A 71,777-nucleotide genomic window follows, 5' to 3' on the forward strand; every position below is an offset into this window, starting at 1 on the left:
ACATTTACCTCAGCCGAAAGATGGCCAAAAGACAAGGATATCGACCCATCGCGGTAGTTTATAAATGCGTTGGCAGTCACCAAGAAAGGACGCCCTAAAATGATCGGAACACGTTAGCGACTTCTGTATCGAGGATAACAAAATCAGCAGGATAGTAGAAATCTTGGACCTTAACAAGCACATTTTCAACCACACCCTTAGGGTACTTAATTGATCGATCCACTAATTGCAACGTCATTTTAGTAGGTTGCATCTCTTATAGACCTATTTGTTTATATAGATAATACGGGAGTAAGTTAACACTCGCCCCCAGGTCTAGTAAAGCGGTCGTTGTGTGGGAATCTCTTAAGGTGCATTGTACAGTAGGACGACCAGGGTCCTTGTACTTAACGATTCCATTGTGTTCCGTTAAAGTTGGAAATTGTTCAATTAAAAAGGCGTCTTTAGGAATATTTGTCTTACACCTAGTAGTGCACAACTCTTTAAGAAACTTAGCATGGTGAGGTACTTTTTTAATCGCTTCAAGAAAAGGAAGGTTTATTGTTAGATTTTTGAAAACTTCCCTAATTTCATCGAAATTCGTATCCTTAGTTAACATTGCTAATCTCTGGGGAAACAGTAGTTTCTCTCTATATTTAGCGTAATGATCAACAGGATGTTTAACCTTGGCTTTTTGTTTCTTAGGTTGTGGTTTAACTGGTACCTCTACAGGGGTAGGCTCTTCAGTTTCTATTATGGTATCTAGTATAATCTGCGGTGTGTAGGGACAATCAGGGGGTAACTATAGGCATAGTTACTTTGTTATCAACCACTCTCCCAGAACGGAGAGTCGAGATGGCATTTAGCTCACCTACGTTTTCATTTTCCGTACTATTATTACCATTTACCTCAAATACTGTGTTTGGTGTTTTCGGATTAGGTATCGCTTGTCCTGGAAACACACTTTTGGGTTGTACTTTCTCTTGAGCTAGCTGCTGTAAGGAAAGTTGGATGGCTTGTAAAATCTGTTGTTGAAATTGCATAAAGGTATCAAAATGATCCGGTTGTGGAAGAGTGTTAGCTTTAGGTTGTGTGACAGGAACTATGTCACGTTGATTATTAATGGGTGGATTTTGGTAGTTATTATTTACCGAAACGATACCTCTATTAGCATTATAATTATTATAATTACCCTTACCTTGTGCTTGACCTTGTCGTGGCTACGCTTGGTTGTTATAATTATAATTACCCTGACCTTGTCCTTGTCGTGGTTGAGCTTGGTTACAATTGTTTGCTTTCCTAACATTTTGATTATTAAACCCTGGAGGTGTTACTTGTTGATTATTTCTCCAACTGAAGTTGCGATGTTGTCTCCAAGGGGCGTTAGGAATAGGAAAACTATTAATCGAGCAAACATTATCTTGTTGTGACTGTTGTTGTTCATATGCCAAAGGACAATAGGAGTCGAGATGCTCTAGACTCAAACAAAAATTACATGGATTGGAGTTGACATTCATGACGAGGATAGGCGTTTGTTGAACAGAAATAGCCTCTACCTTTTTAGTTAGAGATTCGATTAAATTTTTAAGTTCTGGATCGGGTTTCATCTCAAACATACCGGCGGCCTTTACTGTTGTAGAAGATCTAGCGTTATGGAGATATCGCCACTACCCCCAAAGAGTTATTATTACGTTTAGTCTGATCTTCTAAAAATTTATAAGCCTCTGAGGCTCCTTTGCTTAAGAAACTACCCCCATTCATTATGTCAAGGACTTCTTTATGGTGGTGTAGAAGTCCCTTAAAAAAGGCACGAACTAACGTGTCTTTCGCGAGGTTATGATGTGGACACTCTATAAGTAGATCGCTGAAACGATTCCAAGCCTCTCAAAATGATTCATGAGGATTCCGGCCGAAAAGAAATGAATCTTGGAAAGCATTTCATCGGTCTTCAGTGGTGGGTAAAAATGTTCCATGAATAGTTGAACAAGTTTAGCCCACGAGTCCACAGAATTTGGCGCTTGGGCAGTTAACCAAGATGCCACCTTATAGGCTAAAGTGAAGGGAAATACCCTAGTTTAATTTGTTTAGCACCAATCGTAGAATGGTGAAATGTAGTAAGGACTTGGTTAATCTTACGCATGTGCTGATAAGGCTTTTCATGGTCTAACCCATGAAAAACGGGTAACAAATTAAATATATTTGGGGGAATTTGGAAATCCCCCACTAGGTCTGATAGAACGATGCAAGATTTAGGGCTATCGTTCAAGGCTTTGTAAAAGTCCGAGAGAGGAGACTCTCTTTCTTCAGCCATTACTTCAAGTGATGTGTGTGGTATGCTAGCTAAAGGTGTAGTGAGTGGTATACTAGAAAGACTTTTTTGTTGCCGTTGTCGGTTAATTACGTTAGGTGTTTTTCTTCGGCCCGACCTTAATCTCATGCAAGGTTAAGACCAATCTTAATGAAACACAACAACACTCCAAACAATCTTGATATGCTAGTATGAACCTCTAACAGAAGATGCGAGGTGTGGAAGGAAAGAGTACCTGAAAGCCTCCTTGCTTCGCTTATGAATAGCGTCTTGTTTATGCGTGCTCAGTGTATATAACAAGTTAGAACACTGAAAATCTTGAAGAAATGGAAGTTTGAATCAAACCTGTGGAAATCGGCGCCAAAGAGAGAGAGGTCGCCGCTTCGAAGAGGCCTAGGCTGGGCGCAGGTCGCTTCGCCAGTCAAGCCGAGTTCCAGCGTGGGCACAGTCACGCCCAAGTTAGCCTTGGTAGGCGCAGTCGTCGCTTCAAAAAGATGGAATTCCAGGCGGTTGGGCACAGGGTGCGCTCCAATTTGGCTTGCCCAGGGCGCGGACCCGCTCCGACTAATTTTTCCAAGGAAAATTTAAGTGCTGCAACAGACAACCATAGTGAGAATCAAACAAGGGTGGGTGGGTTATGGGACTTTGAAAAACTATCAATTCTAAAGAAAACAATACTAAAAAGTACTAAGATGGCAGCGGCGCTATTTGATAAACATAAAAAGATAGTCTTACTCACAAATAAAGCGATGAAACTCTGAACGCAAGTAAAACTATAAATTGAACTGTTACTAGATTTATCAAAGATATTTGTTTTCTACTCTCGAATCTATTGACATAGAGTTGGAATAGAAGATTCGTTCCACTCCTAGTCCTTTAGCATTCAAGTTTTCTATAATTGACGAGTTTATCCAAAGGCTAATGAGAGTAATGATGGAATTTATACTACGATGTGAATTCAAATAACAAGATATGAATAACGAAATGACAGGATGCTAAGGGTTTTAATCTAGATAAAGAATTAAAGGGAATTGAATCCACCTTAACTCGACTTAATCAACTAACAAAGACTCGTCGTGATCCAAATTGCAATGCTTCACATATCAAAATGGTAATTCTAATCCCTAATTATACATGGCATCTCTACCAATTAATAACTAGCATGTAAGGTCATACACCCATTCTCATGGCGAATCAACGACCTTCTAGAGTGGAATAAACTCTCACGACGATTTCTAAGTTAACAAAGATCAAGTTTCATCAAGGCTTCTTCAACCCCTCTAATGGAGGTTTAGCCTTGATTCATCAAGCTATCATTTCCCATTGAATTAACACTAGACATAATATAAAGATTTGAACTTTACTAATTTTGATTAAACAATACTTCAAATCTAATTAATAACTAAGAATTGAATAACAACAAGAATTGAAATTAAATCTACAAATTTAAATGGCAAAATCAAAATGAACAAGAATAAACTATTTTATTTATCTAATCAATGAAGAACAATGATTCAAAGAATTAATCTAAAACAAGGAATGAAACTAATTAATTTAACTAATTGAATTCATAAACTAGATCTACAAGCTATTTTAATGGGTACTTTCTATTCTAAGCTATCTAACTATATCTTTCTTAAGAGCTAAGTCTTGTTTTATGTAAAGGAGGAGACCAGATCCACAATTTCGTGCATGGGCTGAGGTCTCATGTTTTAGGCCGGAAAATCGAGCCCAAAGCCCAATTTCTTCAGTCCACAGAGCCCGTTTCAGCTAACTTTGACTTCAGTAGACTTTTCGTCCACTTTTGCTCCTTTGATTGGGTCAAGGCTTGGACCTTTGGAAAGTTCTTTCCGAGCCGGTCGTTTTGACATAAGGTAAGCCCAAATCCGAGGCCTGAGTCCAAAGATATGGTCTTCTAAGTTCTCACGACTTGTGCAATTACCGCTCGTTGTTGACTTTTTAGCTTTTGACCGGGCTTCATAAAGGTTTGTCTCCTTGAATCTTGGCCTTTATCACAGAACTTCTTAGCAACCAATCCTTTGCTCCTTTATATCGCCAAAGTGGCACATTTCTGCACATAATTGAGTTCCATGCCTAGAATACATAAAAGCACGTAATTAGCATTAACTCTTATTTATTACTCGCATAATTGGTCTAAAAGTAGTATTATTAAGGGGTTAAAACTACAGTTTTGGGCTCTTATCATTAGATATAGAAGTTGAAATGGTTTTACTGGAGAAATCGGTAATTTCTTTTTATTTTTTTTATATTTTTTGGAGATGCGAAGGGTTTTTCTTTAGTAGTAATTATGGCTAATTAATAAAAAGTACGGTGAACTTAACCATGCTAATTTAATGGTCTTTTAATTCCTAATCTCGCTCACACTACACTCGAGAGCATCCCAGCCACCACGCAGCACATTGTAGATATTTTTCAGGTTTCAAATACCGACATGATCATGTCAGAGATATTTTATGTGATGCATTTTGGAGGGCTGGGGTTCAAGTGAAGAAGGAGGCTCCCGTGAATTTTCTCATTGATCTGAATGAGGGAAGATCGACACTTCGGCCTGCGGATGTATTTTTCTACAATTGGTCTGAGGGGAGGCATGTGTATGTTGATGTAACTGGAGCCTCCCCGTTGGTAGGGCTTGGGAATGGAGTCTTTGAGGTGGGAGAAGCAGCTAATAGAGCAGCGGCAGGGAAAATTGAGAAACACGAGGAGACTTGTAGAGCTAACTAGCATTGTTTCATTCTTTTCAGTTTTGACACTTTTGGTTTCTTAACACAACAGTCTGTTAAGCTCCTTAAGAGATTGTAGAAAATTATGGACTGCAACGTAATGACAGCTGGTTCCAATGAGTTTGTATTTAGGATAATAGGATTTGCCATTCAGAAATGACTTGCAGCGCAGCTTGTTGCACGCTTGTCCTAATTATTTGTAAAACTCATTATCATTATCAATAAAATTTCCACTAAATAAAAAAAAAAATTGAAAAAAAAAAAAAACGAAAGTGACCTGCCCTCTTTCCCCTTAGTTTTCTTGCATATAGTAGGTTAAGTTTCTGGCTTTGGTGTCTAAACAATTAGAGGCAAGCATACAGTGATACATGATATAAATGGGTTTAAAGTATCAACTTATTTTGAGAACTACTACTTATTTTTCTTTTGTTCTTTCTTTAGTATGATTGAATTTGGCAAAAAAAAAGAAGGGGAGAAAAAGGATAGAAATGCTGGAATAGTGAGAACGTTGACGGTGTTATATATAACAGGCTTGGATCTCAGAGTGACATCAATGTTATTTCAATTTTCTACTATTAAAAATTAAGAATTTCACATATGGTAGTAACAAAGATAAAAGAAATAGACTCCTTTATGGCATTATCTCATACTCCACTGGTTGAGTTGAGTAAGTTGAGTCATTGAAAGCAAGAATACACTTCTCTTTTCTTTTCTTATATTTTTTTTCGCTCTCAAAGGATACTCTTTTCTGATCATCACTGTTCTGATGTTGCCTCCATATATTCAATTTTCCTTTGTCTACATTCATATTGGTTTTATTTTCTCCAATGTATCGTTGCATGTTATTTTACAAAGGAAGATGATATAAACTTTGGATATCTTTCTGTAGGATTGTATGAAGGCACTCCAGAAGAAATTCCCAGAGTGCAGAAGGGTCGGTGAGTCCATTATATTATACTGCATGTGTATATTACCATTCACACAGTAGAAGTAAAAATTGTTGTGCTTTTGCATTTGCTTATGAAGCTATTGCCTAATTTTAGTAATTATTTTCAGGTAAGTTGGAGGGCATGTTGCTTGAAGCAAAGGGACTGTGGGAAGATGCAGAAAAAGTTTACTCAAGCCTTCTAGAGGATAGTCCTCTCGATCAAGTATAAGCAGTAACAGTGAAATATATTAAGTGTTAACTTTGTTAATACAAATAATATCTCAATTGAAGTCCCTATTGCATCCTTTTGTTATAGGTTATTCATAAAAGAAAGATTTCTATGGCAAAGGCACAAGGCAATATCTTAGTTGCAATTGAAGGGCTTAATAAATATCTAGAAATGTAAGTCAAACTGTGTATCATTGTGTTGGTGTCGAATCAGTTTGTTGTTGGATTTGGCATCATAGTCTTCAAATTTAAGGACAAATATCATTTACAGCATAGTCATAAAGATAATGGATATGTTGATGGAGTATTTTATATAGACACAAGGAGCAACATATAGAAGAGAGGTGTTGCCAAAATATTCCGCCTTTCTTACAGCCTCACAGGATATCCCTCCATCTGTACATTGAGAAAACTTTAAGGTCCTTTCATTACCGAGTTGTGACCACTTAAAAGAAACCCCTTGACTTTAGTTAGTCCTTTGGGTTGACAACGTAAGCAAATGAAAATTAGCGTGAATGTTGATTTTTGTTCATGTTATTGTGTTTGTCTAATCTATGCTACTTCTTGATCATTAGGGAGATCTTACTCATGCACATATATATACGTAATGTTTTCTGATTCTTGGATTTTTAGGATTAAGAATGATGACAAGTTGATTCAAGCAGAGGGTGTGGATTCCCTTTCAGAAAGTGAGTTGCGTCAAACTGTTAGAGAGCAAGGAATTCTTAGGTTGCTTTCAGTAAAAGAAATGCGACAACAGGTCTTTATTAATATTTTTCTTTATTCTAATAATACATTTAGTTGAAAATATATAGTTTGGATATGGTATCTGTGCTCTTGAGACATGGGTTCTGGTGAGGTGTTGGGGGTGAGCCTACCAATCTCTTCATCTATTCTATTTGAAAAATCAACTTCTTTGGATCATCTTTGTTTGATGCCCCATTTTTTTTTTTATGCAGGACCGAGATTTACGCAAATGGTGTTCTTCTGTTTAGATTTTACCAATTCTAATTAGATCTATTCTCTCCCTTTCCAACGATCACTCGATCCTCTTATTCAATAACTCAAACATGGTTTTATCAAATAATTTAATCATCAAGTGTGGACGCAGCATTGATCTCGGAAGAGCCACTATCAACATGGATATTTTAGAGGTGATTAATCTGTTACTCTTGCATTTTCTTTCATCGACTTTCAGATATGATTTCAGTGCACTTATTTGATTAATTCTATTGATATTACGTTCTCATATTATGTACTCAAAATTCACTTTTATGCATTCTTTTTCCTTAAATATTTTTTTAAAAAAAAATTCCCCATGGTTTGTATATATCAAATGAAGGAATTAAAACTTTTCTACACTTTGTGAGTTGTGACCAATAAGAACTTTGCCTTTCTGTTTGCAATGTTGTGTTCTTTCTGATTATTTTTTTAATTTCATCTTCTCTACTCATCTACTTTACTGTTCATAGTAGATCATATGGTTTGTATTTGAAGTTGTATGTTTCTGCCATATGGTCAAGTTGTGGACAAACAAATTCATAACTTCACCCTTGGCACTTCATTTTTGTTTTGACTAATTTTACAACAACTAGATATTTTAATACGTAGGCTTTCCATTTGTTTAGATTCATTGGAAATCGAGGGGGGGCTATGGTTGTTGTGAGAGATATTGATATGTGTGATTGGATTTTAGAGAACTTTTGTAGGAGCACCATTCATCAGGGTGCATCCAGTTTCATTTTTGAGGAAAATTACAATGCAAAAGAAATAGCAATAGTAACACAATATTAGTTACTGTGTATAGCAGTATAAGTACGACCCCTTAAATAATTGCAACTTCTCTATTTGTTTCATGGATTTTGGATTTGATGAATGTAAAACATGTCACCAAGTCTGCCTTTTTGTCTAAAATATATATATTAAGTTAGTGTGTTTCTCATATTCATTCGTGGCATTTTTTTTAATTCTTTTTTTTGTATTCGTATAGGAAAATATAAATGAACGGTTTTTGTTTCTAAACAGTCATCTCTTACATTTCAATACGAGAACATTCGTGGAAATCAAGGATAATTAAAGCATTATAGCGCTTGAAAGGTAATTTTTTTGCGTCTTTCTATAATCATTGATATTACAAGTTTATTGTGTATTACTCATGGACCTTGACAAATATGCAATTAGTGGTTTGATTCCGCGTAACATGTTCTGGACGGCCCTTGATGAGTTTTTTTTTTTGCTTCTTTTTGCTCGATCGGTTTACTTAGTTCCAAATTGTGCATCAATGGTTTCAAACCCAATTATATTAGGATTCTTACTTTTCTAATCTTCAAACTAATTTTGTTCAACTTTATATTGAATCACAATGGTAGGTTGTTAAGTAGGTCCAAGTAGCACTGCTTCATGGACTATTACTTCATCTTCAGGGCATAGTTTAGCTATGGGTTATTAGCTTATTTACCTTCGTAATTTTAAAATCATTAAATATCTAGGGCATCAAATCATGAATGTGAGCATGTTGTTTTTGTTTTTTTGTTGCTAAGCAACTTTGATTCTTACATATGTTAAGATATATGCTTAGTAACAGAGTGTACATTAGGTGTTGTGAAAGGGTCAAGTAAATGTGACAATAAATGAATTATGTGCGGATCCATGCATTGGGAGGATCAACTTAAGACTTGCTTTGGTTGCTAAGATATCATTCTTGACTCATTAATCAAAGAAAGCCTGCATATAATTTGCTAGATAGCAATCTGCATTTTTAAATTTACAGCAATTTTATGGAACATCTCATAGGAAACGAAGAGAGAGACTATATGACATCCTACTCCAGACGTTGATCATCTCTTCATTTCAGTTGGCTTTGTGTCAAAGGTACATTGATTGTGTGATATTCACAACATACTCGACTACTCTATTCATTGTGTTGCACTTATAATTTGTGGTATGCATATTGATAGTTGAATTCGTGGAATTTAAAGTTTTCTAAATAAATGAATTACATAAGATACTTGACCCAGGGCTAGAAACATTCCAGTAAGATATAAATGAATTACATAAGGTCAAGTTAATGTGACATAACATGGATCATGTGCAGATCCATGCATTCGTAGGGTCAACTTGAGACTTGCTTTGGTTGCTAAGATATCATTACTTATATGCTCTCATTCTTGACTCATTAATCAAAATTTGCATATAATTTGTTAGACATGGCAATCAACATTTTTAAATTTGTTGCAATGTTATGGAATGCCTCATAGGAAGCAAAGAGAGGCTCCATGGCATCCTGCTTCAGACTTGATTATCTCCTCATTTTAGTTGCCTTTGTTAAAGGTACATTGATTGTGTGATATTCACAATGTACTCTATTCATTGTGTTGCACTTATAATTTGTGGTATGCATATTGATATTTGAATTTGTGGAATTGAAAATTTTCTAAATAACTTACTTATTCACATGAAAAATGAATAAAAAAAAATCCTATCCTTCTACTCTGTATATGCAAGTACGAGCGTTATCCTTGAAAACCCAAAATAGGAATAGTATTGTTTTATGTTTATAGTTTATTTATATTATCTATATAAGTGATCTATATGAGCTTAGCTTTTTTCATATACCTGATCAGCAGCAACAATCCAAGAGAGCAAGAGTGTTCCGAAAGAAATATTTTTCGTTCTCCCTGGATTTTAGATTTAGTTTATCATATCTTATATTCTTAAGTATGTGCACACTGCTTCCCTATTGGTAACCCGTAAATGTGGTTTTAGAGATTGATCATGTGCATGTAGTTTTCTATGCGTATGAGGAAGACAAAATTGATTACAATAGTTGACTGTTGACCATGGCAAAAAATGTAGAGTATGAAGGTGAAGGTTAATGTGAACTGGACCATTGGACTTTTATCATTGGTGTTTTACCACTATTTCTTAGGATATCATCTAGATTACAGATATTCTCAAAAACATTCATTGAGAGGAAGCCAGTACCAATCATGGTAAATAAACTTAGACGACAACTTTACATCGTCCAATAAATAGTTTTCAATCATTAGATTTGGGTTTTGATTTCAATTCTTCTATTTTCCTTGGGTTCTTTTATTATTTATATTTCCTTTCTTTGGATTCTTGGGCTTTTCATATAGTCGTCACCTCCTTTACTGAGGCCTACACCCCATAGAAATTTTCTACCTGAGACTATTCCTTGGCCCCGTAGGTCCTAACACAAGGTTAATTATAATTCTAGCTCTTCTAGAGTAATGTTCCCCACGCGCGCGCAGAAGAGAGCCTTTTTCACCCTCCACCTAAGCTGCTCATGAAAAGCCCAAAGTCAATCCCATGGAAGATCCAAAGCTTCTGTTCCATCACTTTTGTGTCGTTCTGATGTTAAGTAAGTAGTAAGCATTAGAAAGACTCAATGGCGATTCTACATCTTATTATTGGTTGCAATTCAACAAAGTCACAGAAGAGAGTAAGGATATAACAAAAATATGGATCTAGGTGTAGCATAGACAATCTTAAAAGAGTTTGGGACAGCGTAAATAACAGCTTAGCTTTTATAAGACAGTCTTGATTTGGCTGTAAATGAAATTAAAGGTTTGTTTTTAAAGTAGAGATGTAGACATTGAAGGTACTAGCAATGTCATATGTGGCGAGTGGATGCCTAGAACTATTGTTACATTGAGAACTTTAGGCATGTCAAGTGGAGTTCTAGAACTATTGTTACACCACAGTTTATGATCTGTTTCCATTTTCTGCATGCTACACACAGATAGTGGTGAGACTTCAAATACATTCAATGGAAAACCTAATGACGTCCCATGGTTATTAACTTATTAAGGTACTTGGTACGTGCATATATTTAGACAATAGTAAGTGATCAATTGAGTTTGGTATAACCAAGAGTTTTGAACTCGAGTTTGAAATTCTATTGCCTTATTCAACCAGATAATCTTAGTTCAAGTGTCTTGGTCACTACATTTATGTTGGTTCGTTTCTCTTTTTTTCATTAGAAATATAATATTTGCATCCTAAGCAAGGGTTGAAGCTTTATCTTACATTGCAGGTGGATGGGGTTACTCTGACAATGGCTATTCAAGCAGTTAGTTAATTGGTTATGGATAGCAAGAACGACAACAGCTAGCAAAGAATGCACGCCATTCCAGTAAGTGAGTTTTTTGTTTTACTATTGTATGTTATTCAAGGATTTTGTAGGATGAATTTGTTTGTTATTAAATATATATAGAATAAGGAGGATTTGTTGACACTAAAAACACCATTGGTTGGTGATGGGTGAGTGAAACTGAACTCATGTGGATAGTGTTTTTTCCTATAGTCTATACCACAAGTAGTTTCACCTCCGTTTGTGAGGTTTAATATTTTTTCTTTTGTTTATTTTTTTTTTTCTTTTTTTATATATATATATATATATATATATATATATATATATATATATATATTATGGTTAACAAGTAATTAAGATTCCCCCCCATATATATATATATATATATATATATATATATATATATATATATATATATATATATATATATATATATATATATATGGTTAACAAGTATTACCCCCTACTAGACGAGCCAATTAAGATTCCCTCCCCCTCTTAGGGTCTCCCCAAAATACACACAAAAAAAAAATCAAATTTCATTCCAAGTTTTTTAGGCTTTACAAATGAACAAAGAAGGGTTCCAAAATATGCTGAAGATGACGTCTTTGGGCACTAAAATGATTTTTTATTTCCATGCTATACATCTATGATCATTATCAATTTACCCTCATCTATAACCGAACTACTTTTATTAATGCAAGATCAAACCTCTTTTGTCTATTTGCTCAATATTGTTGAATTTTTTTTCTAAGCTTTACAAAAATCAAGTTTTTGTTCTTTTTTTTGGGATATACTCCATAAGTGGGATGGTTGTGCATCAAGCGATTATGACAAATTGGGTAGTAGCAAGGAAATGGTACACTGTTAAGTATGGAAGTGCCCAACAATCAACATTAAATATCAGAGCATGAGTAAATTAAAAACATGCCTGTCATGATTGTTGTGGGTTTTACTGAACTTTTGTGAATTTTTCCTACAGATTAATCGTCATAATGGAGAAGTGAATAGCGGAGACACTGATAAACAAGAATGAGGAGATACGGTATAGAACATTAGAACACAATGAAGGCTGAAGAATTACATTACTTATGGCTCTACTTTGCTTTAGGTTTTAATTTTGTTTTGTTGTGTTTTATTTTATTTTTTTTCTATGATTATAATTCATAAAGAAGTAATTACTGTGGAAATCAAACTTTACAACTATTTGCTTATGTAATATACGTAAAGTTTTATGTGCTTATTGTTGATTGAGACACGACACGATTATCGACTGTCATCAGTTTGGAAAAAGATATTTTTGATCAATATCTAATATTTAAAATAACTTATTCTATTGATTTGTTTGGAGAAAAGATATTTTTGATAGTTAAGTTCTATCTAATATTCACACTAAAATAACTTAATTCTATACAGTTATTTGACAAACCTTATACTGCAATAGACTGCTTTATTGAATTGGTATGTTTTTTACTTTATTGTGTTGAAGGTTGTCAAAGCTCAATTAAATTTCCAATTCAAAAATATTAAATTAAATTATAAGGTTGACAAACTTTTGATAATTTTTATATTTTTATGTTTTATTAAAATAAACTATATTGCCAAAAAATTTATAAAATATTGCATAATGTTGTTCTTGCTTTCAATGGTTATTAAGTTTCTCTATGTTTTCCATTTTGAGGGCTTTTTGGGCCCATTAATTTATATTTGGTGATCCATTGTGAACAAAAATGTAATGTGTTGCTTTCAATGTTTTTTCTTGCTAAAAAATGATGTATATTTGTTTTCCACGCTTTATTTTGGTGATCCATTGTGAACAAAAAATGTAATGTGTTGCTCAATGTTTGCTAAAAAGATGTATATTTGTTGCTTTCTTTATCGGGTTTTCTTTCCATATATTTGTTTAATCAATTTTGATGCATAAACTCTACTAGCTACATATAAGATTTCAACAAAATTTTGTTTTGTGCTTAATTTTATTTGACAATATGAGTATTCTAAGTTTAAATACTAAAAAATTAGTATTCTTTGGTTGGTTCTCTTTTGTAGTTTTTTGGAATAAAAGAAAAACAAACTTAGATTAAAACCAATTGTGGCTTCTCATATATAAAAATCTCATTTTAATATGTTGTTTACAAATATAAGTGGAAGCAAAGAGGTATAATTAATTGGTTTCTTTAGTGAGTCTAAATGTTGCAGTTATTGGGGTTAGAAGCAGCAAATGCTATAAAGAAATGCCAGTGAAACTCCTTCGTGCCAGTCTTCCCCACACTGATGACCAACAGCACAAGTTTTTACTTTTTAATCACTACAAAAAGCAGTCAATAAACGACGGCCATTATCTGTTGTTTAAGACAAAAACAAGTGCTATATTCCATCGTTTGAGCCGTAATAAAAACCGCTGTGGTATTTGAAATACAACAGCCCGGGGCACTTGTAATGTTTAAATAACAACGACGGCTATTAACACTTGTTAATTTTACGACGGTCATAAGCACATATTTCTTTTAATTCCGTCCCACATTTTTTATAACAGAACAATAGACTTTAGCCGTCGTTTATGTGAGAAATATTTCAATGGTTCATGCTGCCATTTATTTATTTAGTATTTTTTTCTTTTTCTAGTACCTGATAGAAAAGTATGTATTCCTGTAAGACTGTAACTCTTGTATCAAAATAAAACACAAACTTTAATCAAAACAAAATATTTTCATTGAATACTTGAAACTTTAACAAAACAAATCCCATCCAACAACTTTGATATATATAACTTAAGAAAGTAACTTAGACTACAGTAGTAAAGGCTTTAGGCCATGTAATAGTAGATCCCAAGTCAATGTCTCCAAAAGTCTTTCCTCTAGCACCAAACAACTCGGCGTACGTGGAATTCCAGAATCTCGTCAACTATTATCCGATATACATCATTAGGTATTTCCTCTCGATCACCAAATATTCTTCCCATAGCAACCACTCTACCCCCAATGCTCTACAGCTCATATGTTAATTTGTACAAAACGCGGTATCATTGGTTGAATGACCAGTTGTTTGCGATGAACAAGATATGAAGTAATAAGAAAATCTCATATGATAATGCAAACATGAAACTAGAAGCAGATTCACGTGTAAAATCAAGAGTTGTATAACAAATATATAACAATACTATATATATTTATTGTTCCTAAATTCTTGCATACTCAACAAGGATCAAGTAAAGTTGGTAGCTTTACATATAAGCAAGAGAGAATTAAAGCAAAAGAAACCAAGTCAGTTATAGCATCCCAAGCACTGAAAGAAAAGAAATAAATCCAATATACTAGGGCATACATAAGAAATAAATAGTAGATTGTTAACTATATACATACATAAGAAATAAAATAAGCTAGAGTGATAATACTTCCAAATATTAAAAATCTTACCCTCAGGCTCATGCTCAAACTTGCTAGATTGCTCCTCCGACATTAGCGTTTGATCAGATGTTGGATGTGACATGTATGCATATCATGCTCAGACTCGCTAGATTGCTCCTCCGACATTTGCGTTCAATCAGATGTTAGAATCAAGCCTTACGTAGCTCTTACTTTATATAAACATTCATATTCAGAACCTCATATAATCCCCAAGGCATATTCGACACTAGCACTGTAAAAACATTTCCAACAAGTTCCAAATATTCCCACAAAAATACATATAAAATTTCAGCCCTAATGATGCACAATGAACCTATAAATCAAAATTGCTCAAAAACGGTTTTTACTATACTTTCGGGTCTCTAAACACTATCTTAAGATTCACATCAGTTCTAAACAAAACCACTATCTAAACGTAAACTACAAATACTATACAAAACACCCAAGAAAAGTTTAAGAAACTCTTTGTTCAGTACTAGGAATATTTCCCAAACTAGGTTCATGCACATAAAAAAGAACACGGTAGGTTTTCTAACCAACTTGTCATTGCTAAAGTTTTTCTTGCATTCATCCAAATGATACACCCCTTGATTATTTTAAAACTAGAATATGTACATTTTTTTTTCATGTACAACCCGAAGTCCAAATCTCAGCCTAACTAGGAGTAATTAAAGCGCGAACTTCGTAAAAATTCTAATTTTCAGCAAACTAAAATTCTGGCGCGCTATCTTCCGAATGACACAACTCTTTCCATAGGTATCCAAAAGCAACGAGGTTTTTTGCGTTGAAAAGCTAATACCCATAAATTACTTTCTTATGTTTTACAAAATAATTCAATCTCTTTCTAAATATGCAAAAACTGGGCTCGAGCACAGTGCGCAGAATCTGAGTTCTCACGCACTTTTTCTGACAGCCTAACTTCCAAACACCGTAACCATATCCATAAACCTCGGAATGCAACGAGGTCAATTGGGTTGGAAAACAGACTTCCAGACCTTACTTTTTCGTGTTTAGAGGAAAATCTAACTTAAACTCGAAGTATAAGAAAATCAGCTCCAAAACAGAACATAAGTATAAGTGTTCCAGTTTTCAGTTTCATGAATGATTCAAATTGTTCAACACATAAAAAGTGAATACAAGTCACAAATTCTAAGATTACAAGTTCTGACATTTCAAAATTTAAGTCTAACATTGCCCACATAAGAATATAATGATCCTAGGCCCTCCTACATAATTTGTTAATCCATGACCGAAGTATATACACGTGGTGACAACCACCTTGACAACAAGGTCGTATACGAACCAAAACTGATACATAGAATAGAATACATTGAAGAATCAATAGCAAGTATATCCCAACTACTTAGCAAACCATACAACCAGTAGACTTTCATTACCTTATCAAGAGGATCCAAGAGATCACTCATCATCTCCGGTCAAAGCTCAAAGCAAACAACATTGATTCAAATATCATCTCCACATCAGTCCACGTTTGAGTACGGCAATAACCATATATATATAGATAAAAGAAAATGATATATGTAAACCCAAAATTTCAATTTCAAAATCCACACGGAAATTGGTGGAATGATTACTCACCTGTTAGCAAATTTTCTAACTCCTACCATCGACACCGAGCTCCTGAGACCTTTAGTTCAATTCCGTCGAAAATCTTCATTTTCATTTTCTTCTTCTTTCCATTTCGTCTCTTCCTCCCGATTTCATTTCTCTCCTTTTTTGTTTTGTTCAAAACCATGGACACATGGAAACTCCTATAACATTTCAATAACTTTTACCTTCTGTAGTCTAAGTCTTGCACTCATTGATTTAAAACCTATAAAAACCAAAGCACAGAAAGCATAATTGAATAAGTTTTTGTGAAAGAAATATTTCACAAAGTGACAACCATAAAATATTAAAAGGCTAATATAACACCCAAGCCATTTTATTTTTTTTCCCCCTATATCTGACATCCATCTCCAATAATTCTCAGTAATGAGAAAATTCACAAAGTTCAAATAGCATGCAAGTAAGAAACATACCACCACATACTTGCCATGTCTTGAGCTGGTCTCAGGCTGAACCATGGCTAGTGCTAAACTTCACAAGACAAAAATGCGGTACATAGATCTGTACGTACATCACATTCACTAGAGTCAGAGTAACAAAAATGACAAATCAAATACTATAAACACTTATTAATAGTGAACAATTTTAACAAAAGACTTAACATATGCTTGGATTCAATTCTTGAACTTAGTAAAACCAGAATGCAATTTTTTATGTTTGCTACTCGGATCATAGGCAAATTTTATGAATTTGACTTTAAAAGAAATGAATAGAATCAATCAACCTAGCAAAAAAAGAGTGTGAGTTCATTTCAACCAGCAAATACTACACAGACTAGTAGGATGACCTTATCTCAAACACATCTATTCATGCCAAATACTGATTCTTCAAATTCATGGAAACAACCACTTTGGACAAAATAATATGAGAAGAAAAAAAGAAAACAAAAAACCTTAGCTTAATGACAAACTATAAAAAAGCTGTGAAAACTACTTAACAGCAAGTAACTATTTCTAAAATTTTGATACTTAGAGCAATCCAAGGATTACATACAGATTTGCAATTTTTACATCAAGTTGTTTCTATTGAACTTCACAATGAGGAGGTCCAAAGTGAACCAACGTACATAACATTTATAATAAACAGAAACTCAACATCATATGCATGCATTATTACATGTTAATCAACTCTCGCATATTCCCAAATACTAGGAATCAGGTCCCCAATATTGTAGGATATAAACATGTACACCCAGCCCCCTTTTTATACCTAACATATACTAAAATGTTAAGAAACTGTAAATAAGAAAATGAACATCTTTTATGCAAATGAAAAGATATAAATAGACTTATAGACCATACACAAACAGGAAAAAACTGGAGCCTTCACTTAAATGTTTGATTGTACCCAACGAAATACTCAAAAATGGTAACACAGAGGAAAAGAGTGATACAAGTGTGACACTTTTTGCATAACCAAACTTCCTACATATCCCCTTCTTTTCTAGTAATTAATTAAATGAAAGCCTGTAAATCTTTATCAACACTACAAGGTAAAATAAAATGTAAGCATAACAAACCATAAGCTCAAACTAGGTAGGAGATCAGGTAAATCTTACCATACATATGAAAAACAATGAGAGGCAAAAAAGGGGACCCAAATGGTGAGTGGATGTCCCATGGTTATGTGAGCAAGAAGCATTCCCAATACCCTTCCAGTCGTTGTTGCCACAATCTCCTAACTTCCTTCCTATCAAAACATTTAAGAATGAGTTTCCGGGATTGTTGACTCCCCTTAGAATACTTGTAGATATACTGGGCGCATTCAAAATATTATTTTCTATAGATTTTAAAATAATTAGTCCCATATATAAACAATCCATATAAATGAAGAGAAATCTACACCCTGAATTTGAGCAATTCCTCAATATTCCACACTAATTATCTATGATACCCAAACTTCATTTGACAGATCTAAGGCACGCCCAAATATTTGACACAAAAAAAAAATATAATATGTATCATTGCATAGAATTTCACAACAATGAAATGTAAAATGCAACACAGAAGTAAATAAGCAAGAACAAACAAATACAAAACATTAATTAAAAATGAAAAAAAAAGAAAACAAATAAAAGTTCTTACCTTCAAATTGAAATGAATGTAAGATACCCTCAGGTAGCTAGTACACTTCTACACAGAAGAATCTCAATTCCGGAAATAGAAACATATTGGAATGGAATTTTTTGCTTCAATGGCGAAATCTTACCTTCAATTTTGGTAGAGTTAGGGTTTTGAAGGAAAAAAGGGGGAGAAAATTAGAAAAAAGATATGGAATTCCTCCTGTTTTAATTAAGAAGAATCAAAGAGAGGAAGAAAACAATTTTGATGCACAAAAGTGTTGAATGTTGGTTGTTTACGAGAAGTTTCGACTAAACTTTTGCTTTTCTAAAATGAAACCCTAGCAAAATTTCATTAATTTTTCAAAATTTTCGGTTTCTCTCTGAGAATAAGAAGCGGTTTCACTAAATTGGAGGCGGGATGGACTAGATTTGCCACAAAATAGAGAACAATGGCCCATGGGTTACACTATGACGGATAGGGGCACTCACTATAATATGACAACTATTAACCGTGGTTTATGCCCGGATGTAGGTGTTACTTTTATCCCAATTTGGTGTAGTGAATGGATTTTCAGTTATTGGGATTAGAAGCAGCAAGTGCCATAAAGAAATGCTAGTGGAGCTTAATTTATTGTATGAGTTTCAATATAATTTGGAAGTAAAATTTTTGATACATAATAATAAAATGAAAAATATTATATAAAAACAGTCCACGTTTATTGAACGGGTTCAAAAATCTAGTAATAATATAACAGTGAATGTTGAGTATTTCTTCTTAATTGTATGAAGAGTAGCCTCGAGAATACCAGTTATACTAAAAATTGATTTTTGCTCGATCTAGTTACTTGCATTAATTATTATGGTGGTGATCTTGTACTCATGTCATTATTGTTTGTTTATACCATGTACGTTGATGTACCGAAATGTTCTTAAATGTTCTTACTTAAAATTTAGTCTCATGATTTATCATAATTAGTAGTCACGATGAATAAATTAAATTAAAAAAAAATGGTTGTTTAAATATTTGCGAAATACGTGGTAAGTTCGCTGCTTAAATTGTCATTCATAATAATAAGAGAAATTTGATTTATTTGTTTATTAAGAAAATAAAAAATAAACAAAATAATAATAATAATAATAATAAAATATATAAAATTAAATTAAAAAAATGATTCTATCTCGTGTAGTATACTTATAACATCAATTAATTCAAAATTTTACCTGTAAAAGAATATTGATTTTGGTATATTCATGAGAAGAAAATTATGTAAAGTTCAAAAAGAGTATTTTAATGTGTTTTGTTGATATTATGAATACAAAGGAAATAAATATCATGTTGTAGAATATTTGTAATTGATGCGTTCTTGATGACAATACATTGGAGTTAGAGTAGTGAACATTCTTGATTATTATTATTATTGTTTGTATTTTTTTAATTAGATGTTTCTCTTTCGATTTAACTCACATTATACGGGAGTATGCTTAATTAATCTGTTTGAAATTTTAATAATTTCAATAGCATGAGTGACACTTTGTATATTTTCAAGTGTGTTAGGCCACTAATGTTCTTTTCTGCATGCATGATAATGAAAACTCACTAATATTTTATACAAGGATGGACTTGCCCCACATTTTTTTTTATTAGTTTAAGTAGAATATTATTATTCTTAGAGTTTGCTACGTGCTGAGAAACTGCATGCTAACTAAAAACAATATATTTATATTGTGTTTAAATAAGAGTAATAATTTGTTTTAATGTAGACGATTAAACTATATAATAGATTTTGTTACGGTATGATGACATATATTTTGGAGTTGTTTAAAAATAATGTATGTCAACGTTAGCTTACCTAAGCTTGATATATGTATAATCTTGAGTACGTTCTAAGTTAATAACCCACATTATTTGTTCATAGAACTTACCTTACTTCCGAATCTCGAGACGAGATTCTTTTGAGATGTGTATAATTGTAACACCCTTACTTTTAATAATGTTCAAAATTATTTATTTTGCAAAATTTAATAGACTATTAATTGCCTTAAAACTATTGGATGGGACTTTTGTTCTAATATTTTCTATTCTTATTTTTGTTATGATTTTTTAGCTGGAAATATGTTCTTTTTGAGAACTGAGGGATTATATGTCATGGACCTCAATGGTAGTGATGGGGTTTATACCAATACCAATCGATTCCCCCACTACACAGATAATTTGTATTTGAACTCAATTCAACTCCAGACAAAATCTAAATATCAACTACAACATATACTAACATGCCCAACTCGCTAAACAACTATTAACAACAAATAATAATGTAAACAAAATTAAACGCATACCACAACACAAAGATATACCATGGTTCGGCCAATGATGCCTACTTCTACAAGAGCTAATCCTTTTATAAAGTGGGAAGGAAGATTACAATATCTCTTTTCAATCTTTCACCCTACTAGATCACTCTTATCTCTTTACAAGGTTGTCTATCTGTAAATGTTATCTCTCAATCTTGATAGGTTTCAAGATTGGGTTTTCTCTGACTTTTGTGCTGCCTCTCGTGTGTTTGGTTTTGCCAAAAACCTAAACATATAAGCCAAAACTTGCGGTTCCAGAAAAATAGAATCCTACCAAAATAGGCATGGGCGCAGGTCGCGTTAAAAAGCCAAGTCGAAAGCGAGTGGTACGCTTCGCTCTTACGAGGTTCATCAAGGCACGAGCGGTCGCCGCCCGAAAGAAAGAAAAACCGAAAACCCGGATCGCCAAGCTTTCCCACGCATGCTGAAATTCTTTCCTCCTCATGTGAGGGATAACACCAACAATCTCCCCCTCCCGAACAGTGAGGGGGGCTTCCTCCATGCAATTTCCAAATCAACAGAAGGAGTCTGCTACTATTCCGGCGGTAGCACATCAAATATCAAACTTACCTTTCGATAAGACTTTGGTCATCATATCCGACCCGTTCTTGTCGGTATGGATCTTCTTGATACACAAATGCTTATCTTCGAGTACTTATCTAATCCAATGATAACGCACGTGTATGTGTTTGGATCTAGAATGAAAACTCAGATTCTTGCTCAAATGGATGGCGCTCCGACTGTCACATAGAACTACAAATTGTTTATGCTTTAGCCCTAGTTCGTTGAAGAACCTCTTCATCCATAGCATCTTTTGCAACACTCAGTGGCTGCAATATACTCGACTTTTGTAGTGGAGAGGGCAACACATTTTTGCAACTTTGATTGCCAAGAAATTGCTCCCCCTGCGAAAGTAACCAGATAACCAGAGGTGGACTTCATCAAGTCAACATCACCTGCCATGTCTGCATCAGTGTAGCCTTCAAGTAAGGGTTTACTTCCACCAAAGCACAAACACGATTTGGAAGTGCCCTTGAGATATCTCAATATCCACATAACACCTTCCCAATGCTCTTTTCCTGGATTTGACATAAATCGACTTACAACGCTTACGGCGAAAGCTATATCCGATCTTGTACACACCATTGCGTACATCAAGATGCCCACTGCAGATGCATAAGGAATCTTTTCCATCTAACTCTGCTCATGCTCACCCTTTGGACACATCTCTTTGGTCATGCAGAACTGGCCACCAAGTGGACAACCGACCGGTTCGATTCATGTTGAATCTCTTCAACACCTTCTCAATGTAGCTTTCTTAAGAAAGCCACAACTTCCCACTCTTTCTGTCACGAGTGATCCACATCCCAAGTATCTGCTTTGCTTGACCCAAATCCTTCATCTCAAAGGACTTACTCAAGTCTTTCTTCAGTTTGGATATCTTGTTAATGTTTGGGCCAACTATCAACATATCATCCACATACAACAATAGCACTATGAAATCCCCATATGGAAATCTCTGAATAAACACACAATGATCGGAACCAGACTTCTTGTATCATTGCTTCGCCATAAAGGAATCAAACTTTATATACCACTGCCTCAGTGTCTACTTTAACCCATACAAACTCTTTATCAGCTTGCATACTAGGTGCTCCTTGCCTTTGACCTTAAACCCCTATGGCTGGTCCATGTAGACATCTTCTTCAAGGTCTCCATGAAGAAAAGTTGTCTTAACATCTAGCTGCTCAACCTCTAGGTTCATACTTACGGTCATACCCAATACCACCCGGATAGAAGTCATCTTCACTACAAGAGAGAAAATCTCATCAAAGTTAATCCCTTTTCTTTGACTGAATCCCTTCACAACAAGGCGAGCTTTGTGCCTTGGGTGAGGATTGTTCTCCCCATGCTTGACTTTGTATATCAACTTATTCTTGAGAATTTTCCGTCCTTGTGGTTTCTCAACTAACTCATAAGTGTGATTCTTATGCAAAGAATCCATCTCGTCATGTATGCCCTTCAACCACTTTTATTTGTCTGTACCTTCAAGTGCCTCTTGATAGTACATAGGTTCTCCACCATCCGATAGTAACACGTACGTATGTGGTGGATACCTGGTTGAAGCTAGTCTCTCTCTGTTTAACATCCTTGCCCCATCTGCTGGTGCCTCAGGAGGATGCACTTCTGCTTGCTCTGGTGGTGGTTCATGTATCTCATCTGCATCTTCTATACCAATAGGTTCTATCCCATCATGAGCAATAAGATTCTCATCATGAGCTTCAAACTCATGGTTCTCTACATTCTCAATGCCTTCTGCACGTTCCATAGTAGGAACTTTTGGTTCTGAATCAACAAGATCATTGGTGAAAGCTTGTAGCCTCTCACCCTCCTCAAAGTCTGCTATGGTTTGGTCTTCCAGGAACACAATATCTCGACTTCAGATTACCTTCTTGTTAATCGGATCATAGAGTTTGTAACAAAACTTTTCATCTCCATAACCCAGAAAAATGCACTGCTTAGCTTTGTCATCAAGCTTGGATCTCTCATCCTTCGGAATATGCACAAATGCCCTGCACCCAAATACCCTCAAGTATCCATAATCAACATCTCTGCCTAACCATACTCTTTCTGGATAATCACTATTCAGAGGCTTTGATGGCGATAGATTGATCATATGCACGGCTGTACGCATTGCTTCTACCCAGTAGGTTCTAGGTAGCTTAGAGTGAGATATCATGCATCTCATCCTCTCTATAATGGTACGGTTCATTCTCTCTGTTATTTCATTCTGTTGTGGTGTCTTGGGAACGGTCTGTTCATGACGAATCCCATGACTCTGGCAGTACTCTTCAAACGGCCCAATGTACTAACCCCCATTATCTGAGTGAATACACTTCAACAACTTCCCAGTCTCTCTTTCCACCATGCTGTTGAATTTATCAAACACGCCAAATACTTCATCTTTGGTCTTCAGACTATAGGCCTATATCTTTCTTGACGCATCATCAATGAAGGTCACGAAGTATGAAGTTCCCCTATGGGACTTCACTTTTATAGGACCACATAAGTCTGTGTGCACTAGTTCAAGGACATTGTCCTTTCTGTGAGACGGGAATCTTTGGAAAGACACCCTGTGTTGCTTTCCTACCGAACAGTGAGTACATGTATTTAAATGTGTACCTTTGATGTCTGGCAATACCTTTTGCCTAGCAAGAATTTCCATCCCTTTTATGTCCATGTGACACAATCTCTTGTGCCACAGTTCCGAGGAAGCTTCTTCTTCTACCGCATTCATTTCTGCTTTACACAAACTAGCCTGTGTTTTGTAAAGAGAGCAAGTTTTCTTCCCTCTGGCTGCTACAATGGAACCTCTACTCAGTTTCCATATCCCGTTACCAAACGAGTTTACAAAGCCATCGTCATCTAACTTCCCAAATTTAATTAGGCTTGGTAGAATGTCGAGACATGTCTTTACATCCTTGAGTGTTACATTGGTTTCTTGAACATCCCAATGCCTATAATCTTGAGACACCAGCATTACCCCATAACCATATTCACCACCACCATAGTAAGTGACAAGAATTGGTTTCGTACATGAACATCACCAATGCCTTCCCACTATAATCTTCGAGAATACCACCGTTCCTCTTTTGTCTTCATGTACACTTTACCATATTCACCACCACCGTAGTGAAGATAGTAACATTGCCTCTCGCGTTTAAGAGTTCTAAACAACCCTTAGATTTACTTTTGTCATCATAGGAGATGGTTTTCTATCTACCTCTATTCACCCACTCCTTCTAGTCTCCTCGTTCCACAAATCACGTGGTATCCATCTCCATGGTAACAATTCCATCATTGGACTCCCGTGTATTCCACGAGGTACGACCCGTCTCCATTAATTTTCATCAAATGCATTTGATTGATGATATTTTCGTTAAGATGCTCGAACGTTGAAGAACCTTCTTGGTACTTCAAACTTCTTAACAACCGACCTTTGTTTCGAACATTGCTTTCCTCTCATAAAAGGTGTGAGTTTCTTCCACACCAAAATAGTCTCTTGGGATACATGGTGAACACACACAAGACATTTTTCGGATCAAATTGGAGCCGACCTTTTTCCACCGTGGTATCTTGTTTCGTTTCATCCGATTGATGACATTCGATTCTCGATGGGTTGTGTCAACCAAAGTTTGTTTCCACCGCTTTCTTCCTCATAAAGGTCTTCGAAGTTTCTTCCACCCATATACATGGTGAAAGACACTATCGTCGATCCATCGTCGATTACTCGTTGCTTTGCACCTCAATGGGTTGTGTCAAGTCCTTGCAATAAAGCAAGTCTTCCATCTTGACTTTCCAAATAGTGTAGTTTTTCCTATTCGGACTTCGTCATCCTGGTCCATTTCTACAAGTTATTTAAACTCAAATATTCTCTCAGGAGTTTTGTCAAACACCTTCCGACCAAGATTTGGATAACCCCTAGACTAATTTAACCAAAGCTCTGATACCACTTGTTGGGGTTTATACCAATACCAATCGATTCCCCCACTACACATATAACTTGTATTTGAACTCAATTCAACTCCAGACAAATTCTAAATATCAATTACAACCTATATATACTAACATGCCCAACTCGCTAAACAACTATTAACAACAGATAATAATGTAAAACAGAATTAAACACATACCACAACACAAATATATACCGTAGTTCAGCCAATGATGCCTACTTCTATAAGAACTAGTCCTTTTATAAAGTGGGAAAGAATATTACAATCTCTCATTTCAGTCTCTCACCTTACTAAATCACTCTTATCTCTTTACATGATTATCTCTCATATTGGGTTTTCTCGACTTTTGTCTTTGCCCTCGTGTGTTTGGTTTTGCCAAAACCCAATACATATAAGCCAAAACTTCGCGGTTCCGGAAAAATAGAATCCCTGCCAAAATAGGCATTAAAAAGGTAAGTCATTCACTCTTCTGGAGGTTCATCAAGGCACGAGTGCGGGTCACGCTCCGAGCAAGACAAAATTGAGCGCAGGGTGCGCTCAAGCTTTCCCACGCAGGCTGAAATCTTTTCTTTCTCATGTGAGGAATAACGCCATCAGGTAGCTCAAAACTATTGGATGGCCTGGATTGGTTTGACCTCTCTCTCCGACTGACTTATTCTCTACTTGGTTGATCTGGTGTAGGCTTCACCGCCAAAGACACTGAGTACGAGGAACGAAGAGTTGCTGAATATACCAAGTTGAATATTTTAAAGGCGAACCTCAAGAAGTGATTTTCAGGTCAGTGTTTTGTGAATTCGAAAAATGTATTTGTTTCAGAATGCATAAACAAAACACACAAACTACACTAATAGTGTGGAAGACGAGAACACGATAATGGCAAGTATAATGATGATTGATAAAGGAAAAGTGATTGATAAAGGAAAAGCTACAGTCACGCTGGAGGTATCAGTATATTACCAAATACCTAAGCAAACTCCACATTTGGAGGAACAGTTTCTTCCATATTTAGACAGGTGTTACTATTGTTTGGTATTATAAGCAGTCCTTCTCACGACCTCCCTCACTGTCTTTATACTTTGTGCTCGACATTTTTACAATAAAGATTAGTTATCAAAAAAGATTGGAATTGTGTAATGTTGTGCTTATATAACTAACATTCCAGAATTGTGCAGATAAGAATTGGGAGTGAAGCACCTTCAAGATTCCAACCGGTGGCAAGTTATCCACTTGCAACGTTTGCGTCAACCGTGAGGTGGGATTACATCGGGTAGTTCGGGATGACATTTTCGTGCATTTGTGGGAGAGGGTGGTGGATGATTATATACCAATTGATGAGATATTTGAGCTATTACCAGATCTTCTTCTCCCAATTGTGGAGAACATCAAGGAGAAGAAGACATCAAGGAAGAAGTAGTTTTTTTTTATTTCTCAGTGAGCAAATTTTGTATTAATGAAAAAAGAATGGGGGAAAAGGGGAGGGATGGAGTAGTGGATGTCTTTAAGTTTATGATCATTTTAATTTGGATTTATGTTTTAGATTTTACTGGATTTATATGTTGTTGAAATTACTGGACTTGGTTTCGAGTTTTAGCATATTAGGATGTCCATTAACTAAATCATTTGATAGTTATCACTGCTCAAACCATCCACATATCACATAGTTTGAACTTTGAACTAGTAAGTTCGTAGTATTACCAAAATGAATTGGGTATTCTACTATATCTCTACATTTTGTCTTCTACTTATTACTTACTTCTTTTGGGTATTCTACTATATCTCTACATTTTGTCTTCTACTTATTACTTACTTCTTTCGCCAATGCCATACAATTTTTCTTAAACTTCTTTTTCGCCAGCAATCAACAGCCACGAAACTATAAGTTAAGTTCTCTCCTCTTTACTTGGTGTTATTTCCTAATCAAGTTTCTCTAACTAGTTTAAATTAGGGGTGCGGTATTGACACCCTTTGGCAAAAGGGTAGAATAATAATGATTATTTCTTATATGTCCTTTTACACCCGCATGCCCGATAGTTTTATGACATCGTGTTAAGTTGCCGCGAGATCGCACATTCTACGACATCGAGTTGCCGTGAGATCGCACAATTTACAACATCGGGTTGCCGTGAGATCCCATATCCTATAGTAGGGAGTTGTTTATCCCATGGCAGAGAGTTGATGTAGATGATTTTTTTGTTTTTTTTTGTTTTTTTCAAATTTTAAACACACACGTCATATGGATACCTCATTTTATTCTTTAGAGCTTCTTTATACACTCTAAGAATAACACCAAAACCATAAAAAAATAAAATAAAAAAATGTACCATCGAGATATAGTTTTGCTATCTCGTCACGACAAATTTTTTCATCCGCTATAAGAAAAACTTGCGATCAAATTAATGAAGAAGAGTTTTGATAATTAACACAAACAAATACTCTATTTTGGTGAACACAATCATGTCATGGCAACTGATTTTTTTTTTTTTTTATGGTGGCTATCAAAAAAAATTTAAACAAAACATGACTCACGCCAACAACGTAACCTTCCGTGGATTTGCCATCTCTCATTTGACAACTTCTTGCCGTGAGTTTTTTTTTTTTTTTTTTAATGTGCGCTTGTCGTCAAAGTTTACAAGATTGATTGATGAACGAGGTTTTAGATGCCACGAGTTTGAGCGCTAGAGTTTTTTTTTTTGTTTGATTATTTTTATGTGTAAAAAACTAGATTTAATAGAAATTAGAAGAGAAGGGTGCTTGTTGGATAAAAAAAAGGAGTGAACAATAATCGAGTGAGCGAAGCGAACGATTTTGGGAGAAGGGGGGCTATGCGAGACAAAAACCAACTTGGTTGGTTTCTCGTTTTTCTGTTTCATCTTTTCTTTTTTTTTTTTAAGCCCAAATACCTTTCTCCTTCGCCCACCCCTCTCTCTCTCCCCCATCACCCAACTCTCTCCTCCTCGCGACTCAGCTTAATGGAGTTATATGATTAATGGAGGGTGCCTCTGCCTTGAAATTGGTCAAATTTGTGCCAATCCATAAGTTGGGGTGTCAACACCGCCCTTAAATTCTTAAATTACATGTTATTGAGATTTTAACACTTAAACAGTTAAACCCCACAAGAGAAGAAATAAACAGAAAATAGAAAGTTATCACCTTTGAAACTCAAAAAAACTACACTGCCCACTCACTGTCATCTCCCCCCTTAAACCCTCCCAAAACCCCAACACCCCCAACCCTCTTTTTTCAACTAACTTTATCGAACATTTTTCTTCTGGAACAAAACCAGTTTCAAAGTTCCTTATTTGCCCTGGTTGTGGTCTTCACATGCAACAAACTGACTCAAAACTACCTGGTTATTTCATCACCCCTTCTGTGAAAGATTCAGATTATAAACTAACTATTAACAGACAGCCCATTGCGGAAGAACCCGAGATTTCGAATTCTTTCAAAAGGGAGCTTGTTGAAGAACCGGAAATGGTTGACCCTAACCGTAGTAATGTTAAGCCTGTGGTTTGTGTTCGGTGTCAGTCGTTAAGGCATTATGGGAAAGTGAAAGATGCTACTGTGGAGAATTTGCTTCCGGATTTCGATTTCGATCATACTATTGGTAGGAAATTGGTTACTAGTATTAGAACTCGGTCGATTGTTTTGATGGTTGTTGATGCTTCGGATTTCGATGGGGCATTTCCTAGGAATGTTGCCAAGTTGGTTTCCGAGTCGATTGATGAGAATTTGACTGCTTGGAAAAATGGGAAGGTCGGGAAATGCACCTAGAGTGGTACTTGTGGTGACGAAAATTGATCTTCTTCCGCCTTCGTTGTCACCAACTAGATTGGAGCATTGGGTTAGGCAGCGCACTCGAGAAGGAGGTGCCAATAAGCTTACTAGTGTACATCTTGTTAGTTCAGTGAATGATTGGGGGTGAAGAATCTTGTGGATGATGTGTGTCAACTGGCGGGTGCGAGAGGAAATGTTTGGGCTATTGGAGCTCAGAATGCCGGAAAATCTACTTTGATCAATTCGATCGGGAAGCATGTCAGTGGGAAGATTACTCACTTAACTGAAGCTCCAGTTCCTGGCACTACTTTGGGGATTGTAAGAGTTGAGGGTATTCTCCCTGGTAATGTGAAATTGTTTGATACCCTAGGGCTTTTGAATCCTCAACCCCACCAAATTACGACAAGGTTGACGAGGGAAGAGCAAAAAATGGTGCATGTAAACAATGAGTTGAGACCAAGGACATACAGAATTAAGGTCAGTATGTTTTGTGAATGGTTCATTTTGTATGTGTTTTGTCGAATTTGTTAGTTTTTATACAAAATTGTCTAGAAGGTGATAAATAGTGCTCATGCATCATATCTGGTAAACCATTTTGACAAATGCAGGACAGAATATTAGAAACATACAATCGTGTTTCATTTATTAATGCTACTACAGATACTAGTTCATCGTCATTATTATATCAAAACTGCTTCTATTAGGTTGAAATGCCGAAGAAATGTATTTTTTCTCCTATGAGAGATATTGAGTCGATTAGAATAGAGGGTGGTGTAGTAAGACCAATCCCACAAGCTTGTTATCCTGATTCAAAATCGTGGTGCAATGTGTATCCTCCCCTGTTCCGGTTGGGATGGAAGGGCAGAGGCCTTTGGTGTCCCCAACCCTTGTGTGTGTTACATTATTAGTACTAACTAACCCTAGCGACTATTTTTCTACTTCCCAGGCCTCAAACTTGTATGATCTTTTTTGAATTTTTGGTTTGCTTTATTGTTTGTCTGCAACTTCTGTGATACTTCTCACTAGCCTGATCTTCAGTCCTTTTCAAACTTGTATCATATCATTTCACATATATCTGCTCATCACCTATAGATGTTAATATTGTTGGGTTATAGAGCAAAAACACTTCTTTTAATATTCTGATTCGCATATTGTATACATCATTGCTCCTAATAATAATATGTTTAGGTGAAATGATTCATATCTCTCACATGACTTTCTGTGATCACATGTGCAATCCTCTTTCAATATCACCTAAGGATCCTGACTTCATTTCATGAAAGTTAATAATATATAAGTCGTGATAATATTCTATGAATAAAAGTATGGAATAAATGGATCATTAAGCTAAAGTAAGTTCTCTTGGTTTGATAGGGCTCATAATCCCATTTACTACAGTTGAGGACTGTGTTAGTCTAGACTTCTCTGTCTATGCGTTTCAGTAAATATGAAAATCACAACTTAGCTCAAATAATGAAGTCATACACAAGTTCTCACAAGCACTTATCAACAATTTTCACTTCGGATTATTCCATTGGAAGTTTGAAATCTTTGTAAAAAATTGCCATAAATGGTGATATATAGTAGTTTGGCTTTACTAAGTTATGGTTTATCAACACACAAGAAGCTTAGACATAAGTTAAGAGCATCTGTGTATAATAGAAACCTGTCTTTCTCAATATTTTCCACAAGTAGATAAGTTAATGTACTTTTTACATGTTACTCTTGTGGGAGTGTGATTCTTACTTATGTGGAGAAATATCCGTCCAATTCTCCAAGCTAGAAATACTTTTGCGAATTGGTCCCTATTCTTCAAAGAGGAATGGGCTTTTTAAAGTTTTAGAAGGACCTGGAAGTTCAAAACTATATGAGTTAAGTTTACACTTAAGTGTTTAGACCTAAGAGTCTCAATCTATTTTTTCCTCTCTCCTTTTTGTTTCTTTTTTTCATGTGTGTGTGTGCGCGTGTGTGCATGTGTATTAATTCACATCTTATAAGCGATCGAGTTGTCTTTTTTTTTACAAGTAGAGGACCTTTGTTGTCTTAATTATATAGTAGACACAGAAAATCTTATCAAGGCCTTTTAGATTGGTAACAATATTGCTTTGAAATGGTATTTTATATGGATAGATTTCAATAGACTCAATAATCTCAAGTTCTCTAGCTGCAACCTCTTTGTCTGTGGTGAAGAGGAGCACATTGTTAGCTAGTGTTGGCCCTCAGATTTCGAAATGATCTGTCTCTATTAATGCCAATAACTTCAAACAACTGACTTTTTGTTCAAATAAAGAGTTAGCTGACCCTCAATTGTAGAAACTTACTTCATTTAACCACACATTTTTGGTCGTTGAGGTGTCTGAGAAGTCCCACCAATCCTAGAAAAAAGAAAACAAAATGGATACTGGTTTTATGCATTGTATGGAACATGTTGTTGGAAGGTTGAATCTCCTCCAGTCACACTCAAAGAATCTTCTACTTTTGAATCTTTGATTGATGCCACTATGTCATAGGAAGTCTTAATTAGGTATTCATGTGAGTGCTTTTGAAAATATAAGTCAGTAATTGTTTTCTTTATTTGAAATCTTTACTCTGAGTTAGAGAAAAGGATGTCGATAACTAATTCTGGTTTTTAGACTTCTGTATGTGTTTTGAAAGTCTATTCCTTCCAGACGCAGACATAAAGTTGAGGATCACAAGTTCGTTCAGATAATGAACTCACACTCATGTTCCCATAATCACTTTAACTATAGTTTTCTCTTCTGTTGTTCTTTTCGAAGCTTCAATTTTTTGTTTAACTGGTCTGATATGTTGTAGTTTGGCTTTATAAGTTAATGTTTATCGACTCTGAAGAGCTTAAGAGTATCTGTTTGTATTATAGAAAGCTATGAAGCTGTCAATCTCAATTTTTTTTTCTAAATGTACGACAGATTAGTGTAATCTTTTACTTGTTACTCTGGTGAGAATGTGGTGCTCAGCTATGTGGAGAATTATGCATCCAGTTATCCGATTTCTGAAATATTTCTGAAGGGGATGTTAATTAGAAAGGACTACTCAAATAAATTCAGGGCTGTGCCACCGTTTCCCCCCGGTTTTTTTACTACATTGGTTTGCACTTTATGGAACATGTTGGACATCTAATCTCCTCCAGTCACAATCAAAGAATCTTGCATTGTGAGTGATGCCTTTGTTTCATAGGAAGCTGTAAGTAGGTATACACGCGAGTTATTTTTGAAAATTAAGGAGGTTATGACTCTGAGTTCCGGATAAGTGAGTCTGCAAAATTCAATGTGCAGACATTGCAAGAGGACTAAGAAACTTGAAAATGAAAAATCCTACTTTCTTTTAACTATAAGTACATGAGTCCCAAAGGTGTATACTGGTGTAATCTTTTGATATCCGCCTCTTTTTCTTAATAGATTTTTTTTGGTGATCGACAGGCAGGTCATACGGTTCACATTGCTGGACTCATGAGGTTGGATGTTGAAGAAGCATCTTCCGAGTCAGTTTACATTACAGTATGGGCATCTCCTTATCTCCTGCTTCACATGCGGAAAACTGAGAATGTGAGCACAATGCTAGAAAACCATTTTGGTCTTCAATTACAGGTAATCTCTGGAATTTCGCTGATGGATGAATGGATTTTAAACTACGGTTATAATATTTGTATTATATAGGGGCATCCAAATATCCAAATGTTGTATTACGCAGTTTGCTAATTCCTCAAAGAGCACAGTTTTTTGAACTTGGTAGCTTTACAGGCTCAAAAGTCGTTTCCAGTGCTGATCGAGTTTCAAACAAGAATCTAAGCAAAAAACCAAAGAAACAGCTAGAGCAGAAAGAAGTAGCTTCTGATGCAACATTGCCTGTAACAGTGTAACAGCTGAATAGCTGATGTAATATGAGCCCTTGCTCATATTTTTTCAGGGGGAAACACAGGAGAAAATCATATGTCAAATTTGAGCTTAAAGTGGAAGACCAATTTGCAGCAATGAGAGATGGTTTTAAGATAAGGATCAGAAGAAAAAGACATCATCATGTCTTGGTAGCAACACATGGTTTTTTAAGAATTATAATTCCTTTTTGTTACAAGGTAATAAGGTGGCCAGTTTGCTTCTCCTCTCGCGCCAACCGTCTTGCCAGCAATGCAGCAGTTGCAAACTTCAACAGCTTAAACATTACATAATAGACCAAAGTCTAGATGGAGGAATCATGGAAGTGCTGAAATGAAATCCCAAATTTTTTATTCCACTCAAAAGTTTCAAAAAAAATACAGCTCTCCATAATAATTGGATGCACGAGTGGTACAATCAAATACGACAAAAGGAAGTAAAAAATCATATCCGGAACTATATGCCACGTAAGCTACTACTTCACATCAAACTCTCACTCCCCTCTTTATTAAAACACACAAAACCGACCCAAACAGCACCAACCCTAGATCTACCTCGCATACCGCACAATCTAAAATCAACGGTCAATAACTAAAGCACACATCCTCCTTCGAACTAACTAAAGACCACCCTATTATCCAACCAAACTCAAAAAAGGTTCAAAACTCTCAAACCCAAGTTTCGATATTCTTATGGATCTGGTTTTTCAACTTATTATTATTTCGTACATGAACAACTCCGAAACATATTGAACTCTTTTTTTTTTTTTTTGCCTTCCTTGTTGAGAGAGTAGTGAGTGAGAGAGAAGAGAGAGAGATGGAAATGGCACCAATAAGTTCGCCGCCACGTACGGTTGAAGAGATCTTTAAAGATTACAGTGGTCGTCGTACTGGAATCATTCGTGCCTTAACCTTTGGTAATTTTTTTTTTTTTTTTTTTTTACTCAACGTTTCATTATTAAACCCTAAAACTTTACTTTGTAATTTTGTAGATGTGGACGAGTTCTACGCTCTTTGTGATCCAGGTATGATTTTCTAGATATAAAGTTTGTTTATTTAATGAATTAGATGGCTGGAATTTGAAATTGAAACCGATATAATGAAATATTTCGGTTTAATTATTTGTTAAAGAAGTGAAATTTTGGGTTTGTGTTTATATGTAATTGAGCAGAGAAGGAGAATTTATGTTTGTATGGACATCCGAATGATAGTTGGGAAGTAACATTACCAGCTGAAGAAGTTCCACCTGAACTTCCTGAACCAGCTTTGGGGATTAATTTCGCAAGAGATGGGATGGTTCGTAGGGATTGGTTGTCCCTTGTTGCTATGCATAGCGATTCCTGGTTGCTTTCTGTCGCTTTCTATCTTGCTGCTCCCTTTAATCGCAATGAAAGGTTTGATACTTTCTTTATTACAACTTGATTTATCAACTCTATTTTGACAATTTAGTGACACTTATTAATTAATTAATTCACTTATTTTTCCTTCGTGTGGATAATTCTAATTTGTTAGGACGAGTTCCCTGTATGTTTATCTTTTGGTGTTTGTATACTAGATCGTTATATACTTATATCCATGGGGTTGTGCTAATATGTTTTGGAGTTACTATAGCGGGACTGTGGGAACCGGAATTCCCATTTCTCATTTTCAGTGTGTCAATGACTTGTTAATTTGGAAGTAACTTGCATGTGAGATATCTTTAGAAGGTTTCTGCGTCTTGAACGGTGGTTTTAAATATGCCTGGCAAGATAGTGACTTTTGGGACTGTAGTGAGTTTCCAGCTCATCACACTAGGAGAACTACTTTAGGGCATTCTTTTGTGTTTGCAGCTTAGGTGCAAAGTAGATTTTAAATCTATATGGGGGTTGTTTCGGAAAATTTTGGGACATGATCTGTAGAGTGGACGCCTAATATCTACCCCCTGGAGTGATATGATGGTCCTGTAACGAAGCCTGTTAGGCTTCCCAATTAGTATTTTTTTTTTTATTAGTTTCAAGTGGGTTTAGCCGTTTAGGTATACTCTTTGGGAGTTGAATGGATGTTCCTAGAATAGGAGGCAAAACAAATTCATATTTTGAGGCACCCTTTTGGAAATGACTTCTGCACTGACTTGGATGACAATGTCTCTATATGATAATCACAATTGAAAAATATGTTTGGAGCATTTACGGATGAGACATTTAAGGCAATGGTCACATTTTATGGTGATAGGGATGGAAATAGATCCCTAAAGGTTTAGCCAGTTTGATGAAATGGATATGTTTCAAGTCGCGGAAGAGGGATTTGAGTGAAAGTGTAGGTGGTTGGTGATCCTTCCTTTGAATATGCTACACCAGGAAGGAATTTCAGTGACCATTTTTCAATGCATTTGTTTCTAAAAGCAAGGAAGCCTTCTGGCATTGGGTTGGGATTATCAATAAAATGCTTGAATATTTCATTGTGTATCCTCTGAAGTTGATTTGTCAAGCGATTTAACTTCTATTTCCCTGACGTTACTTCACAGGTAAATATCGAGTGAAGTCCCATAATGTTAGGTGTCACCCAAATTTTGTCATCCAATAACTCAGCATTTTAAATTTGCGTTTCAGGAAAAGCTTTTATGGTATTTAGTCTTGTACTTAGATTTGGACTACTCGGGGAGTGAGGGGATAGATTGGTAGGAGGACTAGACATGGAGGTAGGGCCACTCAAGAGAGTGATATGAGGGAGGATGGTAACTGATGGTATGCTTTTGTGATGGTGCTGTGTGGGTTTTACCATTGGGGTACTTGGGTGTTGGGTATGGTCTTGGATTAATAGCTTGGTGTTCATGTAATTACTGGTGTTATATGAATATCTGCACTAACCTAATTAAGTGAACTAGGCGAACTAGGTGAACTAGGTGGATGTTCAAGATTCAACAATTGGATTTTACTAGGTATTTTGGAAATATGCCAGTGGTTAACCTACGTGGGAAAGAAATACTAGTTGGAAAGTGTAAATGTTAACCAAATTTGCTGTCCCCATATATTACCTTTTTTCAGAAAAGTACTAGCAATGCACAGTTCGTAGCAGATGCTTTTTGGACAATGTGCTATAAGGACAAGACGATAAAAATTTGTATGCAAATGGGGTGTCTTGTGTGGTCTGTTTGAAAATGAGAAACCATGTGCTGGGGAGGAAGTGGAGGTTATTATCAACTCCTCATGTTTGCATCTCTTTACTAAAGAGGGTTCTTTCAACTATGGAACCAAGTAAAGAATTCCCTTACTGGATATGGATATCGAACTAAATGCTGTATGTTGAAATGTTTATGAGGTTAATCTCGAATTTTATCTTAAATTTTCATCAGTTACAAGTTCTAATTAACTCTTCAGTTGTAAATCCTTAACAACATGAAAATTTAGGGCGCGGCATTATGGTGACATTAAAAGTAAACATTATGGTGATGTTATGAGACTCAAATCTAGGCTTGTCAGGGAGAATGTTTCAGGTCATGTTGAATGGGTGGTTTGATTATTACAGAACTTCGAAGAGTTGCGTCTTAATGGGAATATCAGACATGTCCGTCCTTTTCTAAAATTAGATGCAAACAATGGGATGATGATGACGATGCCTTTGTTATCCGTTGGATAAGGTATAGCTCGACTGCTCGAGGATGGTATGCTGAATATGACACCTGACCCACACTGGATTTGCCTTAAATTGCAAACATGCCCTCACCCTTGACTGTAATTATTAGGGGTGTGCATAAAACCAAGAGAACCGACTGAACCGGACTGACCCGAGCGGTTTTGGTCCGTTATCCATGCAGAACCGGTTCAGTTCGGTTTGGAAAAGCATAAAACTGAGCCCCTCAGTTCGGTCCTCGGTTAAAGACAGTTTAAAACTGTGAAAACCCGACCCGACTCTAATTTAGCTATTGTCCGTTTTAATTTTGAAATATGGGCCCCTTTAACTTTAGATTTTTTTATAGGTACGGGAAAAAAACAAAAAGATGATATGCGTTGAATGTTCACATCTCACTCATAATTGAATACTGCAAAGATTCCAAAAGGGTATAGTGCACATGGGCCAACAGTTCTTATTTCTTAATATCAAACACATCATCGTTATCATCAAACTCACTCACCATTAACAGTTAACACAACCACCGATCAGATCCCATCTCTCTCCTCACCCTTTACCCAACTCTTCAGATCTAAACTCCCATCAACACCAACAGGAGAAGTTTCAATGATCTCTTCATAACCCAAAAAATCAAATCAAAACAGTTTAAATTACACTTCTCATCTCGATCCATCAAAATTAATTTTAGAAGCAATTGTGTATGGGGGAATCCATTTTAGTGAGTATGAGAGTCCAAGCCTCCAACTGCCTTGTTGGATTTTTTTTTCCAATTTGATCTATAACCGAAAATCCGACACAACCGATCCGAAATATTGGGTCAGTTGCGGATCGGTTTCTGAAACTTATCGGTTCGGTTCGGATGGCTATTTTAGCAAACCAAACAGGTCAGTTCGGTTGTCGGTTTAAACCCGAACCGACTGACGACCGAACCCGTGCACACCCCTAGTAATTATAGTTACAAATTTTACAATTGTTAATAACAATCTCCCCCTCCCCCTCTAGATGTGTAGATTGGACCATCACATGCTACTGTTGAGGCCTCGAGGTGATAAGTATGTGGAGGATCTAACACTGAGGATGGCATTCTTAAGGTTGTTGGTCTTCGTTTACTCTGGATATAGATAGCCCAAGGGAGCATGTTTGAAAGACACCTAGTCCACAGGGGGCAATGGTAATGCCAAAGTTTAGTGCATATGTTAGTTAGTGATCAAAGACATGAAGTAATGATTACTAATATCATACTACGTTGAGACCTTTTGAGGAAAACTCCAAATCTGTGGACCCAAGCTATAGGCCTGGACTTAGGTGACTAAGTGGGGAGAGTTCATGAAAGTATGTGGTAGATCTTTAAATTACCATCCCGCAGATTGGTTTCTAATTTTTGAATTAAGGTATGTAAGATTCTTCATTGAATCTATGTTTCTTCAAGTACTTTCTATCACATATTGTCTAAGATTCTTTATTGGCAAGATTTTTAGGAATGGAAAGTTTGGTGATTTGAAATTGGGTTACACTTTATGCTTCACAGCTGGTTTTTGTTTTTGCTCTCTTGGTCCCTTTTGGCAAAGCCTATTTAAACCCCAACAGAGTTGGCTCTTGAAAATGCAGAATTAACTATTTCGCCTAATGAGGGTGTTGTAACAGCTTTAAGTACATCAAAATAATTTTCAGAAGTTCAAGCTGACATTTAAGCTTTGCTGAATGATAAGATCTGGGTGGCATTTGACTTCATGCAGCTTGAGTTAAATGTAGTGTTGAGCATTTTGATAGGTGCACCAGCCACATACAAATCCAAGAGATTTGTTCGACTCGTTATATCTGTTCAACTCGCTTAAACCTAAAACCCCTTATAAACAATAGAGACAAATTAGAGTTAAATGGGGAATTGGAACAGAAGTTTTGACATAGTCATAATTAGAATGGGACTGCTACTTAAGCATTACAGGTGTATTTCTAGATTGTTTTGAACTATTTTGAGCATGCCACAAACATGGTACACGTGCACACAACTGGGCATGATTTAAAAGTCTCAGTTAATTACTCGAGTTGTTTAGTTTGGAGATTTTTTTAACTGTACAAATGGAAAAAGATTTTTAAAATTTTCCTGGTAATAAATCTATTTGATAAACTTACAGTCCGGTTTCACAAAGGTTATAGTTCTTTTTCTAGACCATCTGTTTTATATATTTCCACTCAAAGAAGACATATATGGATGATTAAAACCATTCCATTTTCATCAAATTTTGCACCACGTTTATGGAGCATGGAGTTTCTTCAATAACATAATTTGGGGTTTGGATATTGCTCATGTTATTTACTATAGGCATGTTTAGTTAGTGAAACTTAATAAAAGTATAAGAATCCTGATGGCAAAGTAGACTAGCATGCTTCTTGCTCTTGCATTATTAACTTCAGATATGACTTCTTTGGTTTTCGCATGACAGGAAGCGCCTATTCAACTTGATCAATGATCTGCCCACCGTCTTTGAAGTGGTGACGGAAAGGAAGCCAGTGAAAGAGAAGCCCAGTGTGGATAGTGGAAGCAAATCCAGACTCGGCACAAAGGTAAATGCATCATTTTTAATTAGAGCTTTAATAGCCATCTCAACCAAATGTTACTGCTGGAAAAGTAGGGATATGCCGGAAAAGAACTTGCCTTTTGGCCATATCTGTTAATCTAAATCAAATTGTTGTGTACTGGGCAGAGATCTAGCGACGGACAGGTAAAAAACAACAAACTGGCAGATGAGGCTTATATGGAAGATGAAGATGAACACAGTGAAACCCTCTGTGGAACTTGCGGTGGTAATTACAATGCGAATGAATTTTGGATTGGCTGTGATATCTGTGAGAGGTGGTACCACGGAAAGTGTGTGAAGATAACACCTGCAAAGGCTGAGAACATAAAACAATATAAGTGCCCTTCCTGCAGCGGCATGAAGAAAGGCAGGATGTAGTCACTGAAGCTGATAAACAGGTAACTTTTTTCGGTACTGGCGTCAATGTAGCAATGGAAGTAAGTTAATAGGGATATTTAGTGTTGTGATATTTATTTATGATCGATGCTCTAAAGGGGATCTAGTTCACCCATACCTCCTAGAACGCTTTTGTTGTTGTTTCTGTGTATTAGAATATTTTTTGGTTATCCTAATTCCTGGAATGGTTTATCACTTGAAATTATTCTCTAGCGTAATTGTACTTAACAGCAGGCTACTACTGATATGATTACACTTCCGTTAGGGGGTCCTACAATCCTGATGGTATGTACTTATGTTTGAGAAAAATCTACTGTGTAATATTTTGCATGAATTCTCCACCATGCTGTCCTATTTACACAGGTCCTCCTTTTCTAATTTTGGTGACACATCAGTTGGATGGGCTGAAATGTGTTATCCTCGAAATACTAGGTATAAGAGGGATTTGGGAAGACATGGACTTGGATCTATTTAAGGAGTTTCGTTTTTCTTTTTGGTATCCCCAGGCGGAGGCAACCTGATACCTGTTTTGGATTGTGATATTATTGAGCTTTGGGCTGATGTTATCAAAAGCTATAATGGGAAACCCCATGGTACTGGTTTTCTTGGGTTGTAACCTCTGTCCATTTGGCGTACTTGTAGTAATATAAATGTGAGTATTTGATTGTTTCTGGCAGTGGGGGATGGTCTGGCAAAGTATTTTGTGCTGGTTAACATTATTATTGAAGTAGAGTTATGTAGGGTGCCTCTGCTTCTGATCACCTTGATTGTTTTACTAGAGGCATATCTGGAGTTTGATGAATATACTCACAAGTTTGGGTTAGACGTAAATATTTTGTTAAAATTCATACCATGGGTACATTGTCAACTTAAGGGTTAGATGATCTGGAGGTCAGGGTCTAAGCCCGAGGAAAGGTGAAGCAGTGATGAAAGTACTAATTTAAAGTTGAGTAAAACTAGAACGTTAGTAATTGTGAGAAAAAACTTCTGAAATGTCAAGTGCCTTTCAAATGGAAAAGCAATTGGAGTATAGTTCAAACAACAAGGGACTTTTTTTTCTCGCAGAGTGGAAAATTCTATGGATTTGAGACTGATTTGAGCTTGGAAAATTTCTCCTGAACCTCGGAATTTTGATAGGAAAAATTACACGAAGGTTTCCCCCTAGGTTGAATGCCCCTTACAGCTTACTTCCCTGGTGAAAAGTAAAGGTGTCGAAACAGTCTTGCGAGCTGTGATCTAATAATGAGAAATTTTGTTGGCAAACCTTGCTTTCTTGGGAATTAGGCTTTTTATTAGCACTTGGGGAAACCAACACGACAGAAACCGTGTGTGATATAGTGGCACAAGCGTTGTAGAATATTATCTCAAATTGATATTTCTAGTAGATCTTGTTGATGATTTCATTGCTCATAGCCAAAAGAAGTCGATGCAAATAATCACTTTTTTTCTGCTCTGTAGAGAACTATCATGCTTCTCTAAAGGCTGTATATACTAGAGAAAGTGAAAAGTGAAAAACGTGTTAATATGAATAAATTTTAGCGTAAAGTTTTCAAAGTTTTAAAGTAAACTTTGGCTGACGCGATATTGTCCCCAAACAAAGAGGCAGCTTCCACTAAGGAACTATGCACTTTCTAGAGCTGCGTTGGCGAGCCTGACAATAGAGAAAAAATAGAGAAAAATGTATTTGATATCTCCAACCTTTTGATGCTAAATTGTGTAGATATACAAGAGGATAAAAGTGGTGTAACCTATGTAAGTCTTTTGAATGTAGATCAAGGTCTGCCTAACCCTTAAGCTATTAAAAAAAAAAATGTGCACTTTCTCTTACCTTTCTACAGCCAAAAAGGACAAGCCCAATGGGCTTAGAGCAAGTCCAATAGTCAGCTGAAGGTCTTATAGCACTCTAATTCTCTAAAAACCAAAATGTCATTCTAATATAGGACTGTTCAGTGTTCTAAAAACTGTTAGGCAGTAGTCTGGCTGTGGGAGAGCGCTTAGGCTTTTTAGGTAGTGCCTAGATGGGCTAGGCGCTAGGCGGTTTTTTTTTCATGATATATATAGTAATACACATCTATACTACAAGAAATGAAAAAAATTATTTACCATAACTCAAAAAATAAACACAAACAAAAATACTTATTACAAAAATGCATAATAGTTGAAGAATATCGACTTCATATAAAAACATACTCTTTGTTATAGTGATATATAATTTACATTACACTTTAGTCTTTTAAACTCATCCAAATCTTAAGCCTACACGGGCCATTAATTTTCGACATTTAATCATTCAAAAAAAAAAAAAAAAACTTGACTAGACTGCCTAGAGGCTGCCTAGCCCCGCCTAGTCGGTCCACCGATTTTTTAAACGACTTGGGCCTAGGCGAGTCGGTTGGGTACCGCCTAGAGACCGCCTAGACCGATTTTTAGAACAGTGGGACTGCTAGAAGACTCCTAAATTTGGCTGGTGTGATAAACCCACCTAAATTTGTTGTCTTGTCTAGAATAGTTTATACCGTCTGTGTGTTAAATTTCGACGTACGAAACTATGCCGTTCGTCCAAAAAAAATCAACTTAAATTACAAACTAATGGACGGATGGTAGAAATTGTGCCGTCCGTATCAATTTAGCACTTCAAAACACAAAAGAGCAATTGGAATGAAATTCAAGTTTTGGTCTGCCATATTTGGCCGGACAAAGTAAAAACCCTAAAAATCCTATGTGGCAAGGGTTTATCTGCTCCTTTTAGCAACCCTCCATTGGACTTGCTATTTTTTTTTCGCTCATTTATTTATTTATTTATTTATTTTTTTCATTGGACTTGCTATTAGTAGGAGAGGTTTTGCTATTAGTAGGAGAGGTTTTGCTGGTAGAAAAGCAAATCTAATAGGTTTTTCTATTTGGCATTCCCATTGAGAAATATTAACTTGCCTAGAGTGGATTCTGTTGTTTCATTGGCTTTATGGATTCTATGAGGTCCTGTGTTGTAATTTTGCTCTAGAGTGGATTAGTACTGGTAGTTTGACCATATGTTTCTTCTTATATGTAATTACATAAAAACTTGATTTCGCCGCAGACAAATACTACACTTTTAATCAGAAGTATAAAAACAATGGAACTAATTATGGGAACTAAAAATCTAATAATGTTATCGTCTTGACGTTGATTAATCCTATTCTCTGCAAATTGAAATATTTACGAAGATTATTTATTTATTATTCAATGGAATTTGAGCTCAACATATTTGTGCTTCGTATTTTCAACCTTGTCAATTCACTCAATTGTTATCGTTTATCTTTTTTCTGATGAACATTTTCAAATATATATTTTTATAATATAATTATTATCATCATTTTTATTATTATTATTATTTTAAGAACAAGTACTATTGCAATCAGTGAGAGTGGTTTGCTGTGAAGTGAGTCAAGTGACTGAAGTCCCATGGAAATTTTGGATCAAGCAGGTGGAATGGTAAGAAGACAAGGAGTTAGGTACCGTTGGGATTTGATGGTCCCAGTCCAAACTAAAAAAAGAAAGAACGGAGCTAATTGAAAACTTACGAAAAGCCAAACAATATGAAAATGTGATCATTTGGATTTAAAAAAGAGCACGTTACATGATATGATATGTATATTAGTTCGTATTTTAGTGTTACTTAATTCTAGAATAATTAGATTAGTACACCATGACGATTTGCTTTTTCGGTTTAAATTAATATAATTCGATATGACATACTGTTCGGAAGTGATCAGCTTTCTTTTTCGCTAAATAAAGGCAGCGATCAGCTGGTACATTGACAATGGCTACAGATATAACAAATTGAAACAATAAATGCCATATTACTTGATTGGATTAGTAAGTACCTTTAAAATGTAATCTTGTAAATCCGATGATGATACAAGATTTAATAGTATTGTTCATGAGCTATAACTTAAACTTTGGGTAGATCAGAGATACAAATACCCCTTCAATTAGTGCAGACATATTTATTTGTTGCTGTTGAACAAAATAATTAAATTTACCAATTAGCGTGGTGATTTTAGTGAATCCACTTGTGATTTACCCAGTGGACCTCTTGTCCTGATGTAAAGCCTGTATTCGTCATATGTCATCGGCAAGTATAGTGCTGGCTGCTCAGGTGTCACGAGCTCCTCGACCGGTTTCAATGGTATATCGCTTTTGGGGTTATAAAAGAAAGCGAGCGAGACGCGTTCTTTCGTTGAATTCACAGTAACCCTGTGCTCGACGCTTTTGTAAATCGCATTGCTTAGTACCTAATAATCAGTTCAACTTATTAGCAAAGCAAACAATAAATATGAGAGTAGTGTTTTGATAGTCAACCCTAAATACGTGTCCATGTGAGTGCTATATCTGTGTACTGTGAACTTGCAAGTGTATGAGTAAGAGTGGAATTCAAGCTAATCAAGCCGAGTTTCTCTATACTCAAGTTCGATTCGTTTATTAAGTGAACTTTGAAATTAATCAAGCCGAGTTTCTCTATGCTCAAGTTCGATTCGTTTATTAAGCGAACTTTGAAATAAGTTAAAACTTGGCTCATATATTATATGTACAAGTCTAAACTGAACCTGAATAGCAGAGTTATTTTACTCTCCACGAAGATGCTATTTGAGTTTCATCAACCTCATTTGTTATAGGAGTTATAATATAGACTTAAGTTTGGCTCATTTATATATTATATAAATGAACGAGCTCTCGAGCGGCCCGAACTGCTCGGCTCATCTGCTCAAATTCCACCCTTCCTTATGTCTGAGTATCTGCATAGTATGTAGTAGGTCAAATGGGAAGTATATCCCTACAAATCTGTAAGATCACATACATTTTGGTATATTTTTTATCGGTTGATTATTTTCTTCCTAGTAGCGCTGTCCCATTAGGTGTTCCTGCTCCCCTTCGAAAAAACAGAACGTATGGCATGACGTTCTTTTTAACTTTTTATTATTTTATTTATTTCTGTACATTAGACATCTTTGATAATGTAGCTGATGAACTCTTATGGAACTATGGAAGGGAAGAATTCTCAATTTTCATCCCATGCACAGTAAATCTCTGTTATCGTAAATAAGATTGCTCCTTAAATTTATTCCCCCCTCTAATAGACAGAGGCTAGCTATATTGATCGCGATCGTCTCTATATATTGCCACTAGTGTACGTGCCTTTATTCAAAATCCTTTCTGGTATTGTTTTCCTCCTCACCTAATTTTACATGGTAGGACTGCATAAGAAGTTATGAATAACTTGTCTGCGTTTTGCCTTAGAGCCATACTGAAATCAACACTTTCAATTTTGCCTGATTGCCTGACTGTTCAGTGAAGATATACTGCTTAAGAAATTGATTGATATGATATGTGTTGAATATATTTCTTGACAAAAGATTTTACTTTGTTTCATTTCCTTGGTTTATGTTCGGTTAGTTGAGAAGTACAAGCGGGTTTACAGAATAGTTTAGTACATTAAGATTAATTGAAATGAATTATGATATGATTATAAGCAAAATTGTGCTTAAAGTTGCTAATGAATTGAAGCAAAACTATAAATTAATTAGGTACAAGAAATAACTGCCGTACTACACTGGTTACTTCAGTATGAACCAACGGAAAATCTAGCTATTTGGAAATTTATGATCTTATCTTGTAATTCAGCTTGCCTATCACTGTTTAACTCATATATCTTGTCGATCACTGTTTTCTGAATTCTTTTTATTCATTAATCAAAGAGATGAAATATGGTCTTAAGTAATCACAGCAAAGACATATGTATGTATGACATATCTGCATACAGTCGCCTAAATTACCAGAATCTTAGTTCCATTTTTTTTGGTAAAGGTGGTCTTAGTTCCTGCTTATTATTGTAAACTGATGCATGTCTTTTAAAGTTAAGACAGCAATCACAGCCGCCACATGATCATGAACATGATGGAACTATTTTTTTTAATCTACTAGTCCTTGATCTTTAAGTGAATTGAAGGTATCAGTTAGTTACGGAATCAATGAAGGCTTAATCAAGGGAAGATTAAATTTCATATGGTTATAGATTTGATATAGCTCTCTCTCTTAAGATCCTTTGACCAAAATATAGAATTATTGCTTGCAAAATCTTAATTAGGAGACAGACCATTACATGTGCCCATGATTCATGAACTAGGGCAATTTTTTTCTCCCTCTAATATATCCATAACTAACTATTGCATGTGCCCATATTTCATGGGATGTTTTGCAATATATATACATATAATCTTTTTTTTATGTTCATTCTTCATCTAATTATGGTCGTGAACTCCGCCAGCCTCAAAGAGTTGCTGATCTCATTTTAAAAGAGGCTTGTCAGTTAAAAAGAAAAAGAAAAGTTAAAAAAAAAGCTAGTGAGAGCAGACCTGAATTTGATCGCCGATGTTAACTATGAAGGAGTCTGATGCAGGTTGGACGGTAACCCAACTATAACCTTTACGGACTTGGAGGCCAGAAACATGGTCGTCCGGGAGAAGAAGGGTCATACCACCAGGGTCAGAGTGCGAGGAGAGACCAAGAGCGAGGTCAGGTTGTGGACACTTTGGATAGTAATTTACCCTCAAACATGCTCCTATGTCCTCCCCTCCAAATGAATTTTGTAGGTGACCCTTTTCTAGTCCAAGATTTATTGATAGAATTTCCATCAACTTTACACATAGGTTCACCAATTGTTTTCCATACTCTTCAGTCTCATCTCTACAATCAATCAATTCACCATACCATATCAATCAAAGATAATGAACTCGTAAAGTTGCTATTAGGAATAATGTTCTTTTAATTTGAACTAACATCACAATTTAAAATGGTGATACATTAAATAACATCATTGTTCTAGCATGATGTATGTATGAAGTAGAGGGTGGCCGCTGTTTTAATTAGATTCTAAAATTAATCCAGATTTTGACATGTCGATCTCGTCAAAAAATAAAGTTGGATTGTAGAATAATTCAAGGGTTGCCACTCCATATACTTCGTAAACAAATCTTGTGAGGCTGAGCGGACGATTAATTAGTAGTAAGAAGCTATGGCTCTGATACATCAAAGTTGTACGTCCATACAAACAGATAGTTTTGAAATTTTTGAGGGACAGTTACCTGCATGAGGATGGGTGAGCAGGCCACTTGTTACGGTCCATTATAGTTGAAGGTAGGTGATGAAGGAAGAAATAGTCACTCCAGTCAAGAACCGCACCTTTCTGGATGCCCAGTCGACTTCCGTACCCTTCGTAGGTCTTTGGTGAATTTGCATAACCTTGTTTTAGTTCAAGTGGTAAATTAAAGAATTGTCTCCATATATCTCTTGTTCGACGCATTAACTCAGGGCTCACACCATGGTTAACAACTTGGAAGAATCCCCATTCTTGACATGCCTCCTTTATATCATTCATAGTAGCTGCATGGAGATTTTTGTCATCCCCTGCCAGGCCATTGAGATCAATAATTGGGATATTAACTTCACCGTCTTTGGGGCTTAGATACGGCCTCTCGTAAGGTGGTTTGACGTACCTATCAGGGATTTTGGTCACACCACTATCCGATAATGATTGGACGCGGATAATTGGCTCAGGCCAATCCAGTGGTGAACTCATCATATCCAAGAGAAAGAAGAAGAAGATAAGCAAGCCAAAGGAGAGCGAGACAGAGGTGTGGGGGGGAGTAAATTTAACTTGAATGTGGGGGCAGTTATATAGATGGTGGGAGTCTTGTGTTTTGGCACAAGTGATTTGGACGTTAAGAACGTGTTGTTTGTGTTTTTTTTTTATATATATGTAAGAAGGGAAGAGAAGGTCTCTTCTATATCTGGACCATTTTTAAAGTAATCCGTGAGGTTGACATGCAAACGGGCCAACTGCTGTTTTATTACCAACGCCAATAAGTGAAAAATGAAGACTATAAAACATTGATGTTAGAGTTATATGTTCATAGTAACTATTGTCAAATATGAAATATCTTCGTATATGTTAAGTGTATTAACAGACTAACAGAGTCCATTCGGGAGCCGCGAGCAACTAACTTGGCTTACTATGAATTCTTAATGAAGGGAACATGCATTACCAAAATGTGTTTCTTTGGCTGTGTTTAACCATATCATTGTCTTTCTTTTAATATTGACTTTAAACTATAATAACGTATAATCTCACTTTTCATCTGAACTTATAAGATTGATTTTACAAATATATACTAATTTCATTTTTATTTTAATAAATCTATTATCTATATACTTCTACTATCACCTCTCTCTATATTAAAGCAGAGTACCGCTGAGGTGGACAGTCTCTCTCTTAGGTGGCGCTCTCCAAGGAGAGAGTTCTCCCACGTGGACACTTTTAATAATTATATTTTTGTGTATTTAGTTTCCTAATTGAACTTGGACTTTTAAGTAAACAAATATAATTAAATGCCTTAATAATTATATCTTTGTGTATTTAGTTTCATAATTGAGCCTTGAACTAATAACAAATATTTAAAGCAGAGTACCGCTGAGGTGGACAGTCTCTCTCTTAGGTGGCGCTCTCCAAGGAGAGAGTTTTCCCACGTGGACACTTTTAATAATTATATTTTTGTGTATTTAGTTTCCTAATTGAACTTGGACTTTTAAGTAAACAAATATAATTAAATGCCTTAATAATTATATCTTTGTGTATTTAGTTTCATAATTGAGCCTTGAACTAATAACAAATATAATATACTGAAAAAAAGGTAAACAAATATAAGCTACATTTAGAAATCAATTCTGATCCAATCAGGAAACAAATAGCATGAAATTTGACCCTTCGTTGCTTTCAAAACATGAATTCCTATGCAAGGTTTCCATTACTAACTCGATCTTCACTTCAATGAATTTGTATCTTTAACTAATTCCTACAATTGCATATTGCGATATTCATTAATATCTACATTCATGGTCTTGGTTGGGATATACATGTTGCAAGTATTTACAGTCGTGAGTGCATGAGATACGTTATTGATTAAATTTCCATACCTCACAGTACTATCTAACGGTGGAACAAGATAGGAAATCAGACACGAAATTAGGAAATAAGAGGAATGGTTTTCTTGGTATAGAGATTATTAAGACCGTCTTTCTTTCCACAGGTATGTGTAGAATGCCTTCTTTTTGGTGTATAATACTAAATATATATAGTCGAGGTTATGGCGTTCAAGGCTTCAACCTATGGTACGGTGTTTAATCCTTTAGTCTTTTACCTTAATTATGTAGAAAAAGTTTGATGTTCAGAGCTTCAAGCTAGCTATTTGGTACAGTGTTATTTATATATTAATTATGGAATATGCATGTATTGAATTGATTATGTATAGGTATATATATAAGATCCATTGAACTGATTTTTGGTAAATAAAGTGTATGTAATAATTGAGTAGTGCTCTGATTTGTGTTCAATTTGTTTGTTGTTAGATGTGTGATAATGTTATTCAAACTATGTTTTCAAGAATGTAGTTGATGGAAAGTTATAACAAAAAAAAATTAAAAAACTTTGGAATTATATTATTGTAGCTCCAATAAAATGGGTAGACATTGGCTTGGCTTAAGCGATTATTATATACAACTTTGGTAGATTATCAATATATATATCGGTTTCATATATATCATCAATTTAATTATATTTTTTCTTAGAAGAGAGTTCGTGTCCAAAAGTTGTGTCTCCTCTCCCACTCGAAAGCTAAGAACCTTAAGGCTGTACACATTCCTAAAAATAATGGTATAGCCTCAAAACTCAACGATAGCTAAAAGTATTAGGTCACCCTAAAAAACTCTCAGAGATAATACAATAACAATTGTGAGCACGTGATGTGTAGGTGCAGTATTGACATCATTTATGAAGCCTCTTTCTAATAGATAAGTAAGTACTCAAAGACCGGGTGGTTACAGATCGAGAATGCTACAATGGTTACAATTTTACAAACATCTACTACAATATATTCACAAACAATAGCTAAGAATTGAGACATCTAGACATGATTATGCCATTCACAAGTTATATAACTGATCAAACTGATCACTATAGTACTTATCCCAGATTGAAATTGATTGGTCCAGTTTAAACTACGTTACCTGAAATATGTTTTGCGTTAGTTATTTATCTTTCTATCCTATGCTCCTTGAGCTAAGCAATTGTTTGATTTACAAGGTAGTGACTCCTTAAATTCAATAAATTGAGGAAATTACCACCCAAGCAAGATTTTCTTAATTTCTCTTAGGTGGGCGTTCTATTCCAGCTTGGAAACTCTTGCACTGCAAAATCCATATAGATTATATAGTGTAGCAAAAGGGTGTAAATTTTGCTCTTAAGCGTAGGATATAGTGCATAAACATGACGAAGAATCTCATATATATACAGCACCTCTTAGGATATGCCGTATACCACAAACGTTATGACAATAGTTTTGCATGCCTATTATTTAGCTTCAATGACCTCCAAGGAGCAGTTAACAAGATCAAGCTAGCACTCGAGCCCTATTATTATGGAACTATGGTATGATCATCGTCTGTACATAAGTTCATCTTTTGTGAAAGTTCATAAGCCCTTAACTCTTTATGAAAGTTCATCTTTTGAGCAAGGTATTTACGTAATTGTCTAAACAATAAGATGTTTATACTCCATATATTCATTCCCATTAAAAACATTCTTAGCACATAGAATTCCCCTTGCAACAATATTGCAAAAGTGGTGTGCAACATAAACAAATTGATTATTTCTTAATTGATGGTTTTGCCTAAACAACAAATTAAAGATCCACGAAGTAAGTTTGCAAAATTTATAAAACAATTATGGCAAAAACTATCTAAAAGATCCCGGCCATATGGCCGGGGTAAAAAACCTTGTCTATATACTAAACTAGAGACCTTTGAAAGAGAATTTTCTCTCTCCTATGTGGCACTCTAATATGAGAGTTAACCTTTATTCTATCATATGTGGCACTATAATATGAAAGATAATATTTTATAATAGACTACAATCCCACGTACATGGAACCTCTTTGGAGAGTTTGAGTGTATTTTTAATTATTATATTTGGAGAGTTTGAGTGTATTTCCAATTCTTATATATTTGATCAAATAAAAAAAATTACTAAAAAAGTAGGTGATTTGTAGAAGCTAACCTCAAATAATATTTAACGAGAAATCGAAAACTGGATGCAAATGCAAGCATTAAACTAATCTTAAAAAGTAATTAATAGAAAATCAGAATATGGATAGAACTGCATTAAACTAATCTTAAAAAGTAATTAATAGAAAATCGGAATATGGATATAACTGCATTAAACTAACCTCAAAGAATAATTAACGGAAAATTAAAACTTTAATGCAAATATATCAAACTAACATCAAAAAATAATTGTCGGAAAATCGAAAACTGGATGCAAATGTATTGAGCTAACCCTCAAAGATTAAATTAACGGAAAATCAGAAACTGGATGCAGCTGTATTGAACTAACTTCAAAGAAAAATTAATTATAAATTGAAAACATAATGCAAATGCGTGGAACTAATCTTAAAAAATAATTAACGAGAAATTGAAAACCGCATGCAACTGCACTGAACTAATCTCAAAAAATAAACTGGATGCAAAACCTCAAGACATAATTAACGGGAAATCGAAAATTGAATGCAAACTCATTGAACTAACCTCAAACAATAATTAACGGGAAATCGAAAACTAGATAAAAATGCAACTTTATCAAATAATAAATGAGAAATCGAAAACTTGATGCAAATGCATTAAACTAATCTCACAGAATAATTAATGGGAAATCAGAAACTGGATGCAAATACATTTAACTGACCTCAAATAATATAACAATTAACAACAAGAAATTGAAAATTGGATGCAAATGTATTGAACTAACCGAAAAGAATAATTAACGAGAAATAAGAAACTGGATGCATTTGCATTGAACTGATCTCAAAAAATAAATAACGGAAATTGGAAATTGAATACAACTGCATTGAACTAACCTCAAAATATAAATAACGGAAAATTAAAAACTGAATGCAAATGCATTGAACTAACCTCAAAATATAGTTGGGTTATATGTTGTGGGAATGTCTCGACAAGTATAGTTTTGTATTTAAAATGGTATTTATCTTATCTTTTTCCGTATGATTGGGAACTCCTTGCTATTCAAGTAGTTTCAATATATATGAACTTCGCCTTATTAGGCAATCTCATAAAACTTCAATCAAACTTCTATTATTAAACAACAAAATGAAGTTGAAGGGTTTTATCAAAGCTGAGTTCTTTTTTTTTAATGGAGAGTGAGATTTTCACGTAATAAGAAATTTGGTTGAGTGATCAATATTATATTAATATATAATAGTTATGCATATTTGCAAATATTTTTCAGAATAATTAATATAACAACACCCGTTCGTTGATAATCTTTGAAGATTCCACATAGTGAGTCATGCATAATTTAAATAATAATTAACGGGAAATCGAGAACTGGATAATCTTTAATGATCTCATCACATAGTAAATTAAGCATAATTTACTTTTTATGTCATGTTTGCAAGAGCACTACAGATGGATCAGTAGAAGTTGGTATTATACACCACATTGGATAATTATAAGGAAATCGGAAACTGGATTCAAATACATAACTGAGCTCAAAGAGTAATTAACGGGAAATCGGAAACTTTATGCAAATTGCATTAAACTAACGACAGAGAGTAACTAACGGGAAATTAGAAATTTGATGCAAATCCTTGAAAAATATTTAATGGAAAATCGGAAACGATATGCAAATACATCAAAGAAATCTCAAATAATAATTAATGGGAAACCGGAAACTAGATGCAAATGCATTTAACTTAACTCAAAAAATAATTAACAGAAAATCAAAAACCGAATGCAACTGTATTGAACTAACCTTATAGAATAATTGGTGGGAAATCGGAAACTAAATGTAAATGCATTGAAATAACCTTAAAGAGTTATTAATGGAAAATCGGAAACTGAATCCAAATACAATAAACTAATCTCAAAGACTAATTAACGAAACATTAAAAAATGGATGAAACTGCACTGAACTAACCTAAATGAATAATTAACGGGAAATTATAAATTTGATGTAACTGCATTGAACTAACCTAAAAAAATAATGAACGCGAAATCGGAAACTTGATGCAAATGCATTGAACTAACCTCAAAGAACAATTAACATAAAATCGGAAATTGGATGCAACTGCATTGAACTAACCTCAAAGAATAATTAACAGAAAACCAACAATTGGATACAACTACATTAAACTAAAATTAGAGATTAACTAACGGGAAATCCGAAATTGGATGCAAATGCATTGAAATAATCTCAAAAAATAGTTAACTAGAAATCGGAAGTCGGATGTAACTGCATCGCACTGACCTCAAAGCATAAATGTCCACTTTTTTAGCCTCCTCACCTGAGTAATTAAGAGTAATTAGGAACCCAAAACAAAAGTGATTTTATAAAAACAGACTCTTACATGTATGCAAACTGTATAGAAATTGTAAACTATCGAACTAACCTAGAAAAACAATTAACGAGAAATTAGAAACTGGATATAGATGTATTGAACTAACATCAAAGAGTAATTAACGGGAGATTGGAACCTGGATGCAAATGCAATGAACTAATCTCAAACACTAATTAACGAAACATCAAAACTAGATGAAACTATATTGAATTAACCTTTTAATGAATAACTAACGGGAAATTATAAAGTGGATGTAATTGCACTGAACTAACCTTAAAGAATAATTAACAGAAAATCGGAAACTTGATGAAACTGCATTGGACTAACCTCAAAGAATAATTAATGAGAAATTAGAAACTGGATGCAACATAATATATTAAACTAATCTCAAAGAATAATGAATGAAAAATCAGAAACTTGATGTAAATGCATTGAACTAATAACCCTAAAACATATTTGTATTATATGTATGGGAAATAAATGTCTCGACAAATATAGTTTTGCATTTCAACTAGTGTTTATTATAATTATTTTATTGTGATTGGGAATGTCTTGCTATTCAAGTAGCTTCAATATTATCTTCGTCACATTGGGCATTCTCACAAAACTTCAATCAAACTTTTATTATTAAACCTAACAATAAAAAGAAGTCGATGAGTTTTATCAAGCTTTGATGCTTCCTTTTTATAGAGAGTGGTGCAAGAAATTTAAATAAGTAATTATTATAATTTTCATATCTCATAGCTATGCATAGTTACTAACGTTTTTTAGAATAATTTAATATAACGACACCCATTCGTATGACACGTTCATGTGATAAATCTTTTCAAGTGGGAGTAGTGTATTCTTTGAGGATATGAAAACAATCAATCTGTTTTAGTGATTTGTACACATTAGTACGTAAGCCGAATGGTGATGATTTACTGTTAAATCACCATAAATCTAATAAAACTATTATACACGCTAGATCGAGTTTAAGATAATTTCATTTGAAAATTATGAATTAATATTCTAAACCACAAAGTGAAGATGCTATCTCAATTTGATCCCTTAGTTTCAAAATACTTATGCACCATAATCGCTGCTCATTAATGTACTTTCGGTTTATTTTCAATAAAAATATATTCTGATTAGAAAATTTGCCGCTAAATCACCATAAATCTAATAAAACTATTATACAAACTAGATTGAGTTTAAGATAATTCTATTTGAAAATTACGGCAGCAAATTTTTGAATCATAATATATTTTTATTGAAAATAAACTGAAATACGTTAATGAGCAGCGATAATGATGCATAAATACTTGGAAAGTGAATAGGCTATCTCAATTTGATCTCTTAGTTTTCAAGTACTTATGTATCATAATCGCTGGTCATTAACGTATTTCGGTTTATTTTCAATAAAAATATATTCTTATTAGAAAATTTGTGTGAGACATTTTGTAAAGCCTTTTTAGCACACAAAATATTTAATAGATCCCGGGCGTATGCCCAGGTCCAAAATCTAGTATATACTAAAGCAGAGACATCTGAAACAGATTTTTCTCTTTTCTAGGTGGCACTATAATATGAGAGATATACTTTTCTATGTAGCTTTCTACAATGCTTTCCACCATGCCATGTGGACTCTTTATAGAGTTTGATTCAATTTTCACTTTCCAAAAGAGTGCATACTTACGATTAATATAGCTCTGCCACATAGTTTCCAATTTTAGTACAACTCTCCCAACTTAAGTGCAATTCAAATTAGTCCCCACAAATTCTGCCCAAACATTATTATGTTTAACTAACAATTATTTCCTCAAAAATAGGAAAGAAATTACCACACAAATTCCGCACGTATAAAGAATATATCAATTATTTCCTAAAAAATAGGAAACATAATCTTATTACCCCCATAAATTATGTATGTATAGATTTTTCTTCAATATTGGAATTAAATATCAACATAAGCCATTTAACCATACATACTCTTTTAGTACAACTCTCCTAACTTAAGTATAATTCAAATTAGTATATACAATTATTTTCTAAAACATAATTATTTTTAACTAGCTATTATTTCCTCAAAAATAGGAAAGAAATTACCCCACAAATTTCACAAAAATAATTATGTTTAACTAGCAATTATTTTTACCCCACAAATTTTGCAAAAATAATTATGTTTAACTAGCAATTATTATTTCCTCAAAAATACATAAATCAGAAGCTCTCTCCTAAAAATCTTAAAAATAATTGGAAGTTTCGGAGAGAATAGATAATGAAGCCATGAAAGCACAGTATAAAAAAAATACAAATTAACCAGAAACTAGTATAACACGGTGATCATGAAAAGAACAATATTAAATATGCCTTGATTTCCATTCTCAACAACATAAATGGACTTCATATTATTATTCTAAGACTATTTATTTGCACCATAAACCGCTTGTATACATACATGTCACATACGCATTATCTTACCCCCAATGGTATTAACAATTTAGCTATAGGTAAAAGCATAAAATCTGAGTGAGAGGATGTTGTCATAAAATTGTGGGCATTGACACCACCAAAATAAATGTGCATAATGAAACTTGAAATGAAACACACTCATTAAATTCAAAGTTGTAAAAGAATGACCATTGCATTGAATTAAGCAAGACTTGACACCAATACATCTCCATCAGCCTCTGTGAATAGATTTTGATCTTTTATGTTGGAATTAAAGAAAAGAATATCATTATTGTTGTTGCCAAATAACCTCATTGGCAGTTAAGAAAACACAAAATGGGACTCAATTAGAGAAATTGTGTGTTTGTCAAAAAATCATGAAAAAAGTCTAGAAACTATGTTATGTACATGTCTAGGTTCCATCTTAATATAGAATCCATTTGACATAACATCACAAAAACCTTGGCTAGAAATTAGGCTTTTGCTTGGACTTCAAAGGGGCTTGGGGAATGGGATATATAGGATAGACTGATGATAGGCGCATTGGAGCATAGAACACACTTGGTCTAAATAAATACCTATTTTGAAATATTGACAGGTGGCCAGAATACTGCTAAGGCTGAGATCGACTAACTGTAACTTGAAAAAAGACCATAATTTATTCAAAATCTATAAGAAGAAAATAAAGAAGATGATAAATTGAGTAGGGCAAATACACAAGGAGACTCTTAATTGTTGAGATGACCAATTTTTTTTTGAATTAAGCTATCAAGTTTAATATTAAAGGGACTAGGGGAGATAAAAGAACTTGAAAATTTTGTAATTATAACTGATAACCTATAAGTTCTTACTACTATAAGTGCTTGCTACAATTTGTACCTACATAGATTAATTTTGATGTATTAGTTAGGGTGTTCACATGTGGTGTCAAGAGCAGGGGCTACTAACCCCCAAATTTCCTAAAAAAAAATGTATATATACTAATATATTAAATTAAGTCAAAGTTGAAAGTTAAGCAAAAGGAAAAAAAAAAGTTGACTTAAGGAAACCGGAAACGCAAACAAAAACAGACTTCAAAACCCTCAACCCTGGCTCCCTTTCTTCCCTCTCTCTCATATACGTGAAAGCTCAAAGCTGAATGAAACAGTAATGATTGATGACTTAATTATTGATTAATTTATTATTCCTTCATTGAATTATTTATGTATTAAATTTATTACTTTAGTTGCCTCGTTCGACTATGTGAGATTGTGAGCAAATTGATAAAACTTCATATTTTTGAACTCCTTGAATAAACAATAGAGAATGCTCCATGAATCTCCGATTTACTTTGAGTTGAACAAGTTGATTTTGCGACACAAAGGTAGTTAATTACTTAATTGTCATGCTTTGCACTCCCTAAGTCCCCATTCCTTTATGCGGACAGCTGATCTTAAGTTGAAGGTTCTTTTAAAAATATTATTCTTTCTGCGGTTCCATTGGTTCCATAACCGTAGCACATTGGCGTATTTATGTATAGAACCAATTATCTGTGAAGTGTATGTATTAATGTATAGAACCAATTTATTAATAATGGTCTATTATTTTAGGTTACAATGTCGCAACACCAAGCGCCAAATAAAACAAAAACTCTATTATCATTTTTTAAGCGTAAAACTGCTACATCGGAAAGTGATGAAACTCGTATGCCTAATCTTGATACTTCAAGAGTTGATGGCAATAAACAACGTCCTTCCAAAGTCCAAAGGGTTGTGATAGAAGAAAGTGAACATTCTCTTCAAGTCCAACAGGTCGTGATCAACGAAGTTGAGTATTCCCCTCAAGTCCAAAGTGTTGTGCTTCAAGAAGTTGATGCGACTTCTTCATTTGAACAAGATCCGGGTTTACGTGTTCCAATTTACGAATACCCGGTTGATCAACAAGAAGTGGTTAGAATATATTATCTCTCCAAGGGGCCTACACAACCTCGTCTACAGGAAAAATAATATCCAAGCACTAAGTTTGGAAAGCAAGGTCGTCGGTTCAAGTATAATTAGTTCTCACAATTTCCTTGGTTAGAGTACTCAATAAAGAAGGATAAATCTTATTGTTTTTCTTGTTTCATTTTTGAAACAAATCTGCCAAAATGTCCAGAATTTTCTATTGAAGGTTTTACAAACTGGAAGAAGGTTAATGATGGAAAGAAGTGTGCTCTTGCAACATGAAGGAGGTCCATGTTCACCACATAGGTCAGCCACCTTGTCTTGTGAGAATTTTATAAATTCTTCTCGACACATTGATAATATGTTTAAAACACAATGTCAAGAAGAGCTTGCCAATAATCGTTTGCTAGTCAAAGCTATTGTTCAATGTATTCAATTGCTTGCGCTACGAGGGATTTTTTTTAAAGGTCATGACGAGTCAATCGAATCAAAGAATAGTGGGAATTTCAAGGAAGTGTTGAAGTTTGTGGCTATGTTGAATGAAAAAGTTATGGAATTAATAGGTGGGGCTCGGAGAAATGCCAAATATACCTCACCTAAAATTCAAAAGGAACTTTTGAATATATATGCTGAAAAAGTGAGAAAGAGGATTCGTGAAGAAGTTGGTGATGCAAAATTTTGTATCCTTGTCGATGAAGCATAAGATAGTTCAAACAAATAACAAATGGTGATTGTCATAAGATTCGTTGATAGTGGTGGTTTTGTTACAGAGCGGTTTTTGGGCATTGTCGGCTTGAAAAACACTTGTGCATTGAGTTTGAAAGAAGCTATATCCAATGTCCTTGCTCGTCACAATTTGCTTGTGACAATTCTGAGAGGTCAGGGGTATGATGGTGCTAGCAATATGCGTGGTCAATGGAATGGATTGCAAGTATTGTTTCTTAAGGAGTGTCCATATGCATACTATGTGCATTGCTTTGCACATCGTCTACAACTTGCCTTAGTTGCAGCTTCTAAAGATGTGTCGGATGTTTGGTTATTTTTCTCAAAGTTGGCTTCTATAGTTAATCTTCATATTTCGCCAAAGCGTAAAGCTAAGTTACAGGAGGCTCGACAAATTGAGATTGATAAGTTGGTAGCTAGTAGTGAAATCATTAGTGGAAGAGGAGCTAATCAAGTGTCCACCTTGCAACGAGCTGGAGATACTCGATGGGGTTCTCATTTTGGATCAACTAGTAGTTTGATAGAGTTGTTTGGTGCAACTTGTACAGTTCTTGAAAGTGTCATGGAGAATGGGTCAAGTAACTCTATGTGTGGGGAAGCTAAATGTGCTTTAATTGCAATGAGAAATTTTGAATTTGTCTTTCTCTTTCATTTATTGCACAAGATAATGGGAATCACTAATTTATTGTGTAAAACTTTGCAAGAAAAGTCTCAAGACATCTTAAATGCTATCAATTTAGTCTCGAGTACAAAAACACTTCTTCAAGAACCGAGAGAATCAAGTTGGGACACTTTCCTTAGAGATGTGATTTCATTTTGCGAAAGATATGACATTGCTATGCTTGATATGGGTGCTCGTTACATGGCTGGTACAGGTCGTTCTTGTCAGTAGATAGATTACATTACAGTTGAGCATCATTACCACTTCAATACTTTTAATGCTGTAATAGATTACCAGTTACTGGAGTTAAAGAATAGATTCCTCGATGAAACAATGGAGCTTCTTTCTTTTATCTCAGCTTTGGATCCAAGTGGTGCTTTTAAGTCCTTCGATATTGATGATATTTGCAAGCTCGTCGATTGTTTTTATTGTGAAGACTTTTACTAAGCAGGAGATATATATTTTGGGAAGCCAACTCCAACATTACAAGATTGATGTGGTTAATCATGCTCTTTTTCAGAAAATGTCTACAATCTCCGAGTTATGTCAAGGATTAGTTGAAACAAAAAAAGTCAAAACACTATTTTTTGATTGATAGATTGATTCGTCTTATCTTGACACTTCCTGTTTCCACAATAACTACAGAACGAGCATTTTCAGCTATGAAAATCGTCAAAACACGGCTTCGTAACAAGATGGGGGATGTGTTTTTTGCCGATTGTATGACTCTTTATATTGAACGAGAGTTTGCTGAAGAAGTCGATTTGGATGGGATAGAAGATGAATTTATTAAGAAGCCATGCAAGGCGAAATTTCGCTAGTGCGATACTTTGTACTTTGTTTAAATGTCTTTGTTATAGTTGTCTAGGTTTGTTATAGTTGTCTTTGTACCCCCCTTCATTAATTTAACGAGTCAAATACAAGTGTCCTGCTTTGTCCTCACCCACAATGTATTGAAGTCTAGCTTCAAGGGGTACAAAGTAGTTGCAGCCATTATAAATCTCAAGAGCCGCCAAGTAATCAGCCCCCTAATTACATTATCATAAAACGTGAATGAAATCCACCTTTTGCATCCTAGAAACAACATCTTTGATGGCTGCATGGATGTCCCAGTCGTACCAAGGCGCTAGTTCCCTTCCCATCAAGATTTGAATTGTGTTCATGGAGTCAGAAGCAACTAAAATCTTTCATTTTTGGATCAATTCGCAACCAAACAATATATCCTTCATAAATGGCTTTCATCTTTTTTTTTGCACTCAAGTAAGGTAATTTTATTAGTGAAAAAGAGAGAATGATACAGAGAAAGGGAAACCTTTTACATCATTCAGTCACCTTTAGGTAAACCTAAAATAGGTTCTATACAAACATTCAAGAGATTTCACAAAGTCAGGCCTAGTACAACTCCAGAGAATTGCATCTTTAGCCAATTGTGAACCTTTTTTAGCTACTGCGTCAGCTGCAAAGTTCACTTCTCTGTAAGTGTGCGTGATACGCACCTCTTGAAGTTCTTTATATGCCCTTTTCCATCTTTGTCTCCATTGCCAAAGACCTTGATTCCCAATGAAAGCAAGAACAGCATCACTAGAATCTGATTCAATATATATCTTCAGCCATCTTTTACACATTACAGTTTCCATAGCAAGTACAATGGCAAAGCACTCGGCCTCATAGTTTGTTACCACCCCCAGCCCCATAGCTAAGACTCAAACAACCATGTTATCACTATTACGACAAACCAGACCACTACCCCCATTCCCAGGATTTCCCAAGGAAGAGCCATTAGTGTTAGCTTTCACAGTATACTCTTCTAGCGGTATCCAAGACACCTGTTTGATTCATTCAGTTGGACTGACTCAACATCGAACGTTAAGTTTGCGAAAAAGAACCAGCTCATTTGAATCATTTTTCATGAAGCCTTTCAATAGCATACCTGCTAGGCCAATATTACTCAGAATAAGCTTCTTCATTAGATGGATGCTGACATTAGCATCTTCGAAAGTGCATTTGTTTTTGACCTTCCAAATCTGGACCAGTGTGTTAGTCACAGCAGCCACCCAAAGATCTTGAACCAATGAGCTTTTGGTTTTAGATGCTTCCATCATGCTACTGAAGTTATAATCACATCTTGCCACTTGAAATAAATAGACAAGCCAATCCCAAAGAGATCGAACTGCAGTGCAATTCCAGAAGATGTGATTAGTTGTTTCCTCTTGTTGTTTGCACATTCTGCACTTTGACGCAAGGTGCACCCCTTTCTTCTGTATCTTGTCATCAGTGGAATATCCATGTGCATGATTTTCCAAGCTAGGCCGGAAGCCTTGGGATGAATGTGTCGTGCCCATATATACTATGCCACGTTGTCTTAGATTCTTTTTTCCTTATTGCCTCGAAAGTAGAACTCACTGAAAAGATTCCCTCTCTATTAAGCTTCCATATTCTAGTATCCTGCTCATCACCATTTGGCATCTGCAGAGTTGAAAGATCCACTCCTAGATTTGAGAAGACCTGAGAGACTGCAGCTGGTATACTCCAATTATTTTCCTCTATGAGATAAGCTACAGTAGCCTTAAAATTCTTCTAGTCTAAGTTAGGTAGCCTATCTGCAATAGAAACACCAGCCCAGTGGTCACGCCATAAGTCAATGTCTTTACCTCGTCCAACCACCCAACCAATAAGATGCTTCATATGACCCAAAGCCCATTTAATCCCAGGCCAAACAGATGAGGCCTTGTAGTAGGTGAGCCAAGTTCCATTCTTCATTGTAAACTTAGAATGCATATATACTCTCCAGATGGATTCTTGTTGCATCAAATCCCAAGCAAGCTTCATGAGTAAAGACAAGTTGAGATCCCTCAATCTTCTCAACCGAAGACCTCTTTCTTCTTTAGGCTTGCATACTTTCTCCTATTTTAGAGTAACAAATTTTTTCAGATTCGGGTTACCATACCATATGAAGTTTCTAATAGCTGCTGCCCCCTTCTTGAATACTCTTCCTTGGCCACTTGTACACCCCCATATTGTGAATGAGAATGCTAGAAAGAATAGATTGGGCTAGAACCACTCTACCTTGGAAAGATAATAACTTTCCAGCCCACCCACTAGCCTTTCTTTTTATCTTATCCACGAAAGGCTGCACATGACTCTTTTTAACCTTCCCTTGGAATAAAGGTACTCCAAGATACTTCTCTGGTAGACGACCTTTAGGGATACCAAAAAGGTATTCTATCTTTTTCTTTCTTGCCAGATCCATGCTTCCTAGAAACAACTTGCTTTTTGTGGCTTTCATCCCTTGGAATAAACGACTTTCATCTCTTGATATAACACTGATGAACTTGTTCCTCCTGAGCCAGTGTACGCAAGAAGTACTTCTCCATTAGAGTCTCTGATAAGACCTCCAGTACCAATGTGATCATCAATAAGTGAAGCATCTGAGTTGAGCTTGGCAGTGTCCACATCCGGTTTGGCCCATATGCAACTGGATTGAATGCATTGTTTATAGGAAACCTCGATGCCAAGCTTGTCCAAGAGGGATGACTTTGCATCTGGATTGAGATTCATCTGAGTTAAAAAGTTCTTGCAGATAGACCTTCATGGTGTTCATGAGATTGGTGTTACAAAGTTCACTCCTGAAACTCCCTTCTATATAAACCCAACCAGCAACTAGCTGCCAATCTCAAAATAATTTATGATGCAGGACATTTAACTAGTATTAGTTTCTATTTTCATATTTAGTTTTAGAATTAGTCTTTCTTTTCCTAAATATATTTATGAATTCTAGTTTAGGCATTATCATACTTTTAGTAGTATTTCTATTTCCATTAGCCTTGTAAACTCTATAGATACAGAACAAGTTCTGTATCGTCATTCAATAATCAATATCAAATTTAACAAGCCTTTTACATACTTTTTTTTTTTTTTTTTTAATTCGCTTCCACTTCGTCAATTGGTATCAGAGCTTTGGTTCGATGACCCATCACGATGATGTTGAACCGCGTTCCCACCATGCAAATAGTGGAGATTACATTACTAAAAGTGCCTTGTTTCATCACTTGAATCAAGCCATTGAGAAGCTTCGCTTGGAGATTCGAGATATCATAATCACGACGCTTCAAGACGAACGAGAAAGAGCAAAACAATTGGGTGAAGATGTCGACAACACCAATCGTCTTCCACATACCACCCATAGTGCACCGACTGCGCGCCACTGCTCAATTCACCCAACCACCAATCACCGGTGTTCAGACAGGTGATTCCCGACAACTTCGTGCCACCACCACCCCTCCAATTCCATATCAGGTTCCTGTCATTCAACCTCATCACCAATTTCTTCAACCCACAACCACCCACCACTAACCCCAACAACCAATTTCGACCCAAATTTATTAACGACAAGTTTTTCCACAAACCCAACAACCTATTGAATATTTCCAACACCAAATCATTCCCACCAATTATCAACAACAGTTTAACCCCTCCCTGATTTATCAATTCGAAACCCAACCACAAGTATTGAACCCCAAATCCACACCACAATTCATCAAACACGACCTCTTCACTTCCAACAACCTGTTTTTCTTAACCCACCCGTTCACAATCGACTCAACAATCCACAATCCACTACATTCAGTAATCCGACTTTTGATTTGGAAAGAACGCGAGGCTGTCACACCCCAAATTTCCAGAAAATTAAAATAGGGAATTTTTTTCAAGATATAAATATCTCAATCACCACCCTATTCAATCATCTGAAAACCCAGGGCGAAATGAAACCCTAATAACATATTATCAACCATGATATTAAAAATTTGAGATCAAATTTAAAACCAAAATGAACAATCCTTCAATCACATTATTAAACTACAAAGAAACTACCCGACTCTATTACATCTGTCTCAAAACAAAATTGTACACTTCAAAAAAACTTAAGCTAGAAGACTCCAAGAGCAAATCCAAATCACGTGTCCTCATCCACTGCACTCCATCATCTATGTTTCCAAGAACACACCCACGTTGCAAAACAAAACAAACATGGGTCAGCAAATTGAATTTGCTGGTATGAGTAAGACTAAATATAAAAACAATATGTTCAATATTTCAAATAAAGAAATATACAATTACAATTATTTCAATTTGGAAGACAAGTTAGTTCCGTTTTCTCAAAACGACATGTAGTTTCTTCCCAAGTAAGATTTCACCCATAATATACAATTCCAAGAATCTCATATAACAGTACTTATCATTTCCACTTTCTAAAATAACTCACAACATAAATACCACTTACATTCCACTTAGTAAATGCACATATGATAACCTAATTAAATATGAGTTTGATACACCTTACCTTTAAGCTAGCACGTCGTCTTAGGGTAGGACAACGTCTCTGCATAAAAAGTTAATAAGTCCTACCCTCCTGCAAAACAAAGTTAGATTTTCCAAACATAATCATTTATAGTATATATCTATTTTACTCTCACTACAACCATCATGGATATATATAATCTGGCATAACATATCGCCAATATTAATATTCATGTCACACCACCATATCCATTATATCATAATATATCATCAATATTAACTAACATTCATATTACACCACCATATCCATCATATCATAATATATCACCAATATTAACTAACATTCATATCACACCACCATATCTGTCATATCACGCTAACCATATTCACATTCCTTCGTAAGAAATTATATGCATCATATCATAATATATCACCAATCATATCTAACAACTTGCTCATACTTAAAACCAATATTTTTCTTAAAATCCACTTGTCTACTTATGAGAACGAGGAAAATATCACAACCAGGGAGTACATTCATCCCTTGTGAGTATCAACTCACACAAACCATATATATATTTCTCATAAGAAATAATGTACATCATAATACATAAATATTCATATGCAATAACTCAGTCACACCCACGTAAAATCAATATTTTACTTTGCTTAGTAATTATCTTATTGACTAATTTATTAAAAGACACAGCCCAACTCAACAAAACGTAGGCCCAAAAGCCTTTAGCCTTTCCCAAGCCCAACTAGAACTAAAGGCCATATGTGAATATCTAAAACAAAACAATTAAGCCCACAAGTATTTCGACCTAAGCCCAAGCCCAACTAAAAGAACAGCATCGCTGGTCTTTCTTCTTCCTCACCAGCGCATCCCACCACTGGATTAGCCACCACAACCACCAACCCTACTCCACTCTAAACCAATCGGTTTTACTCCTCCCTAAAAACCCCATCTTTTGATACAATCAAAACCCCATTCCATCACTAGCCAGAAATTGTGTTTTTAACTCCATTAACACCACCTGAGCTACTTTGACAGCCCTCAACCAACAACCAAACCCCACCGAAACCACTCAGTTTCAATCCCCAACAAAAACCCAACACTATTGTATTGTCAAAACTTGATTTCCCCCACTCCTCACAAATCGCGTTTTGACGCCATTACTGCTCTTTCAGAGCCTCCACCGATCAGATTTCACATCCCAAACAAACCAACAGTTTTAACGAATACAAATCGACAGTTCACACAACACAATCCAATACAATCAATCAAATAAAAATCAACCCATTCAAACATTTAAACCCCCAATAACGGTTTGTTTCAATTGTTGAACCTCATGGTATCGACAGAAATCGTAACTTATACAGAAACTTATGTTTGGACAGAATAAGCAAATTTTAAATAGACTAACATACGTAGTAATGTGAAAGTCGATAATTTTAGTAAAAGATAACAGTATCTATTCACTCGTGATACGCTTCGGTAGCTATCTATCAGTAGATTTCCAGCAAGAATCCTCCTTTCTCTTTTATGTGAAAAAATTCTTTTTTATTTTCTTTTATGTGTGTAAATTAAACTCTACGTGTGAACTCCTTTTTGACTTTAAAACCCCCCCGAAAAATAGGAATGAAGGTTTATCTATTTACTTACGGGGTTTCCTATCCTTAACTAATATGTATCTTATTTTTTGTTTTATTTATTTTTATTATTAATATTAATCATATATTATAAAAATAATAAATAGAAATAGCCGGGTGTTATAGAGGCAGAGAAGAAGGAGGAGGCGTTGGTTTTCAAGGTTCTAGTTGATCTCTTTCTCGAAACCAAATTTGTGCCCGGCCAAAATTTTCATGTCCAGCAAACCTAATTCCCACCCCAAGCCCAATATATATGCCTATCAAAACCCAAATCTGATTAACCCAGTCCAAATATTTCATGGCCAACAGGCCCATGCCCAAACCCATTAAGCCCAATAGACCCCATCTAACCAAGCCCATCACGCATACCAAGCCCAACAGGCCCCATATACCCAACCCCCACTTCACACAACACTCCAAAATTCCAGCACAACCCCACCCATTACTGGCCTAGTTCAACCTGTTTTTGCATCCGACCCAAATTTCCAGCCTAATCTTCGGGATTACCACCTACCGCATAATAGTTTAGACGACTATGACATTGAGGAAATTGTTATCCCACATACTCCTCAAAATTTGCAAAATCAAAATAATTTTGTCAACGAGGGAATAATTATGGTGGTAACGGAAATACTTTTGGTGGAAATAGTAATGAGTATTGCATCAAGGCGGATTTGGAAAATTTTAATGGTCTTTTGCATATTGAGGATTTTATTGATTGGCTTAAGTCTGTGGACCATTTTTTTTGATATTATGGAAATTCTTCCAGAGAAGCAAGTTAAGATTGTGGCTTTTAAATTTACTGGTAGCGCATCTTCTTGGTGGGAGCATAAACAACAAGAGCGTATTCGTCAATGTTTGAAACCAATTCGTTCTTGGAAACGAATGAGGCAGATATTAATGGCACAAGATCGTCCTTCAAATTTTGCTCAACTTCGGTTCACTGCATTCCAGAATTACAAACAATGTAATCGTATTGTTTAAGAATATATTGATGAGTTTTATCAATTACTTTCTCCTAATGATTTGCAAGAGAATGAGGATTTGCAAATTGCTAGATTTATTAATGGTTTATCATGGAATATTCAGAAAGATATAGCCTCACATTTACTTTGCATCCCGCTATTAATAATGTACTTAAGGTTGAAAAGTTCATGGAACGGCCTAAACCTTTTAATCGACCTTCATATAACCAACGATCCACATCCTATACACCCAACCCATCCTATAATAATTCACTATCTCCATCTCCACAAGTTCCTTCTACCTCATCCACTCCATAAGATGCCCCATCCACTCCACATGATACCCCTACCCAACCCACCACCTCGACTTATAAAACACCTACACATCATCAACCTGAAAACCGTCCTAATAACCACTTAACTCGCTTCCAAAATCCCTCCAACACTAACACCCAATCTCATAAGCCTCCATCTACCAATCCCTATCTCCGTCCCAAATCTAGTACGTGTTATAAGTGTGCTAAATCTGGTCATTCCTCAAATGAGTGTCGAAAGCAGCATATTGCTCTTGCAGACGAGGTCCCTAATATGGATGATAATTTTGAGACTAATAAAGAGTGTGTTGATGATGAACACACCTTTGGTGATGATGAGGGTGAACGTGTTAATCTTGTGGTTCAGAATTTGGTATACACTCCACAGGTTTCAATTCCATACCGGCATAATTTGTTTAGAACTACTTGTAAGGTTTAAGGCAAATTGTGCTATCTGATTATTGACAGTGGTAGTAGTGAGAACATTGTGTCAAAGAAAAATGGTTGAGAAATTGGAGTTTCCTACCCAGCCACATCCTCGCCCTTATGAAGTTGGTTGGATACAAGATGAGTGCAAACAACATGTTAAGGAATAGTACGCGTTTTCCTAGCTTTTCTATTGGCAAATATAAATATACTATTCTTTGTGATGTTGTGGATATAAATTCTTGTCATGTTCTTCTTGGTCGTCCTTGGATGTTTGATGTGGATGTTATTCATCGTTGCAAGCAAAATACTTATTCTTTTGTCTAGGATGGTTTGAAAGTGACATTGGCTCCTTCCTATGCCGAGCCTAATTTTTCTCCCTTTACTGCTAAAACTCTTACTTTCTTGGTTTCTATTGATGTTCACTCTGATTTTGAGAAACCGAATAAGATATTTGCAGTAGTCATGAAGCCTAATACTTCTGATTCTCCTATTGAGGTTCCTGATAAAGTTCCACCTATCTTATAGGAATTTTCATGTGTTTTACCTTCTGATGGCCCTTTTTCTTTGCCTCCCATGAGGAACATTCAACATCATATTAATTTTGTTCCAGGTGCTAGTTTGCCGAACCATACTTTTGATCTTGTTACTTTGCCTTCTTTGCCAAATTCACACGCTGATGAAAATAAGTTGATTGATAACGTGCGAACATTGCATGAAGATGTGAAAAATAATTTCGAGTCTTCTAATACTAGGTACAAAGCAGTTGCAGACATACATAGGCATATGAAGACTTTTGAAGAACGTGATATGGTTATGATTTTTCTTAGTAGAGAGTGTTTTCCAGTTGGTACTTACAACAAGCTCAAGAGGAAGAAAATTTGTCCCTTACGGATTCTCAAGAAGATAAGTGACGGTGCTTATGTTGTCGACCTACCTGAAGACTTGCATATTTCTCCTACATTTAATGTCCAGGATATCTTTTCTTATCATGGAGATAAGTATGCTTAATTTACTTGAAGTGAACTCGAGGTCGAGTTCTTTTCAAGAACGGAGAACTGATGCAGTACAGTAAACTAGTATTAGTTTCTATTTTCATATTTAGTTTTAGAACTAGTCTTTCTTTTCCTAAATAGATTATGAATTCTAGTTTAGGCATTATCATACTTTTAGTAATATTTCTATTTTCATTAGCCTTGTAAACTCTATAAATAGAGAACCTGTATCAAGTCATTCAATAATCAATATCAAATTTAACAGGTCTTTTACATACTTTTTTATTTTTTTAATTCGCTCCCGCTTCGTCAATTTCGATGTGAACGGGTTTGGAATAGCCCTGTGAACTACAGCCCATAGATGTTACAGTTGCCGGTTATTGCAGGCTTGCAGCCACAACGTTATGCTCTGTGCAGCTACATTGGACTATAGGAGTCACGTGTGATTTTTTCAAAACAATTACAAGTGAATAATTCTAAAATTAGGTGAATAAAGCAAAATCTATAATCATTTATTGATCTTTGGAAGACAGTTGCTCACATGGGAGCCCATTGGCAGTTTTCGTAATTAAAGAGAATGAAATGCGAGAAAAAAAAAAGCCTCGTAATGTTAAAATGCCCGAATTCTTGTGTATTTTTTTTGGGTAACTATCTAATGTAGTTGATAGTTGATACCAGTACTGGAAGGAAACTTCATTGAGGGTAGTCCTTTTTATTCTAAGTTCAATGAAGTTGGCGCCAATGCAGCACTGTTAGAGTAGGTACTCCATACGACCATACCAGTACTGAAGTGGTTACATTAATTGTTGTAGTATTTTGTAAAGCCCATTCTCATACTTCATACCTATAGAGGGTACTGTTTTGAAGAATTGGTAGCTTTCGTGAAAAACTAAAAATAAGGATAAATCTGTTAGAGTTATATGTGAGGAACTATTTATATTTGAAGCAAGTTGAGGGCACTGAAAGAAGGAATTGATGGCTGAAAATGAAGGAATAGACATGAAATATATGATGAAAGTATGAAACTGAATATGAAATTATGTGGTGAATAGAAATAAGTAGTTACCTTATAAAAGTACTGAAAATACGACTTAAGTAATTACATTGAAGTATGAAACTGAATATGAAATTATGTGGTGAATAGAAATAAGTAGTTACCTTATAAAAGTACTGAAAATACGACTTAAGTAAACATTGACTTATTATAAGGTTGATAGATTGATAGATGAGTGTAACTGTGTAAGAATTACTATATTAAAAAACGTGCTTTAGTTTAGATGAGGACATGATCTAAAGCCATACGGTCATTGAGTAACTTCTTGCTGTATGATTACAAATTAATACAAAGTTATCAGTTATCTTAGCCTCTTAGGTATTCATTTAATTGTGTTGAGGAATGACTGGTAATACAGATAGGTACACAATTTTTCATTCACCATACTGGAAAATATCTCATCCTATAATAATGCTGCAATGTCTTTGGAGGAACTAACTAAAACTATTAAACAGTATATTGCCCAAAAGGGAGGCCGCTCCGTGGGTGTTGAATGTTGACGGGTGCAAAACTGCAAACAAGGAAAGGGGGACACTTTTTTGTGCACTATGGTGAATTGGGATTCTCTGAAATATGAGTTATTATCTATTAAAAAAAATCTATTCTCAAATAGATGCTGTGCGACTGTGCCTCTGTGCACTAGTGTAGTGTTGTGTGTCACTCTGTTGCACTCAGGATCTCCCTCAATGAGCCTCTCTATTCCCGGTTGTACTGGGCATATCCTGATATCCGTAGTACTATGTTTGATTGTTTTGGTGGCAATTTTAAATTGCCGACATCTATAGAGTATCTTAAATCTTCATAATCAAACATGTTATTGAGGGAACAAGTGATATAGATAGCAGTAAATACATAGCTATATATTACCTTTGTTTCTGTATGAGGAGGTGTCTCAGTGTCTGTGACATCAGGCTTCATGACTTCATGACAAAAAATAACTGTTCACTGGATGTTTTTGCCGACTGAGAGATAGATGTATTACGTGCATTCCTTTTTTTCTCAATTTATTAGCTCTAGTAAGTTTTGGATTTAGCATCGTTGGATCAAGTGTCTGTGCATTGTCGTGTTCACTAATTAGTTGACGAATCTTGGTTTTATGTGTTGACGAATCTTTAATTTGCTTAAGATTCAGATTAATAATTGTCAATCAAAATCATCAGCCGTTAGAACCTGTCAAGATGCATGTTGCACTAAAGCAAATAACAGAACCACATACATATCAGTAGCAAATTAATATCTAGTTACTTAATTATAAGAAACTTCTGTGACCAAATTATGCTTAATGTATGATGTACTTATAAATATTTAGTGATAGGGCTTGTTCGCTTTTTCTTTCATCTGATTGACAAGATGATTGCCCTATTTAATGCTGTTTAAACTTGAAACGAAAGAGATGATCCCGACTTGTGATTGTTACTTAATGAACTTAAAACTTAAAACTTAATACTATTCAGCTGCATTTCAAAGCAGATTCTGTTCATCTGATTTGAGGGCTAATTCGAAATCCGTTGTAGAGGTGTGATATTTTGGGTCTACAACCTGATGTTGTGGATGGTTGGAAATTGTTGCACTCTTTCTTAGGACAAGAGTTGCCTACGATCAAGTTCTTTGGATAAACTTGAATCAAGCCTTACGTAATTCATCTCTTTCTACTTATAGATGTTTGAGCTGACTTTCTTTATTTGCTCCAGACCGTTATTAAGTGTAGATCCATATTTTGTGCTATCTTGATGATTCGTTATTACTCTTGATGTTATGAAGTAAATGTCTCCTTGATTGGTGCGTTGAATGAGCTCCAGGATCGCACTAGATTATTTGCTTCCATATATGTTTGTAACTGAGATTTGGGACGACCTGAGTCGGGTCGTTGTTACGTCATGATGGTTTGGTATGAGCTGGTGAGGTACGACCTACCTAGTGTGTGGACACGTGTTGTAGTGATACGAATGTAGAACGGAGGGTACTTACACATTTCCCTTTATTTTATTTATTCTTTGGACAGCCGTGGTGTGAAAAGAAAAGATAAAATAAAGCTTTCAAACACGTGTCATACAGCTGGCTCATTTGAATGGTTTTGAAAAATGTGTGGGGACAGTTGGACTTGATCCATGGGCCAAAATCATGGCGGTTTGTGGGTGATGCTATGATTGCTTTTTTATGGAAAGGCAAAACGTTTTGTTAATTTTTTGAGATTTGTGCAACTGAAGGGTTTTGGCGTGGGAAGGCTTCTCATTTCTCATTTTATCAACACAAGTGAAGAAAGAAAAAATAGAGAGAAAAAAAGAAAACTTTTCTTCTTTTCATCTTTAGGTGCGTT

The 71,777-nt window shown here is 35.3% G+C and overlaps 6 protein-coding genes, 2 long non-coding RNA genes and 1 pseudogene across 12 annotated transcripts; 6 read left to right on the plus strand and 3 right to left on the minus strand.

Annotated features, from left to right (window-relative positions):
• The first annotated feature begins 5,690 nt into the window (after positions 1-5,690).
• Positions 5,691-12,541, plus strand: LOC147489686 (uncharacterized). 2 transcript variants are annotated; one of them, XM_086572503.1, is made up of 9 exons: positions 5,691-5,966; positions 6,085-6,179; positions 6,273-6,358; positions 6,818-6,944; positions 7,144-7,338; positions 8,210-8,281; positions 8,978-9,055; positions 11,244-11,342; positions 12,283-12,541. In XM_086572503.1, exons 1-5 carry the CDS (start codon positions 5,924-5,926, stop codon positions 7,177-7,179), a joined length of 387 nt encoding a protein of 128 aa, XP_086428629.1. In that variant the 5' UTR covers positions 5,691-5,923; the 3' UTR covers positions 7,180-7,338; positions 8,210-8,281; positions 8,978-9,055; positions 11,244-11,342; positions 12,283-12,541. The 2 variants fall into 2 exon arrangements, with proteins under 2 accessions (XP_086428629.1, XP_086428628.1); XM_086572502.1 differs by having other exon boundaries at positions 5,776-5,966; positions 6,818-7,052; positions 11,244-11,346.
• A 1,448-nt stretch (positions 12,542-13,989) lies between these two features.
• Positions 13,990-18,911, minus strand: LOC147489687 (uncharacterized). 2 transcript variants are annotated; one of them, XR_015201981.1, is made up of 6 exons: positions 18,421-18,911; positions 17,895-18,025; positions 16,750-16,837; positions 16,105-16,541; positions 14,717-14,824; positions 13,990-14,286 (listed from the first exon to the last, which is right to left on the minus strand). It is a non-coding gene; the product is annotated as an uncharacterized LOC147489687 (long non-coding RNA). The 2 variants fall into 2 exon arrangements; XR_015201980.1 differs by lacking the exons at positions 13,990-14,286; positions 14,717-14,824 and having other exon boundaries at positions 16,020-16,541.
• Positions 18,912-25,733: 6,822 nt separating this feature from the next.
• LOC147489688 (uncharacterized) lies at positions 25,734-26,983 on the plus strand. Its single transcript, XR_015201898.1, has 2 exons — positions 25,734-26,044; positions 26,440-26,983. It is a non-coding gene; the product is annotated as an uncharacterized LOC147489688 (long non-coding RNA).
• A 1,455-nt stretch (positions 26,984-28,438) lies between these two features.
• Positions 28,439-32,996, plus strand: LOC147489689 (GTP-binding protein BRASSINAZOLE INSENSITIVE PALE GREEN 2, chloroplastic pseudogene; annotated as a pseudogene). Its single transcript, XR_015203254.1, has 3 exons — positions 28,439-29,518; positions 32,479-32,646; positions 32,800-32,996. The product of XR_015203254.1 is annotated as a GTP-binding protein BRASSINAZOLE INSENSITIVE PALE GREEN 2, chloroplastic pseudogene (transcript).
• Positions 32,997-33,250: 254 nt separating this feature from the next.
• On the plus strand, positions 33,251-39,716 carry LOC147489690 (PHD finger protein ALFIN-LIKE 1-like). The gene is made up of 5 exons (XM_086575150.1): positions 33,251-33,847; positions 33,923-33,955; positions 34,102-34,324; positions 38,984-39,104; positions 39,245-39,716. The coding sequence occupies exons 1-5, from the start codon at positions 33,748-33,750 to the stop codon at positions 39,494-39,496; spliced, it is 729 nt and encodes a 242-aa protein (XP_086431276.1). The 5' UTR covers positions 33,251-33,747; the 3' UTR covers positions 39,497-39,716.
• Positions 39,717-43,333: 3,617 nt separating this feature from the next.
• On the minus strand, positions 43,334-47,267 carry LOC147489691 (jasmonate-induced oxygenase 1-like). 2 transcript variants are annotated; one of them, XM_086572751.1, is made up of 3 exons: positions 46,636-47,212; positions 45,907-46,237; positions 43,334-43,788 (listed from the first exon to the last, which is right to left on the minus strand). In XM_086572751.1, the coding sequence occupies exons 1-3, from the start codon at positions 47,130-47,132 to the stop codon at positions 43,540-43,542; spliced, it is 1,077 nt and encodes a 358-aa protein (XP_086428877.1). In that variant the 5' UTR covers positions 47,133-47,212; the 3' UTR covers positions 43,334-43,539. The 2 variants fall into 2 exon arrangements, with proteins under 2 accessions (XP_086428877.1, XP_086428878.1); XM_086572752.1 differs by lacking the exon at positions 43,334-43,788 and adding an exon at positions 45,596-45,831 and having other exon boundaries at positions 46,636-47,267.
• A 10,357-nt stretch (positions 47,268-57,624) lies between these two features.
• Positions 57,625-58,074, plus strand: LOC147489692 (uncharacterized). The gene has a single exon (XM_086574703.1). The coding sequence runs from the start codon at positions 57,625-57,627 to the stop codon at positions 58,072-58,074; it is 450 nt and encodes a 149-aa protein (XP_086430829.1).
• Positions 58,075-58,095: 21 nt separating this feature from the next.
• Positions 58,096-58,986, plus strand: LOC147489693 (uncharacterized). Its single transcript, XM_086574704.1, has one exon. The coding sequence runs from the start codon at positions 58,096-58,098 to the stop codon at positions 58,984-58,986; it is 891 nt and encodes a 296-aa protein (XP_086430830.1).
• A 1,103-nt stretch (positions 58,987-60,089) lies between these two features.
• Positions 60,090-60,449, minus strand: LOC147489694 (uncharacterized). Its single transcript, XM_086574705.1, has one exon. It carries the CDS (start codon positions 60,447-60,449, stop codon positions 60,090-60,092), a length of 360 nt encoding a protein of 119 aa, XP_086430831.1.
• Positions 60,450-71,777: the final 11,328 nt, after the last annotated feature.

Source organism: Coptis chinensis, chromosome 7, assembly GCF_015680905.1.
Source record: "Coptis chinensis isolate HL-2020 chromosome 7, ASM1568090v1, whole genome shotgun sequence".
In the NCBI taxonomy this organism is placed as follows: Eukaryota; Viridiplantae; Streptophyta; class Magnoliopsida; order Ranunculales; family Ranunculaceae; genus Coptis; species Coptis chinensis.

Bases quoted from the DNA above. Each gene is read 5' to 3' on its own strand.
- LOC147489693 (XM_086574704.1), top strand. From the start codon at position 58,096: ATGGTGATTGTCATAAGATTCGTTGATAGTGGTGGTTTTGTTACAGAG.
- LOC147489691 (XM_086572751.1), bottom strand. From the start codon at position 47,132: ATGATGAGTTCACCACTGGATTGGCCTGAGCCAATTATCCGCGTCCAA. The intron at 46,238-46,635 runs GTAACTGTCCCT...GATTGATTGTAG, and splicing joins GCTCACCCATCCTCATGCAG to AGATGAGACTGAAGAGTATG. The intron at 43,789-45,906 runs GTCTGCTCTCAC...ACTGATTATTAG, and splicing joins ACATCGGCGATCAAATTCAG to GTACTAAGCAATGCGATTTA.
- LOC147489690 (XM_086575150.1), top strand. From the start codon at position 33,748: ATGGAAATGGCACCAATAAGTTCGCCGCCACGTACGGTTGAAGAGATC. The intron at 33,956-34,101 runs GTATGATTTTCT...GTAATTGAGCAG, and splicing joins CTACGCTCTTTGTGATCCAG to AGAAGGAGAATTTATGTTTG. The intron at 39,105-39,244 runs GTAAATGCATCA...TGTACTGGGCAG, and splicing joins AATCCAGACTCGGCACAAAG to AGATCTAGCGACGGACAGGT.
- LOC147489694 (XM_086574705.1), bottom strand. From the start codon at position 60,449: ATGGGGCTGGGGGTGGTAACAAACTATGAGGCCGAGTGCTTTGCCATT.
- LOC147489686 (XM_086572502.1), top strand. From the start codon at position 5,924: ATGAAGGCACTCCAGAAGAAATTCCCAGAGTGCAGAAGGGTCG. The intron at 5,967-6,084 runs GTGAGTCCATTA...AATTATTTTCAG, and splicing joins CCCAGAGTGCAGAAGGGTCG to GTAAGTTGGAGGGCATGTTG. The intron at 6,180-6,272 runs GTATAAGCAGTA...CTTTTGTTATAG, and splicing joins AGGATAGTCCTCTCGATCAA to GTTATTCATAAAAGAAAGAT.
- LOC147489692 (XM_086574703.1), top strand. From the start codon at position 57,625: ATGGAAAGAAGTGTGCTCTTGCAACATGAAGGAGGTCCATGTTCACCA.